Consider the following 72,089-nt stretch of genomic DNA (forward strand, 5'->3'; position numbering starts at 1 on the left):
AAGGGAAATGATAAAGATAAATCAAAATAGACAAAGGAAAGCTCAACATAGCTCAAATAGTTTCAATGTTTCCATTTCAGTGTTGATGTCATTGGATTGATGTCAAATGTTGATGTTCAGAATGTATGTGTAAGAAATCTCTTCAGTAGGAGGACGATAATAAACAGACTCAGTTAGGACAACTAGTGACTAACGTTAGAGAGAAATCTTCATTAAGAAGAATATGAGTAGGAAACTAAATGAGAGTAGACAGACATAGCTAGAACAACTAGTAACTGATGTGAAAGATATCTTCTTTGAGAGGAATCTCAATAGTAAAGTAAGTGATAGTAAATAGACATAGATAAAACAACTAGAAAATGACACAAAAGAGATCTTCTTCAAGATTAATCTCAATAGTAAAGTAAGTGATGGTAGATAGACACAGCTAGAACAACTAGTAACTAACACATAAGAGATTTTCTAAGAAACCATAGGGTGTTGTACTTGAGGCTATGACCAGATTCAATCCATATATGCATGAGAAAAAGCAACAAACTAAAGAAAGAAAGCAATTGTATATGTGAATATCAAACTTTAGGATAACATATTCACAATAATGAACTAATTGATCTACAACGTACTTGCCAAAATAGTTCATTTGAAGCTCACTCTAATCAACCAAATCAATCTTTTCTTTCACTAATCATCCAAAATTCAAGCTCACATAATTTGATGATATGTAATACATACATGATGATACCTAAGCAAGGAAAATAACTCTCCTTCATAACCTTACAAATAATTAATTAGGTCATCTTGTTAAAGCTCCTGCAATACATAATTAATAACATAGGACCATGGTAAGGCATGCATGCCTTCATAAGCATCATTAAAATATTAAATTAGTTTTGTACATGTTACACTACCATTATTACATTTTGTAATGCTAGATAATATGTTTCCTCAACATAGTCAGATGCCTGTAAAACATATTGCATGTTTCATAACATAGGTCATTCTAGAATAATCACTAATCTTTTCTATCACAAACATAGCTACACAAACTATTTGTTTGCCAAGATCCAAGTTTAGTAACATTAATTGCACCTTGCCAATAAGACATGGAAAATATGCTACCAACTATCTTTGACATTAATTCTTGTACATTGGTCTTCTACCAATCTTTACCAAACATATTGTAAGTTATTCGTAACTCAACATAAGATGCAACCAACATAGATATGATATCAATGACAAAAACATGTCAATGATACACCACATAATCAATAAATTTAAGTGCTAGCCAAACCTCTACTTCTAACAAGCATTGATTAATTATCCAAATGATACACATTTTCATAATATACAACTACTAGTAACAATTGAATATGAATTCCCAAAATCCTATCATAAAGAATCATGCAAACATTGTATTAAATTGTTTTCTTTATAGTTAAAATTTTTGGGATTTATTTTTGGATTCAACTTCATTACATCATGAATACTATTATAAACATCAATTCAAGGATAGACAAAGAGTCCTCTATAGATTCAACAAATTTTATCTTGATTCTTCCTTGAATTATTTTCATTTCTTTGAAGGCTTGTCTCTCATTAAGGTCATTTGTGCTTCTAAATCAGACCACTCACCAATCACCTATTTTGTTCTTATTGATGATTCCTCTGGAGAGTTTTAATGACCCCAATCCATAAGTCACTTTAAGCTCAATGTTTCCATTCATAAAAATCATGATACTTTGGATGATGTCAAAATTGAAACTCATATTTATAAATTATATAATAAGGTCCTTGACAACAAAGAATGGTGGAATAATATTGTGTGGCCTAGAGAAAAAATGTTCCAAATTGTACGACAAGGAAAGCTAAAGATAGAAATCATGAAGAATATATTTCACAATCCAAGCTTATTTCTCTAGAAACATATCTACAAAGATAAAGTCCTAATATTGATGATGAGATCCCAGTAGAATTGAATAAAACTAATATAGAACTTAGGAAGATGCAAAATTATAGATTCTAGGGGCATAAAACTAGAAAAAGGATGAACTTGATACATGAAGGAGATAGAGGAACAAAATTCTTCTTCAGTTTGGATTAAAACAAAAAAATAAGAGCTTATTGAATAAATTCAAGGTGATATGGAGCTTACCAAAAATATAGATGAAGTTAGAAATATATTCTTTAATTTTTATCAAAACTTCTTCTTCCCATAACACGCTATTAATAACATGGAAATACTCGAAAAATATCTAGAATTGATCCCAAAAGAGTCCCCCCTCTATCAGAGACATGGCTAATGAAAATCTCTTGACCTTGATGGTTTACATACTGATTTCTATAAACAAAAATATTGATTGGCTAAGGATGGAACCACTTGTACTTTACAATGAAGTGTTTGAAAAGGGTACATTGGGCACACAAATTAGTAGAGAAGTCATTAAACTCATTCCAAAAAGTGAAGATAAGTCCTAGGTTAAAAATTGGAGACTTGTAACACTATTAAATTGGTCTTATAAAATCATTGCTAAACTTTTTGCTAGAAGAATAGTTGGATTGCTAAATGAAATTATATTAGTTACTCAAATTGACTTTATAAAGGGGAGATATATACTAGAGAATCATATTACTAGCTGGGAGGCTCTTCACTAGATAATATAAGATGGGAAAAACTATGCAATTATTCTTTTACATTTTTTAAAAGGACTATGATCAAATAGAATGGCCCTTTGTTATTGGGATACTTATAGACTTTGAGTTTCTAGTCTATTTTTGTAAATGGATTGAGATCTTGTTTGAATATTCTTCCACTATAATTGATATCCATGGCAAGATTTCAAAACTAATAGCCCTTCAAAGGTCAATTAGGCAATGGTGCCCTATTGCCCCTTCTCTCCATGTTTTGGTTGTTGAAGCAATTTTTAACATTCTCAGACCTACCAAATAAGGAGGAACTCGTCAATAAAAAGTTTATAGATGACAATGTAGACCGAGCACCAGTGTCAAATGAATGTCAGAGATTTCCAAGTTGACAATGTTGTGGAGTGTCAAGATATCACCTGAGTGGACTTCTGAACTTGAGTTCTTGTAGTGAGCCAACTTAGTGAAGATTATTGAATTTGGTGTCGTAGTCGACTCCATAAGGTAATTTATTGGATTAGTATATATGTAATATATACTATCACATCCAATACATTGAAGTATATCAAGAAAGAAGAAGCATGAGTGTGAATTAGAAGAAGGCTGTAAGAAGTATAAGGAAAAGAAGAGTCTTATCTATCACAACAAGGTGATCATTGTATTTCAAAGGAATCGCATTCAGCAAACGAAGTGGACCTAATCGTCCTTATTGCTCCTAACAAAGAAAATCACTAGAAGTGATCAATTGTAACCTTTAACATGCCAACTCTATACTGAAATACTAAAGCTTCTAGGTATCATCCCCACATTAGTTTTACTTTCTATTTGGAAGGTTTTTGGGTTATCAAATATTGTGTCAAGTGTTATGAATGTTTTATTACTTTTAGTCTTTCGTGCATGCAATTAGATCATATTATATTGTGAAGGTTTAATTGGTGAATTAAAGTATAAGTTTTATTGGTTCTTGATTCACACCCCCCCCCACCACCCCTCTTAGTCACCTAGTCTATACTAAATTTCCAACAATTGGAATTAGAGCTTTTGGTTCTCACATCAAAATTTTAGCAGCTCAAGAAAAAATTAGAGCCAATGGAAGTATAGAGATTGGAGAAAGCTATTGAAAATAAAAAGTTAGATTTACAATTAGCCATCGATCGATTCAAGAAAATGGAGCAGTTCTCTCAATCCCTAAAAAGAAGAAAAGATCTTGGAACACAAATGGATGACAATCTCTACAATGAAGAAAGAATTGAAGACATTTTCCATGATAGAAGTTTAGATGAAGCTAATGCAACAATTAAAGATCTACTTGAAAAGAATCCTACTCTTCATGAAGAAGTCAAAAAACTGAGAAGAGAACAAGAACTTCAATTAGTCAGAATGTGTCAAGACATGGAAAAAAGGACAAAGCCAAAGAAGAGAAAAAATTACTATTTGAAAAGATAAAAGAAAAGGACAATGAAATTCATCAACTATCTCTTTAGTAAGAAGATATGATTGATCAACTCAATGATGCAAAACAAGACCTTATTAACTTAAGGATAAAGAATGAAAGATAGCAAAATAACCTTAGCATAGAGAAGTAAACCAATGAGAGGATAATGAAATCTCAAGAAAGCATAAATCAATTGGACTTTGAATCATCTCAGCAAGGAGCTCAAAAGAACAAAAGGCCTATATGTAATTGTGGAAAAATAGGGCATACATCAAACAAGTGTTAGAGCAATGGGAAATCAAAATTTAGTGGAAATGTTACAGTTGTAATAAACCAAGACATAAAGCAAGTGAATGCATAGAGAAATCTAAGTTTGAAGCAAGGTGTTTCAATTGCAACAAACAAGGACATAAATCTTTAGAATGCAAGACGAAGAAAAGGAACCCAACAGAGCAAATTGTGAAAGCTATTTTTGGTTTCAATTATAACACATGGTATAGATGTCAGTACTATGGTAAGTATGGGAACATTAGAGAAAAATGCATAAAACATCACATGAGGAAGAGAGACCCTACAAAGAGATGTTTTGTATGCACAAAACTTGCATATCTAGCTAAAACCTGTATGAACCGAAGTAAATTTGAAGGTCAGAAGAAAGCAAAGGCTAACAAAATCAAAAGTCAAATGAGGCAACAATGGGTGAAGAAATCTCCATAGAATGCAAGTTAGAGCCCTAAAAATGTTGATACCCAAGTCAATTATTTGGGTGAATTAAACATTTCAAACTAGTTACCTATGGAGATTACTGGAACTATAATTCTAAGGAGATATTTCATATTGGTTCTAGTCAGCAAGAAGATCTGAATGAGCATTTTACATGCACTAGGATAACCAAGTTAAGATGGCAATTGAAGTAATGTCTTAGACCTCATTAAGGTCGGTCAAGTTGCATAACCTAACCAAGTTTGGGTGTAGTGACGAGTTGAAGAATCTATTGAGTTGAAGACTCTACCAAGTTGAAGATTCTACTAAGTTGGAGACTCTACCAAATTTAGAGACTCAACCAAGCTTGAGCTTACTGAGTCGAAGGTATCTTTCGAGAGTTGAAGATTTAGCCGAGTTGGACAACTTGTCACTAAAATAACTATTGTATGATGCATTAATAGCAACATATAGATAGAATTTGGTTAAAAGAAAGAAATTGAAGGTTATTGTTTCACCATGAATTTTCATAGCAAAGAGTGAAGAGTATCTTTGAGCCCTCGAGTGATTTAGAGAAGATCTCTTGAAGTTTATTACTACATTTGAAGAATCATCAAATGTAATCGCATCTTCTAGCAGCAAAGTGAAGAAAGGTTCTAGAATGTTGGTTCGAGGTGTTGATTGTGAAGCACTAACATTTAAATTGAGTCCAATAGTTGCAAAAGAACTTGACCCAGTTGGAGCTCAATCTTAAATCCCTCCTAAGGTACTCCTAATTCATGATATCCAATCATTTTATCTTTGTTCAATCTAAGAATTAGGAACCCTTGAGTTAAACTAGGCATATGAAGAATTGTGTGTGGATGAACATTTAAAATCTAAGCACAAACATTTGGAAACAAAGAGTTTGACCCATATCCTATACATGCCAAGGGAATTTCAAGGAAAATGAATTAGGTCTATTCTCAGTCGAGTCCATGACATGCACCTATGGCTTGATCAACCAATTTAGATCATAAAGAAGATGATTCATAGAATCACAGGATTACCTATGCTCAACAAGGAAAAAACTATCAAAACCCTAGGTCATGTCAAACTTGCAAAGAAAACTCATATAGAATGGGATGGTAGAGTTGTGAAGTTGAATGGAGTCACTGATATGGAAGTCAAGTTTAGGCTACATGTTATTGCCCACAAAATCTACAGTTCAATCAAATTGAATAGTATTCCATGTGAAGCTATTGACCTAGCATTCAAAGTGGTCAAGAATAACCTATCTTAGTTGTAGCTCAATCAACTTAGAAAAAACATGGAGAGCATCCAATCATCAAAGAATAATCCATGTAAGTTTGGATCGCTCTTAACCTGTCTATTCTTTTATGTTCAAAATTTATTCCCTTCCAAAGGCACTATGTCATGGAAGAAGGATATACCTATAGATATCAAATAAATGAGTTTATAGATGATAAGGGAGACAATTTTGAGAGCATCATGGATGCATACTTTGAGACATTCAAGGAGAGAATGCAAATCAGATTTTGAATTTCCAAATAGCTTTGTGATGATTATGAACAAGACATATGTTTTCTTATGGATTGTGACAAAGTGCATATGTAGGAAGTTAGGCCAAGGGTGGCATGGGTGAAACCTCTTGGATATGAGGTGAATATTGATGATACAAAAGACACTATTTATGCTCTTGTCAATGAGAAGTAGACCCCAAGGAACCATACTTTGGTACCTATGAAGAAGCCAAGGCTAGGATTTCTTTGGAAATCAAGCTTCCTCAATCCATGAAGAGAGGAAGAAAGTAGGTGGAGAAGATTCTAAAGGGCAACAAGTCATCTAGCTCCCCTCTTTTGCTAACAGAATGCAAGGAAGATGACTTAGAAGAAGAGAAGCATGCAGAAGAAGAGGAACCTAAAGAAGTAGAGCCTCCTAAGAAAAAGGAAAAGGTTATAATCACAAGGGCTACAAATTCATCCCCTACAATATTCACAAGAAGACCTGCAAAATCTAGGAAGAAGCTCAAATTGCATGATGATGATGAAGATGAAGAAGAAGATCAACAAGTGACCTTTTAAAGGTCAACCCTCACCTTTGAACAAAGACTAAAAAGACTACAAGATGGTGGAGGTATGTTTGATTTTAAGTTTTGAAGTATGAAACAATAACTAAGGAAGAGCAAAAGCAAGTTGAAGAAGCCTTAGTGGCTAAGATGGCTAAGTGGAAGTACTCCCCAGAGGAATTGACAAAGAAAGTTCCTGATATCCTACTGAGGGTTGTTACACATTATTGGGATAATGCATTAAATGTTATCAGGGACATCATAGAACAAACCTTGAGACAACTTATGCAAAATCTTTTTGACAAGGAAGTGAATGAATCATTGAAGAAGAATGGACAAAAGCTAACCCCAGGTTCAATGCATTCTTGATTTTGTCAAAAGATTTTGAATCAGTTGTGAAGTCAAACATAATTGCATGGAAGAACATCTATGGATTACACAAGCCTATTGAAGAGGTTGTTCAAATAGATGATAAGGATGATGAGGAGAAAGAGGATACTGAGATGGAAGATGAGGAGATAGAAAATGTAGAAGGAGATGATGAAGATGATCAAGGAACAAGTGGAGATCTTCCTAAAATTTAGAGTATTCAAGACTCAGGTCCCAAGAGGATAGTAGTAGAGATAATGGCCTCCCTCCCACTCTCTCTAAGCAAAGCCTTAGTGCCACCTAACTCAGAGAATGCTACTACTAAGTCAATTGAGGTAAACATTGTTCCACCAAACATCCAATTGATAGTTGTAGCAATTCTACTAAGTGCAATGATGAGTGTTGTTTCCATCACTTCATCTACCGAGCAATAGGCTCCAATCATCTGAGCAACAGGCGAGATCGAGTCTCAGCAAGGTATTTTAAATATTCCTAATATTAGTGTTGTTTCTCCTATAATTGATATTGTTTCTACTATTGTTTATACTATTGCAAGTGCAATGATAGTTGAGGTTAATCCTCAACCGAGCATTGAAGATTGGAGCAAAGGAAAGGAAATTATTTCTTCTGTTGTACATAAAGAAAAGGGTAGAGAGGTAGAAGCCTCTAATGATGAAATTGATCCAGAGGAAGACATTGTTATACTAGATTGGGATCTCTCCAATCTAACTCCCAATCAAATGGATACCTTTGGCGAGCTTTGGAAGAAAAGAGTTAGACACCAGAAGCTTAAAGAAGAAAGGAAGAAGAAAAATCAAGTTCTTGAAGGCATTAAAGGCATATTTATTAATGCACTGAGTATAGAGGTTGATGAAAAACAACTAATTTTGGATCGACTTCTTAATATTATTCACAACTTGAATGAGGAATTAAGTGGATAGGACAAACTTCTGCAGAGAGCTGAGAGGAAATTTGAAGACAAAGTTTTCAAGAAGGTGGCTCAAAAAACTGCTATTGATCAAGTGGGATTCTCCACTATTCTTTCCAATCTTGAAAATTTTGCAAATAATGTTGTTTCTTTATTTTTCAAGTTGAGTGATACATCTAACTTCACCAAGGAGATAAAGGATAAGTTGTCATAGATAGATATTGATTTGAAGGCAAGTGTACATTAGTTGTCACTTGACCCTAGCACTAGTTCTGCATATTTTATGAAGATCGGGTATCTGACAGATTTGTAAGAAAATTTGTTGAGGGAAGAAGCCATGGTAAAGGCTACACTTGTAGATATACATAGTATGTTAGTTCCAACATGGATATAATGTAAAAACATGTTGTGCATGCCAGAACATTAATCCATGACAACAATTTCTCAATTGTTGATCACATGATGGAACTATCAACTAAATTGCAGATAACATTGGACACTTCAAAAGGTTTGCAAGAGAATTGGGACAAATCCATCTCCATAATTTTGAAGGTACATAGTGATTTCCTTTCACATTTCAACATTACCTTGTAATTATGTATTTTTGGCATTTGTGTCAAAAATAGGGGGAAAGTAGGTTATATCATACAAAAGATATATATACAAGGAGAAAATATATGTAAAGAAAGGAAGATGTATATACAAAGGAAAAATTATGTACACAAATTTTTTTTTGAAAAAAAAATAGAGTTAGAGTTTACTGAACAACAAATAGTAGTCAAAACCAAGTTATAGACCCAGACATGTTGATAGGGGGAGTTTTTACTTATATTTTTGAGTATTCAATATTTTGGTATGATAAGTTTTTTTGTCACTAATGCCAAAGGGGGAGATTTTTGACCTTATGGTCAAATCATTTGTTAGTTAATGACTAAACACTTAATCAAATTGATTGTTTACATTGCTATCGAGCTCTACAGTTGCTACTGAGCTTCTCATACAGCTAGTAGTGTCTACAAAGCTTCACATATTCTACCAAACTCATTAGTGCAAACCATGGAGGGAGTAGTATTAACTAAGCTCTATAGTGTTAACTAAGCTTATCAGTGTCGACCAAGCTGGTAGTGTTAATGAAGTAGAATGAAGGTAGTTTTGACTGAGCTCTAGAGTGTCAACCGCGTCCTTTAATGTCTATCGAGTTCTTCAATATTCACCAAGTGCTAACCAAGTTTGAACTACTCCACAGTGATCAATGTGGACTGAGCACCAGTATCAAATGAATGCTAGAGCTTGCCAAGTTGACAGTGTTTTCGAGTGTCAAGATATCACTCAAGTGGACTTCTGAATCCGATTTCCAGCGGTGAGTTGACTTAGTGAAGATTATTGAATTTGGTGTTGTAGTTGGCTCTAGGAGGTAATTTATTGTGTAATGCCTATCCCTAGTTGAATTTTTTGATTATATTGCCAAATTCTTTTAGGTTTGTTTTATGTTTATGTTTATGATTATCGGTACTTGGTTACCAGATTAGACTTAACACATTTCACTTAGTTGATTTATGTGATGAGTTACTTATTTATTTCAATGATGTTACATGTATGCTCATATAATGAATTTAGTTATTTCATGATGTTAGTTAGAGGAATGATTTATATGTAGTTTCTATGGTTACTTACGCCATACTTGCTTGTGTATGGTGTACTTGTTTGTTTTACTTTATGATTTGCATTCCTGATATGGTTGAGGGAGGGAATCGTAGTCACCTACTAGTCAGGATCTACACAATGTACCACTCCCTGCCATTGCCTATTTATTTTAAAATATATGAGTATGCACATGCACAAATTTTATGCAGATTGCAAGTACTGAATATCAACTTCCCTAAATTGCCAAGATGAGCATACCTTATCATAGTATCTCAATGGTATAAGTGGGCCAGTTGTCCTAGAAACTAAGACAAGTATCTAAATTGTTTACTCGTTTGAATTCTTCAAGTGACATGAATTTGTGACTTTGACCTTGGAGTTTGACTTTGTGCTTTGTCTTTCACTTGAGCTTTCAGATTTAGTTTTGTGGGTCTAGTGTAATGCTCAATTGTAATTAAATCATATTAAAAGATAATTTAATGATTTAATTAAATGCAAATTTTATTTAAAAAATTTAATATATTTAATTAATTGAGAAATTAAATAAATAACATAATTAAATTAAAAAATTTATTAAAGTTCTAATTTAGCATATTGATATCTATTTAATTTAATAATAATTTACTTAGAAGTTTTATTTTAATTAATAAACTATAAATAATATTATTAGTTAAATTAATAAATATTATATTAAAAGTGTCTCATGATTTAATAAGAAAGAGAAAATATTAATTTAATTAAGTTTATTTTAATTAAATTTCATAAAGTTGTGCATGAAAGTTAAAATAATAAAAATAATAAAGGAAAATGGACTTTTTGCATGATTGCACAATCAAAGCCCTAATTTGGGGGATAAACCCTTTATCAGGAAATTTTAGTTCATTTCTCCATACATAGGTTTGGAATAGTAGATTTTCGAGAAGAGGGTTTTTGAAGGGAAGGAAATTCTTGCATGTTTTATGCGTTCATTATTTTAGCATTAGCTCTAGGTAGGATCCTATGGGTTTGTGCAGTAGTTGTTCATTCTTGATTTCTCTATCTTCTCCATGTTTGCGAACCTATTTTCAGAATTGAGTTGAATTTGAAACCCTTGTATGTGATTTTATCGTTCTTCATTTGAGAAACCATTGTATATGAATTGAATCTAAAACTCTTGTTCATGATATTATTGTTCTTCATTTTGAGATAATCTATATGTAAATTGAAAAATTGAAACCCTTGTGTTGAAATTATTGCTCTTCATTTCTTGGAAACATCTATGAATGAATTTAGTTCTGAAACCCTTGTTTGATGAATTAGGGATTGGTATATGGATTTGTTAAAATTAGGATGTGGGTTTTGAAAAGAAAATTAATTTTGTTTTATAGATTTTGATTGTTTGATTCAAGTTTCTATACCAAGCTTATATATATATATATATATATATATATATATATATATATATATATATATATATATATATATATATATATATATATATATATATATATATATATATATATATATATATATATATATAACATAGTAATTTGTAATTACTATGCAATTACATTATTAAATATAAAAGCAAATGAATTAGGGGGGGTTGTGTTTATTTAAAAATTAAATATGTTAATGGTGGGCAGGGCCACCAACCCCACACCCACCTCTATTTTCTTTCCCCTAATAGAGCTTTTATAGGTTGCATGCATAACAATATTGCAATATGTATTGTTGACATAACAATACATTATTGCGGTCGAAATAGTCTACTGCGACAATGTTTATATATTGGTCAGTGGGCCTAAAACATTGAAATTTATTTATTTCTAAAAAATAGTTAATGTTATTAAATTTTAATTTAATAATTGTTTATATAGTTTTTAAAATCAATTTAAATTTATTAAATTTTTAATAATTTAATAAATGTTTTTATGTACAATTTTGTTAATTAATTTAATTAAGGAATTTTTTAAATTATTATTTTATTAATAGATAGTTATAATCTTTAATAAATTAATGAATCTTGATTGAATTTTAATAATATTTAATTAAAGTCTTTAATTAAATTATTATTAAAATATATTTCGGAAAGTAAATTTGTGAATTATGAATTGAGGAAAATTGATAAATTTAGGTTTCAGTCGAGAGTTTTATGTCATATTTAATTGACTTCTAATAAGATTTATGAATCTTTTATTCTTGTGAACTCAAAAACATTAGCAAATCAACACTAGGGAATTTTTATGATTCAGAAACCTCAGTAATTATAATACTTTGAGTAGACAAAAATGTGAACCCTATTTTGAAATTGAAAACTCTATAAACAAGTAATACTTGGAAAAGTAAATTGAAACCCTGGTTGTTAACGAATCTTGTATTTGAAAATGGATTGAACTATAAAAACTGTGTTTAAACACCTTGTTATGTTCTTTTGAGTGTTGAGACTCGTGTGGACTTGAGAACTTTAGTGAATTTGTAATACCTAAAAATAAAATGGAAATTTTGTATTTTCAAAACCTAATGAATTATGAATTTTACTTTTGTATGTATATTATGTGATGTGTGGATTATTGTTGTTATGGGTTTCAGGGTTGACTCAGCTTTGACCAGTTACGATGTTTATTAGAGGCAATGGGGGTTCTGTTCTATGATGATGTTATGGCTTATTTTGGTTATGATTTTTTTATACTCACCCATGGTGATGTGTCATGTGTGTTCTATGATAAAAAAAAATTTAGATGTTTGTTAGTACTTTCTAGTTCTTGTGTAGAACCGAGGTGGATGATGTGTCTTTTCTGCTATAACCTTTAAGTCTTTAATCAGTTATCTTTAGATTGCTTTTTAGTTGCTTTTTTAGGACTAAGATGATTGTTATGATTTGTTCTTGGTGATGTCATGGGTTGGTATATGTATACTTTATTTTGGAACAATCCAATTAGGATGATTGTATTGGTGAAATCTGTGATATTGATCAAGTGATAGTTTAGTACTTTTTAGTTGTTTATTTAAGAAAATGATGTGTGGTTTATGGTCGTATGAGACCTTTTGCTTTTCCTAAGCTTAGGGTAGGTTATCTTTATGTCATGTTGGGAAGTGACTTGCAATGGAGGTTGAGGCCCTAAAGAGGTTGTCGGGTAGCCCATTGTAGGTTATTTTAATATGTGATAATATTTCATTAAATGGGTTAAAATAAATTAATAAGATAAGGCACCACATAAAGTCACTAGGGGGTCCAAAGTCCAAAGGGACTACTAGGGTAACCTTAGAGTTGACTTGTTAGTATGCCTTGTCTGTATGAAAGGATATTGATGCCACATAGAGACAATAGGGGGTCAAAGTCCATAGTGGCTACCAAGGTAACCTTAGAGTTGGCTCATGCGATGAAACTTACCCACTTGCATAGTAGATTTCCTACGTGTCATTATTGCCTCTGGTATTAGTTGATACTTGTCTCTTAGTAACCTTTGAGATAGTTTTCTTTTAGGTGTTTCCTTGACTTAGATGTTGGTTATGACTTATGTTGTTGATATCCATATGGGACTTGAGTCTATCTCCCCAAAGTGGTGGGAGTGGGCCATTTAGGTTCCACGAGGTTAGGTGGTAGTGCATTTTTCTTATACCATTGAGATCCGACCATTGACTATCGTTGCTGGATGTATCTATACAGTTGATGCTTTCTTTTTTATCTTGTATTTTTATTGGATGATTATTCTATGTTGTATTGTACTTGATTATTAAAGATCTTATGAGATGTTGTATATTATTGATGATGTATATTCTTTGAGCTTATAATACCTCATGACTTGTACAATTGATGATTAAGCATTTCTAATTATTGCCAAGTGACATCGGTTATATAATTGTATATTGTTTAAAATGGATATGTACTTGTAATATTCTTTGATGTGGTTATGTTTTGTTTTGGATTTAGTATTAATTAAACTTAAATGTGATTCAACGTCATGGGACCCTTATGAGATGTAATCTATTTATGATGGTTGTATTTATGTGAGTTCATACTTTCGTTATATTTTATCTCTTGTTGTTATTGCTTTTGTTGTATTATTTGTTGTTGTTTATTATCTTTATCTTTAAAAAAAAGTTTGGCAAACTTAGTAAAACTTTAGGTTAATTTTTTTTTTGGGTTCCCTGGCAAGGCATTACATATTAAATTGGTATACATGTAACACATCCTGTCATATCCAATGCATTGAAGTATAAAAAGAAAGAAGAAGCATGAGTGTGAATTAGAAGAAGGCTACAAGTAGTATAAGAAAAATCATAGTCTTATCTATCACAACAAGGTGATCATTGTATTTTAAAGGAATCACATTTAGCAAACTAAGTTGTAGATTAGAGATTAGCCATTGATTCATCCTAATAGGTGCATTAGTCAAATTCTTTAACAAGGTGGACTTAACAATTCTTTCCAAATCTCCTAACCGATTGCATACTTCATTATATGTTGTAAATCCTTTCACAAGGTGGACCTGATATTCCTTAAAATCACCATAAGTGATCAATTGTAAGCTTTAACAGGCTAGCTTTATATTACAATACTAAAGCTTGTGGGTATCATCCCCACCTTAGTTTTACTTTCTATTTGAATGATTTTTGGGTTACCAAATATTGTGTCAAATGTTATGAATGTTCTATTGCTTTCAATATTTCATGCATGCAATTAGATCATATTATATTGTGAAGGTTTAATTGGTAAATTAAAGTATAAGTTTTATTGGATCCTAATTCATTATAAAGAATATAATACTTCATTGTCTTGTTGACTTTGCTTCTGATTTAGAATCATTATTATTAAATTGGTTAGTCTTTACACACACACACACACACACACACACACACACACACACATGTATAGTTGTATATGTATACATATATATGTATGTATATATGTATATGTATACCTATATATATACATATACATATGTATACATATATGTGTATATATATATATTTGTACACACACACACACACACACACACACACACACACACACACACACATATATACACGCACACACACATACATACATATATACATACATACATAAAGACTAACTAACCAATTTAATAATAATGATTCTAAATTAAAAGCGAAGTCAACAAGACAATGAAGTATTATATTATTTATAATGAATCGAGAACCAATAAAACCTATACTTTAATTCACCAATTAAACCTTCACAATATAATATGATCTAATTGCATGCATGAAAGATTTAAAGCAATAAAACATTCATTACACTTGACACAATATTTGGTAACTTAGAAACCTCTCAAATAGAAAGTAAAACTGGGTTGGGGATGATACCCACAAGCTTTAGTACTACAGTATAAAGCTAGCCTGCTAAAGCTTACAATTGATCACTCATGGTGATTTTAAGGACTATTAAGTCCACCTTGTGAAAGGATTTACAACATACAATGAAGTATGCACTCAGTTAGAAGATATATATATATATATATATATATATATATATATGAAATCCTTATATTTTATGAAAATTTGATTATGTAATTCTTTAAGTTTAACTCAATATTTGACTTTGATGTTCCATTAAAAAAAAAAGGTAATTTTTTAGTAAGTCATCTATCACATTATTATGTTCTATTAGAACTCAAATGCTTAAATTTTTATATTTTGAGTGTCTTCTTTCCACCTTTGTTCTCATGTTGGCCACAACCTACAAGCAAGGGATAAACCTTTGACTTGTTCAATATACTAAAAATAGATGGCAAGCTAATCAAATTGTTGTTTTATTTAGTGGTCCACCATGTAATCAACATCCACAATTATTAGATATAGACCAAAAAGACACTAAAAGAATAGTTCAATTTTTTTTAAAACTTCAAAGCTAATACGACACTTATTGTTCATCTAACTTTGCTTCTTATTTAGAATCATTATTGTAAAATTGATTTACAAATAAGTTTTTTATATACGAAATTACCATAATTCTATTTAAATCTAATTATAAAATTACTTAAGTGAAGCTCATTGATCACAGTTCGATGTTCTATTAAAAAAATAAGCAACTCATCCATCACATTATATGTTTTCAACTTAAATGCTTAAATTTTTAATTTTAATAAATTCTTTCACCCTTTATTTTCATGCTGGCCACAACCTATAGAGAAGGGATAAAGCCTTCGACCTGCTGAATATGGTAAAAGTATACTTTAAACAAGGCCTAATGTGATTGTTCTTCATTTGATCCGCCACCGTGAAAACAACGTCGAGAACAATTATTATTCTTGGATAAGTTTAGAAAAAATTCGACTTCTATTTACGAGCAGACCGTGAAAACGTGTGTAGAGCTGTAATATTGAGAAAAACAAATAAAAATCAAATAAAAAACTGTGTACATGGCTGAAAATACCTTCTTGACGTGTTGGAAATTGCGTTTCTGCGCTAAAGAGGAATTTTCCTAAGCCTCGTTGCCGAAAAAACTTGGAAAAGATTTGGGGCCTCAGTACTCGGGTAATCCTTCTCTCAAATTCTAAATTATTTCAAGTTCAGTGCTCGATCTGAGGAAGTCTTGACGAATTTAAGTTAATCATTTTGGACTCTACCTTTTTTTTTTGTTGTGGACTATACTTTTAATTTCGTGGAAATGGTGCGAATTTGTTGAGTTCTTGACCGTTTCCGACCGCGTTTGCCCTCCGTTGTTTAATATTTATGGAATCATTTTCTCTGACCAATGTTCTTGCTGAATCGGATGACTCTGCCTTAGACTTTTAGCCAATAGCTTTGCTTTCGTCTTAATGAAATTGGCGAGAAAATTCTGGTTGCGTACTGTGAGATTTCCTCGAAATTGGATGAGCTTTGCCTTTTTTTGGCAACTTTTCAGCTTTATTATTCAATATCGTATGAAATATTCCTTCGGCTCAGTGTTTATGTTTGATTTAGCGTATTGAGCTTTAGTTAATCCAGAAACATGGAAAATAGAACGTTCTTAATTTAATAATAAGCTTATAGATGGTGCTTAATACCCCAATGTTATCTATTTTTGACAAAAAAATAGTATTCATTTTTATCAAGGTTATTGAAATTGGCGAGAAATTTCTGGTTGCATACTCTTAAGATTTCCTCAAAATTGGATGAGCTTTGACTTTTTCTTTTAACTTTGCCGCTTTTTGGTTCAATATTGTATGAAGTATTATTTCCGGTCAATGTGCACAGATTGATTTTGTGTATTGAGCGTTAATTAATCCAAAAACAACGTTAATAATCGAATAAGCTCATGGATGGTGCTTTATGCTCCACTCTTACCTATTTTTAACAAAAAATAGGATTCATTTTTATCAAGGAGCTCGGGGTGTACATATGTGGTTTTGTACATTGATTGAGGGTAATCTTATGTCGTCTTGCGGCTCCAATGCATTGAATCTTTCCTCGCATTCTTGTTGTAGCAAAGCATATTTTTTAGGCAATTTTCATTAATCATTAGAATTTAACCGTTACTATAACATTCCGCAGCTGCATCTAGGTTTAAATTCAGTGCTGTGCCCCTGATTCTCTTAAATCAATAGTACAATAATTGTATTTGAAAAAAATGAACTACCTAGGTGATAGAATTGGACCGGAAATACAGGGGGGGTTTGATGTAAACTCAGAATTTATGATTTATTTATTGTATATCCTGAAGCTTTATGTTTATATTCAAGAGGACATAAATACTTTAATCTAGGAAACGATCTTTCTAGGATGTTTCTCAAAAAGCTTGTTTTAGACATGTTTTAGAATCTCTAGTTTGGTTGAAAGACTCTATCAATGGTATCAACACGTCTATAAATACTTGTCTTTAAGCACTTATCGTTTATAATGCCATAGTCGAGGGAGCTTTGTGAAGGTTCTGATTCAGTGATTTCAATTAGTTACAATTTAAGCACAGTCTCGCTACTTTCCTGACAGGTTTGGTTTGAAAATATGTTATAGCTTAGCGGCAATTCAGGTACAGCTTTTCAATCTTCCTCAGCATTGTTTTGACAGTTGTTTTCCAATTTTTATGTCGTGTTTAATTAGAGCACGAGTTCATCTTTTAGAGTTTTCTGCTGTGCTTCTAACACAGGTTTTGATTTGTCGAAGTGTTTGATTAAATTGCTTCCCCTTTTTGGATGAAATAAGGCAGAGCAAGCTCTGGCTTTCTGTTTCAATTTGTGCTGCATGTCTTGGGTTTAATGAAGTTGCTTTTGATATTTTCAGACCTTTTGTATGAAAAAGGTTTTCTATGCCTTGGAAATACTCAAATTGCTTCTGATATTTCCGATATTGTATCGGAAAAGGATAGGTTCGTGCATTATAGTGTCTGTGTGCTATTGCTTTAGATGGTTTCTCCATAGCTATTACAATCATACAAATATCTTAGCAAGTTTTTCCTAGCCCATCTAAATCCATCCCAACTGGTGCTCAAATTTTCAAGTTTATATCTGCTTACATAAAATCTAGATTAAGTCTAAGAAATGGTTTTCAGAAGGATGATAATGAGTCTAAGAACCAATAGCTCAGCCAAAATTAATATGATAAATTGAGAAGAGTAATTGGTCTCACTTTGTTATGAAGTGTTCCCTTCTTTAGGAAGAAGTTTGATGATGTTTCTATTAATCTCTTCCCCTAAGAAACTTTGCTCAGTGAGTTCATTGTATATCAGATCATACTTAAATTAAATTAGTTGTTATATAGTCAATGCTTGCTTTGTAGAGTTCACTTAGAAGATCATCACCACCCAGAGATTTTACATTTTCAGAATACTTTGTGGTTCTTTCTAATTCGGCCCCCGGAATGCCTTCTCTCACCATCCATTGCAATTTTCTTACTAAGCTTCCTAGGGACAATTTTAGCACAGAGAGCCCTGCTTCATAACTATGATTATTGCTATGTTCTGTAGAGAATTTTTATAGAAGCCATTATATTCTTCTTTCATGTTCTCTATTTCTTATTTAGAGCCTCATGTTTATTTGGATGTGAGAATACTGAAAGAAATATTTTATTCCCTTGTTCCTTCTTTAAGCCACTTCGTCTTAGCTCTGTTCTTCCCTTCCTGTGCCATCTTCACTGTTGTTGTCAAAGGCAGTTATTTTTGGCACCACTACTGGTTCGTTGGCCTTGGGAATCACCTTGTAAGATTTCCTGTTGCTTTTGATGCTGTGTTTTATTATTTTCCACTGCAGTTTTTCTGCCGACGTTACCAGTTTTCTTTCTGTCACTCACTGCTTATTGTGAGACTTAGGGTATTAACCATGACCTACCTATCTTCTAACGGAAAAAGAGGATTGTGAAAAGGATGATGAATACTTAGCAATGGCCACTGAGCACCACCAAAAATGAAAAACATTCAAAATATTAAGAGTAGCACTATCAAAGACAGCTATGTTGGGAGGTTGGTGCCTTTGTCCCCTCTAGGTGGAGGTACTGTTCAGCATAGACTGAAGATTTGTGACATGTGAATAACCACCTCCCATGGATCCTTGTTTCTGGCTGTTGTGACTTCATTGATAGCTCGAGCTTTTGGTGTAATGGCAGCAGTGATTCCAACAAGTGGTATCAGAGCGTTTGGTTACAGGTTCCAATCCCTCGGGCTATGTGGGGGGGGGTTGTTAGGAGGTCGGTGCCTCTATCCCCTCTAGGTGAAGGTACTGTTCAACATAGACCAAAGATTTCTGACATGTGCTTAACCACCTCCGGTGGATCCTTGTCTCTGGCTGTTGTGACTTTCATTGATAGCTCGAGCTTTTGGTATAACGGCAACAATGATTCCGACAAGCTATCCATATGCCAGTAAAAACTCAAGAAACCACAAACAAAAAAAAACTTGAAATAAATAGGGTTGATAAATTAAATAGCATAACCCTCAAGAAATAGAGAATCAGAAAATCATGCCAAACAGAAAAAGATGGGATATTGATGTTGGAGAATAACAATAGAGGACGAGGTATTCCCACATTGCAATTGGAAAAAAAATGCAGGTTTTGAAAAAAATGGTTTCTTCTGATGTCATTGTCACCTCATGATAAGAAAATAACCAAGTGGAAGGATTGTTTTAGCTATATTTGTTTTACTGATGAGCCAAGCTATATGACAATAATCCTGCTTTATATACCAAGTTGCCATTTTTCTAAGATTTTGTTTGCAATTTCTTTATGGGTTTAATTGAAAACTGTTGCTTAAATGGTTTGAGATGTTTATTAGGACCAATTGTACTTTCGGAATGGATGCAGAAATAGCGAATGGGACAATTTTTGTGCTGTTGTGTACAAGTGGAACAGTCAAATGTTGCCTTGAAAGAGAGATTTGGACGTTATGAAGAAGTTCTTGAACCAGGGTGCCATTGCCTTCCATGGTTTTTGGGGAGTCAAATTGGAGGCCATCTTTCTTTGCGGGTACAAAAACTAGATGTTCGTTGTGAAACAAAGACTAAGGTATGTGCTTTTTAATTGTTACTTAGGATGCAATAGAGTTTAAAATTAAAACAAGCATTTAATTTATATTTTATGAATCTCTATTTTAGAATTTGAAAGTATTCCACATTAAATTGTTACTTAGTATGCAATCATAGTTGTTTTGTTTCAAAATTTGGAAGTAACCTACATTAATAATCCATTCAATAAGTATGAAAGGCATTTTGTACAATTTCATCATCTAAGATTCTTTTGTTATTTCAGGATAATGTATTCGTGACAGTGATTGCTTCTGTGCAATACCGTGCCCTCCTAGAGAAAGCAAGTGATGCATTCTATAAACTAAGCAATACAAGGGAACAAATCCAAGCTTATGTATTTGATGGTAAGCATTACATTTCTAACAATATAGCATGATAGAGGTAGCGTATCAAATTGGAGACCATAATTGTTCAAACAATAAACAAACATTCTTACACATAGGGATCAAAAGCACACATTCTATTAGAGGATGAAACATAAATAAATATACTTTGTCAAAATAGATTATGGGGGAAAAACTCAAATATAAACACAACCAATTGAGACAAGAACAGAAAACACAAAAGAATACATAATTGATAGAAACACAGAAACATGCATTTAAATAAGGAATATAGTGACATATACACAAGCATATATGAAGTGTGTGATAATTTAATAGTTTGATGCAGAGCTACTAGTGTTAAGAAAATTCTTGTCTAGAACTTCTAATCCATAAGTCAAAGCAGGCTCAAATGAGTCCTTTTGGCTAGTTTAATGAGCCTAGATGCTAATAAATGTACATTTTTTTAAATACCAAATATCATGTATTTCCAAAATTGTCAAGTTTGTGCCAGGGTGATCTGAGTTTGTACTCACGTTTGAGCTAAAAATCAACCTACAGAATCACCATTTGAGTCTATGTTGGGTAACAATGAGTTGTACTGATCCATGAGTCTAATTCAATCTGCTGTACCAAATTATCCAGCACAGATGTTAAGGCTATATGTGAAGGGAGCAATTTGTCATCATCCATAAGGACACAACTTCCAATCAGTAAATATTTTTTGAATTTCATAACTGCATCTTACAATGTACCGACTGGAGGCACTGGGCCTGCCAATGCCCATAAATATCTTTTCGTCCTTGACAATCTGATCAAGACCAGAAACTTGATTTTATCTTTCATCTCATCAAAACCCAAATTCCAATTTTTGAGAAATGGACCTTTCTGTTCAAGGAACCAAGGACCTTACAAAAGGATCCTTGCATGATCATCTGGGTTTGTAAATGAAATCAAGAAAATTATATTCTTTCGAGCCAACACATCAACTTGCTCAATTATCTTCCACTTCTAAAGTAGCCACTTTCTAACAACATCAACATTGGGATAAAATCAGCAAAATCTGCCAACGTGCATGCTCCTAAGCCAAGAAGTATAATTTTCTAGGAGTTCAGAATGGTGATTTGGGGATTCAAACCCTCCTCCAAAATTTGAGGACGACCAGCAAAAGGAAATGGCAAGACCTTTGTAAGGCCACAAAAAAAAACTCCTCTGCCAGACAGGAGTTAGAGTAATCTTCCTTTTCAGCCTAAGCATCAGGCCCACATGTACTAGGAACAACATCAGCCAACAGGCCGGCCGCTACAGGGATTTGGTCCTCAGTGACACCACTAATAGTTGTCTTACATGAAATTGTGTCCAGCAAACACCATTCATTTGTAACTGTTAGTGAACAGATTAGTCTTCGTATTAACATAAACTTATTGACTCTATTATCCCATTTTCTGAAGACACAAAAGTTCATAACAGTTGGGTAGGTTCAATAACTAACCTCCCTCTGAATTGTAAGAGGTACAGCTCCCTCGTTGGATATTTAGTGAATAACTAACCTCCCCCTGAATTGTAACTAAAACATAGATACTTGCTTTACATTGTTTTACATCTCTTGCTCTCTCATCCTGATGATGGATCACATAGTGTGATTCGAAATGTTGATGGCAAAAATCTTTACACAATCTAATCCAGAAACTCAGTACCATAACTATCATGGATTGTGGAAATCTGATTGCATTAATAGATACATGCTTTTAACCTGTAAACTAAAAGGCTGCACATCTCATTCTTAAATGCGAGGCCAATAATAAAATGATTATAAGAATAACAAATGGGACAAGAAGATAACAAATCCCTTCAAGTTTCTAGTGATTCAAAACTTACTTAGAAGATGATAGCAACACAAGAATTAACCAAATCATTAACCCACAGAGATCAGAACTGGGCATGAAATTTAAGGAAGACATTCACAAAGTAATGTTCTCCAATTCAATTCCAAATAACACAGATTTAGATTGCTGTCATAAAACCAGTTCTTATTGCATTGGTTCAAAACCCAATAACAAAATGATTTCCAAAGTATCAGATGTTAATTCAGTTCAAGCATTACCATTAAAAGACAGCATTCAGTATTTACTAGTAAAGAGCAAAAACCGTAATGTCTTTTCCTTTTCTCTATCTTTTCACCCCTTTTCCATCTAAAATTTTCATACTTATAGTCTTAGATTGCCGGAAGGATCTCCCTGAAAGCCCGACTCTCCTACAATTACCAATGACAGTTATTATAACTGAGTAATTCAAACAGGGACACGTGTTCGATATGTCTTAAAAACAACAAAAGAGGAAATTAAAGTAAACTAAAACTAAATAGAGGAGCCACACCTGGGATCTTCTTCTCGCTCCTCTTCATTGACAGGGACATGTGCCAACTTCCAGACGTGAAAAGTGCTCACGAACTCCTGCATAGCACTTCCAAGTCATATTTTCTTTGAGAATGTACAACATGCCAAGTTTCACGCTCTTTAAAGGATTCCCAGTTAGGAATTTGTTAACACCATACTGTTCCACTTCCCCAATCCGAGCAACCACAGCTGACCAGTTAGCTCCTTCAGCATCAGATGCCAGAAGTTGGGTTTGAACTTCGCCAAGAAGGGCTTCGACATCATTTAACACCACACTAGATTCTTAGATGAACCATTTTCCATTCTTGATTATACCATCAATCCATTCATCCATTGCCAGAACTACTAATTTGCCCTTTTGTAACTGATTGAATAACTTCGTACTTTCAACAGAGTTAAGATTAAAGTTTTGTGGGGCTTGAGCCAGGGGAAGCACTCCTAACTTGTTGAGGGAATCAATATACTTAGCCATGGCATTAATGATTTGCTTTAACTCTTTTTTTTCTTTGGCATCCCTTTGAGATGGAACCACCATTTCCTGAGTAGAGTGCGATAGCATGTGCTCTTTAGTTCCACGATTCAAGACTACAAGAGCGACTTTGGTCACTTAAAAGTCACCAACGCTAAAATCAGTTGAACCCTCTTTTGGTTTGTACAGAGCAACTTCGACAGTAGCTCCCCCTGTTTTAGGATCTGCGGTCACATGCGGGACATTTTTCATCTTCTTCGCTTTATGGGTTGTGGAACTGTATTTACTGACCATATCTTGCACTGGTACTACTACAGGAACAAGACTTCTTTTCTTACTAAATGAACTAGTGAGCCAGTTAGGAATCATTGATGGTGATTTGGTTTTATCTGGATCTTTTGTCGGGGTTGTCAATTGACTTACAACCTGAGAAACATTATCCATGGCCACTTGAACCTGCAGATCACTATCATCAGATTCCATGCCCTGTTCTTTGTCCAAGTTCACCTGTCCTGCCTCTTGAGTAGTCATCTTAATCTATTTCTTGGATTTAGTATGTCATCTGGTTCTCTGTACAATAGGTTGATTCTTCACTGGCTCAAAGACTGGTTGATCCAAGTCCCTTGTATTACCTGCACGATCAACAGAAACAAAGTTGTCAGCAATTAGGGGAAACTGTATATCTCAGTTATGTTCTTCTGATTGAACTCAGATTGTCCCCTGTTTCTTCTTTGATTTCAGCCATGCCTTTGTACGTTCAATGACTGCATTAGTCCTTTGAACTATGTCATCTTCTTCAGCCTTCGACCAATCAAGGGTAGGTATAGGAAGGTCTGTTTGAGCCATTAACTCGGGTTCAGTCAATTTTGAACCATCCTCTTGAACCCCTTTTATGTTCAACTTTAACTGAAAAGAGACAATTTGTGACATTAGAAACCTAGAATGATCTCTTTTCAGAACTTCCCTCTTGTTGGCATAATCTTCCCAATTATACTTGATATGGGCATTGATACAAGCTTGTCTTCTAATTCTAATGTGGCCTTTTCAAATCCTTTGTTATCAAAGCCTTTTCTCTCTTAGTTACTCGATTTGTGCCCTAGAGGCTGGATCTGGATTTGGATCCAACCCGGATCCGGATCCATGGCTAGATTCATCTGGATTCTTCTAAAAAATATTAAAAATTTTCTTTTATTTTTTTCCGATTATTTTCTTATAATTATAATGGATTTGATCTATAGATTCATACCACAATCATAGATTCATACTCTGAAATGATTTAGAATCATCGATTTATACTTTTAAATGAATTAGTTTTAGAATTGTGTATATTTCTCTCATTTTTTAGTACACACACACACACACAAATCCTCCACGAATCATAATTGGGAAAAAAGAAATTATGAATCCATGAATCCGATTCACGTACCCGAATCAGATTCATTTCACGAATTGGTAACTAAGTTTTCTCTCCTTGTAGAACTTGAAATTAAAAGTACAAAGATCACAGTCTATATTAATAGCACTTTCCACATTTTCTCATTAAAGTTTGCCTATCTTAATGGGGAAAACATTATCCAATTTGTCTTCAAAAATGAATTTCTTAACCATAATACCTAGCTGCCTACAGTGTTCAGCCAAAACAAAACAATCCAGGGTGTATCTCATATAAACTCTCGATCTAGGTGTAAGTCAACTTGGGAAACTGTATAAAAATGCTACCATAGGTCTGAACTAATTGCTGGGCTTCCACTGACATTCTCTGTTCAGACATTCATGCCAATTCAAAACACAATCTACCCATAAAGACATCATGAACCTTTCTGTAATCCTCAAAGGCACAGGTTTTCTGTAGCAGAGGACAATACTCATAGATGGTAATTTGATGATCAAAAGGTTCATGAGGTAGGGGCAAAAGATTCCGTGTACAGGCCAAACAATACACAAGATAGGAGGACATGAAAAAGTCTTTCTTGATAGTCCGTGTCCATTTCAGTTGTAATCTCATTGAAGCAGGTAATAATTTTGGCCCAATCAAGATGTTGCTTGCCTTCCAATACGATTTCTATGTAATAAAACATCCAATCTTCCCATAGATAGGCATTTGGTGCACCTCTAACCCTATGTAGCAGGATGACCAAGTTGTGTATGTGGGGCTTCAAATGATCCCTGTTTAGGCTTACAGGTTACCTTGAACCACCTATGTAGTTCTTCTTAATCCAATCTCTAGCTATTAACTACTACACTAGTGAGGTTCCTCCTTGAACTTGCAAGAGATTGGGTCGGGGATAAATCCACAAAGGGTTCATTAGGTATCTGTAGAACAATCATCACATTTTCTCGGGTAACTTCAAACAATGACCAAGTTGTGTATGTGGGGCTTCAAATGATCCCTGTTTAGGCTTACAGGTTACCTTGAACCACCTATGTAGTTCTTCTTAATCCAATCTCTAGCTATTAACTACTACACTAGTGAGGTTCCTCCTTGAACTTGCAAGAGATTGGGTTGGGGATAAATCCACAAAGGGTTCATTAGGTATCTGTAGAACAATCATCACATTTTCTCGGGTAACTTCAAACAATGCTTCACTGCCGTTTTTCTCAATACAATTGGCTTTGACATCATAGGGATTCACACATTCCTATACTAGCTCGGGACTAGTTGTGGCAGGAGGGAAGGCAACAACCTCTATCAAACCACTACTTAGGATTTCAGTCATGCCTGGTTCATCTAATGCATCAAATAGCCTACTGGCAAATAGAAACCACATCATCTACATCTCTCAAATTTGTTTCTGTGAGTATGGGACCCTTACAATTCATATTGCTATGATTACCAAAAAGATGCTAAGAAGACTTCATATTTTTACTACCACAATAGTGAACACAAAAACCCAAACTCCACAGAAATGGAAATTTATAGAGGAAAAGGAACTGAGCGGAGTGGTGAAATTTACCTTGATTCGGCAGTAAAAACACCAACAAAACACTTCTTGAATCTCCTGAACTCTTACCTCTGCTGCAAGCACTTGAAAGATTTTTAGAATTACTTTTTAAGAAAAACCTTTTAGATGATGGTGGTGCTTAAGACAAATCTCAAGATGCAAATTTCACACACACCAAGTACCGTTCAATTGGACAATTTACGGTAAGTCTTATTTATAATGGTCTTTTCTGTTTTTACAAACCTTATTCCATCAGGATGACTTTCACACGTGACATCTTTTCCTTACAATTCATGCCACCAGCTGCGTATCCTCACATTTGACATTGCCACTTAATGATTGTTTTGCATGACGTGCCCAACGAAATTGCTCTCTGTTTTGATGCCACCTCAGCCCCTCCATATCCCTTTCAAGGATCATGTCTAAATGAAGCCATCATAACTTCAACTTAACCAATGATGAAGCTGTGCCGCAATGAGTCAGCTGTGGGACACGCCAGTTACTTGATTTTTGAACTGTGCATATTGCTGAAATGGTTTGAACCTTGGTTCAAAGTGGTTCAAAATGGTTCAGGAGTTCAAATAGGTTCAAAGGGTTCAAATAGCTTCAAAAGTTCAACTGCTTGATTCATAAAGGACTTTTAACTAATTTGAACCTGGTTTAAGACTCGAATTTAGCACTGCATATGGACTTGATAACATTTGACATCAGAAAGGAAAAGACACCTAAAGCTTGGAAGCTTGGACATCGAATGAGAGGTTCAGAACTGACCATTCGATGTTGAGATCGGATGTAACTCTAGGCGACTGAAAAGTACTGGGACCAACAGTAACCTTAGCTGCCTTAGCCATTGGAGCAAGGATAACCAACGCCCTAGAAGTCCCAATAGGAGTCTCACTTGACACTGAAGGGAGTTGAGATGAGGGAAGCATGCTTTAGAGCTCTCACTAAGATGCCCGGAATAGACCCAAAGAAAGCTGACTTCTCAGCAGATGCCTGTACCTGCTGCACAGACTACTGTGCCTTTAACCATGACTCCGCGAGGGATTCATCATTGTCACCAATAGATCATTCGTCCTTGCCATTTGGTTTGTCCTGCCATCATCATCATCTTCTTCATCTGTTCTCAGCTTGCTCCTGCTTTAACTATGTAGTTTGTAGTTTGAACTAGGCTCAAATCCCCCTTCCTGCTTCCTGCTGCTTCTCCTGCTCCCTTTCTTACTCACTTCATAGTTGGTAACTTTTTTCCATCGTCTTGGTTATGTGTAGCTCTCTTGTAGAGTTTATCAAATGCATTTACCTCTAGACATCATACCAGGATGATAATAACATTCTACAAATTTGGGAATTTTTGCAAATCCATGTGTATACTACTGAAATACAAACGTTATAATTTGGATTACATTCATTTTCTGTTTCTTTTCTGATTTTCTAACCAGATAGAATAGAGTGCAATATCATGATTAGGAAAAGATTAGAGATCTGGAAACATGAATCATAAATTCCAAATGAAAGAGATTTCAGTTTTCAAATTGGTTGATCAATATGACTTTGAACAATATCAGATTTCCACTATCCATTTGTAAATTATGAAGTTCACTTCTTGATTCGATTGTGTGTATTTTTTAATAAATGTTTTGGATAACACTACGAGATCCATCATCGGGATGAAAGAGTGCAGTATACACTGTGGAGTTATCGAACTAGTTATTTATAATATTAACTATCAATAGCCTTGTCCATTTTTTGTTTTAAAAAATATATATAAAGAATAAAAAATAATAACTATTTCAAATCCTGCACTCTTTCATCCTGAAAATGGATCACATAGTGTGATCCGAAAAGTTGATGTTAAAAAATACACACAATCGAATCCAGAAGTAAACTTCATAATATGTCTTTGGCTTTATCTCCATGTCATCTGGGCTCTAGTTTGGTGCATTATGTCTTTTCGTTGTAAATTGTTATGCCTACTTTTTCTTCCTATTATATATTTCTTTCTGAACTTCATTTACTTTGCATATGCAGTCATTAGATCAAGTGTCCCAAAGATGAACCTCGATGATGTTTTTGAGCAAAAGAATGAGGTGGCTAAAGCTGTTGAAGATGAACTTGAAAAGGTTGATTAAATACAGTAAACTACTGATATTTCTTGTGTAATTTCATAAGAAATATCTTCTTTTTAAATTTTTAAATCCACTGCAGAATTTTTTAATATTTAGTGGAGTAAGCTCCTCCTTTCCAAAATTTCTAAACCTGCTGTAGAATATTTCAATATTTATTGGGTGATGCATCTCTTTATTATTAGTATTTTTGCAATCATTTTATTGATTGATAGTTTTACTTTTCTAACTTCCGTTTAGTAAAAAGTCTGAATGTTTAGATTGTTTCTATATGTGATTACAGGCTATGACAACCTATGGGTATGAGATTGTGCAAACGCTTATTGTGGATATAGAACCTGATGAAACTGTGAAGAGAGCAATGAATGAAATAAATGCAGGTAGAAACCCTCTTCGAATGGTCTTTGGTATCCAGTTGCACTCATTGAAAGTATTTTTTGGGTTACCTGAGCATAGTTAACTGCTTTCTGAAGATTTCTTTTGCTGGAGCTATCCACATTTCATCAAATTTTTAAAAGAGCCTGGTGCCACATTGTAAATTCTTGAATAAATGTTTTGATACCTCATCGGTATTCGTGTTTTGGTTTTATAAATTACTTGTTCTAAAAGATGACCTTTTTTCGCAGTTCATTGTTCTTACGATTTTGTGTCTGGATTATCTAATTATGGTATTTTAACTTAAGTAATTGTTCAATTGAATTTTGATTATCAGCTGCAAGAATGAGAGTAGCAACAAGAGACAAAGCTGAGGCAGAGAAAATTTTGCAAATCAAGCGAGCTGAAGCAGAAGCAGAATCAAAGTTCCTAGCAGGACAGGGTATTGCCCGGCAACGTCAAGCAATCGTGGATGGTCTAAGGGATAGTGTCCTTGGTTTCTCTGTTAATGTTCCTGGGACAACTGCCAAAGATGTGATGGATATGGTGTTAGTGACACAGTACTTTGACACAATGAAGGAGATCGGAGCTTCTTCAAAGTCTTCGGCAGTGTTCATACCACATGGACCTGGTGCAGTTCGTGATGTTGCTGAACAGATCAGAGATGGACTACTACAGGCACAGGCGCAGGGGAACTGATAATCTTGTGCATTGAAGATATTATGTTATCCTATGAGTTAGTTTGCTATCCAGCTTTCTAATTATGTATGTTAATAAACATTAGTTTGCTATCCAGCTTTCTAATTGTGTATGTTAATAAACATTATGTATTTCATCCTATGTTTTCTATTGTGTGTTATAGACATTGAACATATATATTCATGGAGTAGCGTAAAGTGGAATAAGGCACACACGCCAGTGTTTGTAGAGTGTTTCTGCTTTGTACAGCCTCACGGGGTGTTGGAATACTCTTGGATAAATCATAGTACTACTTTTGATAATTTCAATTTCAGCTAGAGACGCATTTTGTAGGTTACGAGGTGGTTGAATCGCTCAGCTTTCTCATTTCTACGTTGATATTGCTAACTTATCCTTCACAATATCTTTAAGTGTATTTATTTTTTAGGAAGTAGTTTTTCGGCAGTTTATTTATGTAACGATACACAACTATCTAACAATTTTTAGGTTGTATATATTCCCTCCTTGTTATAATAAATGTGTTAAGTGTGTGCATTTCATTTACATTCTTTGGGCTTGTTACAGTGGTATTAGAGCTAAATTGTTGGAGAAAAAGAATTTAGATTGAATTGTGATTCCAATGCATTATTTAATTTCAATCATTGGACTAGTTCTTTCGGAAAAGGGAATTATCATGAATGGTTTCGAAAAGTTAAAAAAACTCTTATTTATAATGATTTGTGAGATGATATTTGTGAAAGCAAAGATGAAAATGAAGAGCCGGAGCAGCCTACAGATGAAAATGAACTCGTTATCTGGAAGAGTAAAGACAAAAAGGCTTATGCTCTCATTGTTGCCTCCATTACTAAAGAGGTAAGTAGACAGATAATCTCTTGTAAGAGTACATTCGCAACATTAAAAAAACTCATAAAGATCTGTATGATTCTCATTCAAAACTTGAAATCATTCAATTATTAATGAAGTTATTCAAGTTAGAATGGAAAGATAATGATCCAATGAAGTTAGCCTCTAAAATTAGGGCTTTATTTCATGATATTGAAGCCATGGGTGTAAAAGTAGATCTACAGCTCACTGCTTTTATTAAAGCTCTTTATCCTACATATTCACACTATCTTGAATCTCTTCAAGCTAGTGAAAAGATGAAAGATATCACATTCGACAAACTTGTGGAGAAGATTGTAGAGAGGGAAAAAGCATATGGGAAGAAAGAATCGCTTTCAAATGTTGAAACTTTGTGTCTTTCACAAAAACAACAGGGGCAACCAACCAAAGATAAGCCTTCTAGACATGACAGTAGCAACAGAGATTGTGGAAGAAGACAGTCTAGAGGTAGGGGGGATAAAAATGATCAAGGTGATAGACAATATTCTTAGCCACAACACCAACATAGGGAATATCAACAAAAAGAGAGGCAATCTATACAATGCTATAGATGTGGAAAAATGGGTCATAGTGCCAATCTTTGTCGAACTCCATGGCAGAAGATTTGTGACAAGAAGGAGAAGCCACAAGAGAGAGGTAACTCTCCTGAATCTACACATTATGTTATAGCACATTGTAATGTTGGGATTGAAGAAGTTTTTAGTACTTCAAATTCTAGTTTGAATGATACTTGGTTGTAGATACTGGAGCCACATGTCATATGACATTTAGAAGAGATTTTTTTTGAGACATTCAATGATCAAGTGGATGGAGTAGTATATTTTGCTGACACATTTGAGTTAAAACCTTCAGGCATTAGATCTTTTAGACTTAAATTACTAGGTCTTGTTGATTACATACTTTCTAATGTTCTTTATCTTTCACAATTGAAGATAAATTTAATATCATTTGTGCATATTAGACAGCAAGGCCATTCAATACATATGTTTGATGGTATTATTGAGATTAGAAGAGATGATGATCATGTGATTGTAATGACTAGAGTGGAAGATGACAAACTTTTTATTTTAAAGGTACTTCATCAAGTTCTCAAAATTATGCAAATTTCTCACAACTTGGTGGTAATATTTCTTCCAGCTTGTTATGGCATGCAAGATTTGATTACATTAACTATGATTGTCTCAGAATTATGAAACAAAATGGAATTCAAGGACTTCCCACTATCCCCAAAAAAATTTCTCAATGTGACACTTGCATTTTAGGCAAACATAGTAAACAACCTTTTCATGATTCTATGTTTAGAGCTTCTAGAAAGTTAGGTCTCATTCACTCAGATTTGTGTGGGCCTATGCCTTTTCCATCAGCAAATGGAAACAAATACATAATGACTTTTATTGATGACTATACTAGGATGTGTTGGGTTTATTTATTAAAAGAGAAATCTCAAGCTTTTGATAACTTCAAAAATTTCCATTTATAGATTAAAAATGAGACTCAACTCAATACTGGAACCCTAAGAAGTGATAATGGTGGTGAATACACTTCTAAAGATTTTGAAAAATATTTGTAGGAAAATGGTATTAAGCATCAGACAACTGTTCCTTATAACCCGTAGTAGAATGGTGTAGCAGAATGTATGAATCGAACGCTCCTGAATATGGTAATATCTATGATGTTTTTTTAAAACGTTAAATTAATGTTTTGGGGAGAAGTAGTTCTTTGTGTTGTCTCCATAAAGAACACAAGTACTTCTGCTACACTAAAAAGCAAAACTCCCTATGAAATGTGGCATGGCCATCTTCCAAGTGTCAAACATTTTAGGGTTTTTGGTTGCACCTGTTATGCTTTAATTCCTACTCAGCTGAGAAATAAATTGGAAGCTAGGAGCAGAAAATGCATTTTTTGGGATATTCTACTACTTCAAAAGCTTATCATCTATATGATGAGGAGAATTAAAAAATTGTTATTTCTAAAGATGTTATATTTTTTGAATTTGAAAAAGATGCACACATTATTGATAAACAACTTTCTCATCTTGATAGATTTCAATAAAAAAATTTATATCATGAATGGGATAATGAACTTCCAACTCTTGAAGGGGGGATTCCCTTTCTAGATCAATCTTTGAAAGTTACAAAGAATGAAGACAATATGAAAGAGAAAAATTCTAAAGAATCTGAAATAGTTTGTGAAGAACCTGTTGAAAGATAGAGAACAATTCTAAAGAATCTGAAATTGTTTGTGAAGAGCCAGTTGAAAAAGATTATGAACCAACTTGTGAAAAATCTAATTCAAAGGCTTTTGAGATTGATAAAACACCAAAGCAATTAATTCGTAGATCAATGCATACCAAGAAAATTTCAAAAAAGGTATGAAGATTTTGAATTAAATTTTGCTATTGTTGATGAACCTTCTTCATTTCAATAAGCAATAACAAGTGATGCATGAAGAAGTGCAATGCAAAGAGAGTATGATGCTCTCATAAAAAATGGAACTTGGAGGTTAGTGGACCCTCCAATTGGAACCAAACCTATTGGCTGCAAGTGGGTATATAAGAATAAATATAAAATTGATGGTTCACTTGACAAACACAAAGCAAGACTTGTAGCAAAAGGATATGCTTAGAGAGAAGGCGTTGACTACACAGAAACTTTTGCTCCTACAGCCAAGTGGGAAACTATTCAAGCATTGTTTTCTTTGGCAACACAAAATGATGGAATATACATCATAAGGATGTTAAAACCACCTTTTGAATGGAGATTTGAAGGAAGATGTCTATATGTTGCAACCTCAAGATTTCGTTATCAAAGGCCAGGAACAAAAGGTATGTAAATTGGTAAAATGTTTGTATGGTTTGAAGCAAGCACCACGTGCCTAGTATGAAAAATTAACTCAGCACCTCCTCAAATTAGACTGCAAACATTTTAGTCTAGATGATGCAACTCTCTTTGTCAAGAAAATTGGTAGATCAATTGTGTATCTAGTTGTATATGTTGATGATCTTCTCATCACAGGCAATAATGATGATTATATAGAATCCATTAAGAGAGAGTTGAAAAAGTGTTTTGATATGACTGACTTGGGATTACTTCATTATTACTTAAGTATTGAAGTCATTCAAAATTCTAAGTTTTTTTTTTCTTAGAAAAAATATATTGGAGAGTTATTATGTAGATTTGGCGTGAAAGATTGTAATTATGTTTACACTCCAATGGAGCAAAATTTGAAGATTTCGTCCAATGAAGGAAATGATTGTGAAGATTCAACCAAGTACAAGAAGCTTTTTGGAAGTTTGATTTATCTCACTACTACTCATCCTGACATTACCTTGGTTGTAGGAATTTTGTCCATATTTATGCATAAATCATGTGAAGGGCACTGGATTGCATCACAATGATTTTTAAAATATTTAAAAGGAACTCAAACTCTTGGCATAAAATATTCAAAAGTTTCAGACTTCCATCTTACTGGCTATTCTAACTCAGATTTTGATGGTGATAAAGAAAATGGGTTATCTACTTTTAGTTATTTGATGACCCTAGGATCACCTGCTATTACTTGGAGATCAAAGAAACAAACAATTCCTAAGAAACATATAACTTCAACAACTTTATTTGTTGATTATAATTTTGCAATACAATTGGCCAAGAATCCTAAATTTCATGATCAAACCAAGCTTATCAATACCAAATATCACTTGATTCGACATCATGTTGAAGCCAAAACTATACAACTGAAAAACTATTCCACTAAAGAATAAATTGTTGATATTTTTACTAAAGCACTGGGACGTGTTAAATTGAACAATTCTAAATGCCACTTGGCATGCCAAACATCCCTTCAGATTAAGGGGATAATGCTAACTAATCCTTTGGGATATCTTAAGTTTTTTTTTTAGGAAGTAGTTTTCTAATAGTTTACTTATGCAACAATTTATATAGTTGTACACAACTGCCTGAACAATTCTTAGGTTGTATATATTCCCTTGTTATAATAAATGTGTCAATGTGTGCATTTCATTTACATTCTTTGGGTATGTTATAGATTTGCATTCACATTTTTTTTTGTTTCCTCCAATCAATTGATAATAACAAGCATATGTTCGTTGAGTATTGCACTGTGGAGTAAGGCACATTTGCCAATGCTTACAAATTGTTTCTTGCTTTGGCTTGGCAAGCATTCGTATAGCCTTGGATGGAGTACTTGTATTTTCTACATATAAAAAAGAACAGCTTCGCACTTCTGTTCAACTTTTTCTTTTCAGATCACGAGCACATTGTCTATGCTTTGCACTTTGCCAGATTATAAAATTCATTTAGTAAAGTTGTAGCATGGATGCTCAACTGATTTGGTACCATTGCATTTGTTTGGAGGAGGGGAATTGCATTATTTGTGGTTGTACCATTTATATGTTTTAGGAACATAAGCATATAAGCTTAGTGTCTGGTTGTAACCAGCTAGTTTTTTCTTAATTTATAAAGAAACTTTGGGTAGTGCATGTTATACTTTTTAGCATGACTGGTGATGCTGGTATGACATGCCTTACAACCTCACATATTATTGAGCTGGAGTTGCGAACCGGTATTAGGTCCCATGTATGCCTTCTCTTCAAGATCTCATTTTGGGTTAAATTTTCTAATATAGTATTTTTTTTGTGCCCATTTTGATTTGTCCATAAGAGGCTACTAAATTTTTCTTTTGTAATGTTTTTTATTCCATCAATGTTATCTAGGCATTCATGTAGACTAATATTTCATTTTGCCATCCACTTAGTATTTTGTTTCATCCATGTGTTCTTTATTCTATCCAAATTTTCCTCTATGATCAGTTTGGGCAAGCAATGTGCATCTGTACCTCAAGTTTCCTTTAAATAGTACAATAACTAGACCATAGTTGAAGCCTCTATGAAAAGCATACCTTCTTTAATGGACCCACCATCACTCTGATATCCCAAAAGATACAATGGGTATTGGTAATTTATACCAGTAGGCCCTCCCTCTATTCAAATAATAATCATCAGAAAAAGACTAGAAACGTTTTTTTATGCTAGCAATCTAGAAGTTTCTTGGGGGTGGAACTAAAAGCATTTTAAAAAGAACATGCATTTATATTGAAGTTTAAATAAATGGTGATTATGTCATGAAGATTCAAAAGGAGATTTCTTTATATATGAAATGACAAATACCACAATTGGAACAATGTCACTTCATGTGATAATATGTGTAGTGCCTACCTCTAGGTTACATTTTTGTTATCATTGCCGAACTCTTTTAGGTTAGTTTTATGCTTGATTGTTGGTAGTATTGTTTTGAAATTATTAGATATTGTTTCACATTTAGTTGATTATATGATGAGATTACTTGGTACTCTATACTTCATGTATGCATGATGATTATTACAATGATTGTAGTTCTTGATGATGATTAGCTAGATGAATTATCATATGCATTTTCTTATGGATACTTACCCATACTATATGTGTATGGTGTGCGTGTATGTTTTCTTTATGTATGGTGTTTTTGATGTGGTTAAGGAAGGGAGTCGTAGTCACCTGCGAGTCGAGATCTACACGATGCACCGCTTCCCGCCATTGTCTATTTAGTTTAGAATATTGTGTTTGTACATGCATGAATTTTATGCAGATTGCAAGTATCATGTATCGACTTCCCTAAATTGCTAGGATGAGCACACCCTATCGCATTATCTCAATGGTAAGAGAGGGGAGACAAATTCTTAAGTCCAAATCCTAACCTTTAAACCCATTTGAGCTAGAAAATTAGGACACGTATTTGTGTTGTTTACTTTTTGAATGTGTCGTATGATGTAAATTCATGATTATAACCCTTTAATTTGATCTTGTATGTGTTTTTCTATGACGGGTTTCCGTATTTTGTCCTATAAGTCTTTGGTGATTTTTCTATTAATTAAGTCAAATCAAATGATCTAACTAACGATTTAATTTAGTGGAAAATTGTTATAATATTTAATTATATTTAATTAATTTGGAAAATTAATTAAATAAAAAGAATTAAATTTAAAGATAAAAGTTATAAGTTTAATTTTAGAATGTGATAATATTTATTTAATTTAATAATATATTTAAAGTTTATTTTAAAATAAATGCTAAATATTATTATTTAAGTTAATAAATATTTTATCAATTGATGTTTCAAAAATAAAGTAAAGCATAGAAAAGATATTAATTTATTAAAATTTTAAAGATTGTATAAAGTGTGCATGAGTTTAAAATTTAATAAATTAATTAAAAAGAGAAGTCAAGTGAATTTAATTAAGATATTTTATATTTCAATAAACGTGCATGGAAAAGATTAAAAAAAGATAATAAGATTTAAAGTCTGTGAGCAAGGAGTCCTCTCAGGTGATCGCACAATTAGTGCCCCAATTTTAGGAGAGAACTCCTTATCAATAATGGAGGATTCATTTTTGAAGGACCACAAATTTTTGTAGGAAGAAATTTTCAGAAGAGAGAAGGTTTTGAGAGGAGAAATTTCTCTCACAATCTTTTTGGGCGTAGCAATTAGCATCAGAGTCCAGGTAGATTCTTGTGATTAATTCACATAGTTAATTATGCTATTTATTTTCCTATCTTCTTGGTGTCAGTGAGATGGTTATCTGAATAATTCTTTGTGATGAGTGTTTCAATTTGGAATTACTGGTATGCATGTAGATTTCTTTTGCATAAGTAGAGATTAAATATCTTTAATTTCCTAATCAGTAATTTGCAAATTAGATTGAAATCGGGAAGGGTTTTGAAATTAAAAAGACAATTTAAAGAGAAAATTCAACTGGTTGGTCGTATTTTCCCTATCAAATTAATGCTGGATCTATTATTTAAAAAAAAGTTTTATTTATGGAAAAATGAATTTTTTCTATTTAAATTTTTTATTTATAAAATTTTATAAAATAAATTTATTTAAAATATATATATATATATATATATATATATATCTCTCTCTCTCTCTCTCTCTCTCTATATATATATATATATATATATATATATATATATATATATAACTAATATATATATACATATATACATATACATACATGTGTGTGTGTGTGTGTGTGTGTGTGTGTACGTACATACATACATACATACCTAAAATACTGGTGGGGAGGCGGGCCACCAAATCTCACGTCCCATTGCGGCATACACTGTCATGCCAGTGTGCTGCCAACAACCATTAATGGCCGCATGGCAGGCCACTATTGTGGCAGCGGCTGTAAGACCGCATAGCTACAATGTATAAAGCTGAATGACTTTTTAATATACACAAGGGTGGGGGTTAAATAAAGTTTGTTAAATTTTGTTTTATATTAAATTTTATTTTATTTAAGGTTTTAATTTGTATGTAATATTAATTTTTAATATTTTATTAACAAAAATTTATTAACAATTTTAATTTCAATTAATTCAATTAAAATATAGTTATTTTATATATGTGTAATTATTAATTAATTCATTTAAAATTTAATTTATTTAATAATGGAAATTAGTTAATAGGGTTGTGCATTTACTTAATTATTAATAATTCTGATTTTAATGAAATTACAAATTATTTTATTTAAAATCAATGAGAATTATTTTAATAATTAAATTAAATAAATAATTACCCTCAGATTATTTTCAGGAAATTGACTTAAAATATAATGGGGGTAATTCTATATTTGATTCAAATAAATGAATGGGCTAACTTGTAAGGTAAACTGAGAATCTCTTTTACTTGAAACTTATATTGAATGAAAATTGAAACCTTACATTTAACTCATCATTATGTTTTCAAAATCAAACCAAACTATGAAACCTACACTATGTTGTCTGTATATGGTCTATGTTTTGGGTTTGGGTTGACTAGAGTGTTGACTAGTTTTAGGATGTCTACCAAAGGCTTGAGAGTTTTGTGAATGTGGTATTATGCTAAACTAATCTTGATCTTTTAAACTCAACCATGGTAATGTGTTGGTATGCTCTTTGATGAGTTGTTTATACTGTTGGTTATTATTTTCAGTGTTGTTATGGGACAATAGGATGAAAGTTATGACCTACTTGACTTAACCATTTTGAGTCTTCGATCAATATTTTTGCAATAATTTCTAGTTGCTCATAGAGAACTAGTGGGTGTTGTGATTTATCTTTTGATGCTTTCTAGTCACTTGTATAGGACTGAGGTGATTTACTATGATTCTGTTGGTGTTTGAAAATGTTACCCGTTTCCAATTACCCCGATGATAACAAAATGCATCTAGGGGTAGCTAACTCCCATTATCAACACATCCATTCAGACACTAGACCAACTATAAGGCTATACTCCTTCTGCACTTCAGGCTCTGCAAAACCTAGGCGGGTGAACCTATAGATTCTTTATATGGTACCAGTTGTCAAAGCATACACTGAATCTATTCAAAGCAGATAAAACCCTTATTTCTCCTAAGAACTCATGAAATAACACAGACCTATGATAGCCAGGTGCAAACCTATATTATTCATAAACTAAGTGAGGGTTTAAACTTTTATGTCCACTTCAACATGAAGGGAAAATGATTGATTTATATTGAGAAAAGACAACATGTCCAATATGTAGCGAAACTTAATGATCCTACAAATGACCAGTGCCTTATCCATTAGGGCAATCCCATACTCTAGAATTATGCATCCTTGAACATCACTCAACATATGACATATGTAGAAACATTCATGTTCGGTCTGTTCACCTTATGAATCAGATAACAATATCCAATATAACCCCATACTTTCACGCATCCTTCTCAATGAATCTGCAACCCTGTCTGAAACCACAAGCAATTATATGACTCCTTGAGTCAAAGGCAAGCAAACCTCAAACATACAACCGAGCAATTGCAAATAGGTTCAAGATCTTTGTTCTTGAACATATAAAATTAAAAATTCAACAAGAAAGGAGACAAAATTATATTGAAATTCAAAACCTTTTGCACATTGTATTTATCTCCTTGAAATAAGTACATTAGGAATGCATAAAACAAGATACAAGATCACACTACTGTACCAGAACTATCTATGAAATCCATATGCTGTTCATACAAGATATGCTGGGTGTGTGGCTTTCACAGCCTGAGCAGAGCTCTAAGAACTGAAAAAATAGAAAACCAACCAACAACCTTTTTTCAGAGAAAGAGAGGGAATAAGTAAGGAGAGGGCAATTCTCGGATCTGGTCTGAACAATTGACAACTGTCCACTAGGAAAACCCTTTCAACAGGTTAAAACCTCTTTCTGATCTTCTCCCCTAACTAGTAAATCAAATCTTTATGATTACACCTCTCAAAGGCTTCAAAAATATGAGATATCTGATTCCCATTGTTGTTGATTTCTGCTCCTAAAGTGAAAACATGGTAAAAATTGAAAAAACTAGTTACAAGGTAATTTCTAAAAGCAAATGAACCTTTTAGAGTATGTTTTCTCCATATCTAAACTTCACCAAGTATTGAGATCTGCTCTGTAACCACCTTTGATGACTCATGATCAAATCTGCTCACTGTACTGAGAAAACCCCCAAAACTATAAAACTGCTTATAACTTGAACCACTGCAATGCTGTGCAAAATCTGACCCCGTATTCAGAAAATATAGCTCTTTCCGGTTCCGACGGTATATTGAAGTGCCTTATTCGTATAAAAAATGGCCCTGTTATGGCCATTTGAAATTCAGGGTTGTGAGACATGATCAGACATTAAAATTAAAAAATTAAAAAATTTACATAGTAGAACTATATAAACTTTTTAAATTTATTCAAATTTTTCATCCCGTGCATTTGAAGCTTCTTTGAATTTCATTTTCATTTTCACTTTTATGCTCAAAGTCTCCTATCCATGCCACTTGTCGAAGTTTGACTGGCTGTGACCCCTTTTGAAATATTTGTAATTAATTAATTAATTAATCTTATTTCCTTCTTGTAGCACCGGAAGCCCCATTCATTTGAATTTACGTTCATACGGGATCCTCAACTTGCGTAGGAACGTAAGCCTTTCACTTTACCTTCACGTTCCTACGACACTTTACGCTCTCATGCCATGAGCGTATCCCCGAAAATGTTTAAAATTCACTTCTCGGGCCTGCGGGGTCTTCACGTATGATCAGAGAGCTTTGAAAATTGTTTTATGCCCACACGCGGTAAGCGTGACATTGGAGGCCTTTGCAACTTTGTTTTCGATAATACGCATATTCTAAGCTTGGGCGAGTCGAAGCTTGTTGACCTCAGACCCCTCCACGCATATATCAGATTCCACAAAGAAGCATGTCTTTGAAGACACTTATTACACATACTACCCTCGTGTATTTAAGGATTACAAACTACTTCTACATGGACAATATGGGATTAACACCCTGAGTCCTTTGCTTGCTCTACTTCTATTTCGCATGGATTTTTATGGCTTTAGAAGGCAGATTCAATAATTTGATTGCATTGGTGTGGGTTTTCTATTTGTGGGTGCTGATTGCTTGCCCAAGTCGTGGGCTCTGCTCTGCTGCAAATGGATAAAATATGACTATCTTTGGTGGCTTTCCTCTGCTGTGTACTTCTTTGACTCTGACTGCAGCCTTTATTGTGGATGCAGGATGTCTTCAGCTGCACGCTGAAACTCCCTTCATTTACGCAGAAAATATGCCTCCTTTGTAGTGGATTTAAACATTCATATGGTCTGCAAGTCAATTTGCACTTGACGTGCCCTCCCCTACATTTGTTCTTTTCATGGCTGAGGCTCTTTTGACTACGTGGGAGTTCGGCTTGTTTGCCTGCAGGCCTGCAGCTTCTCACATCTTTAATACTGCCCCTTCGTGGGCTTCAACCTTCATGCTAGTGTTCTTCCTCCCCTGCGTTGAGCAAGGAGTTCTTTGCTTTGCATGAACTATGGACACTTCCCTCTTTGCATGATGCTCTTTAATATGCCGCAACCCTTTTGTTGGGTGGCTTCTTCTTTGAATTTGGCGGCTTGCTATTATTTAAGTGCCTGCGATAACTTCCCTTTGACATACGAGAATCTTTCTTCGTTATTGGCTGAAGGGTTCTTCCTTTACTACGAAGCTATTGGCATTCCTTATGTGCCTTGCTACTAACCGGTGCTATTAATTTTTACATGCATGAGCACTGGTCTGCTGGGTTATCAGCTTCTCTGTATTGCTTGGACACTCCATTTTCAAGGCGTGTGGGTTTTTTTCAGTATATTTCTCCTTGAGTTGCTCCTAAACCTCCAGTTGGCTTGCTACTATACTCAAAGAAAAAGGTGTCATCCATTCACTATCAAACCCTTCTTCACCAATTTCAATAACGCTTGGTTGGGTTATATTGATCATTCCAACTTAACTATAGCATGCCCATAGCCTTTAAATCTAGAACAATCATTAATATCATATAATAAACCAGAGCAATCAGTTTATATTTCCTCAATTTCTCTTGGCATCTTGTTCAAAATAAGTCGGACCCCAGGTGGGTCCAGCCTAAAAAAAATTGTTTATGAACAACTGAACCATCAAACTAATCCACTGGTGACCTGATATTGATTGAAACCAAGTTCGATCACTGAACCATCAAATAAAACTCGCTTCATCACTTCTTTGCAAACTGTCATTTTTGCACCAAGGGGTCCATTGACTGCCCTTAAAAACTGACTTGAACCTCTGACCGAGCCCTGAAAACTGGAGCACTAATTCTCTATTCCGCACCCTTCTACCCCGTCGGATCTTGTCTCATGACAAATTCTCTGTCAAAAGATATTGACTGTTAAAGTCACCCTTTTAGAACTGCCTGCAAACAAATATGTCAGAAAACACTAAATTGGGTTCGGAATCGGCTTCAAAAACTAGGCAAACGAGCACATGAGGAAACAAAAATTGGGGCACTCATTCTCTGTCATGAGGACAATATGAATATGCGATTTGGGCTCTTGACGAATCACGAGGCGCAATCGGCGAGCGTCTGAAGTTGGCTACTCAGAATTGCAGGACAAGAGACAACAACAGAAAAATGTTTTTTGCAAATGAAAAGGCCCTGGAAAAGTGTGCAAATGGATACATCAAGGTTTATAAACTGACATTCTTAAAGTATTTTCAGTATAGAACACAGGGAAACCAACCATTCGATCTCACCTATCTCAGATCAACAGATATGATGTCATGAATAGGGGTACTGATCAATCTACAGATACTTGACACCAGTAAAACTTTAGAAATTCCATTTGGAATCGCGTTTGAAAACTGATCAAACTGATTCGTCAAGAGTTGAAACTTGAAACATGACAAGTCTTTGAAGTTTATAATGCAATGCAAAAGGAATTTTAGCATTAGGATCAACTGATCAAAAGTTATCGCATGTCAAACAGGGCTTCCCAGAATTTTAAATATTTTGCAAATGTGTGAAAACAATAACTGACTAACTTTGAGGGATTCAAAACCTAATCAAACGAATTCGAAATGACTCAAAATTTGAAACATAGGTTCTCGGGTATGGACAATAGACAGTCTCAAAGTGGAAAGTCACAAAACCTTTCTGGGTGCGAGATATTCAAATGCAAACACGGCCTCCTGTCGCTGTTTGACACTTCGGTGAAAAAGCAAGATTTGACAAATGCTTGAAAAAGGACTTCACCAAATAGCTCCAAATGATGATTTATCTTCATGGAACAGGTAGATAGGCTGAATGAAAGGTGTTAGAAACATTAAACACCATTTATGCATTAACTCAACAACGATGTACATAGGCTTCACAAAGCATTTATAGGCCTGAATTTCATAGTAGTGCTCAAAATTGACCATGCAATTTTGAGCACCAACAGATTCTTTGATTTGTGATTTCATGAGCTTAGGGTAGGTTATCTATATATAACATCGAGAAGTTGCAATGGAGGTCGGGGCCCTAAGTGGCTACTAGGGTAACCCATTCTAAGTTGTTTAATAAGTGAAAGCACTACACTAAATGAGAGTAAAATGAACCTAATAAGAGTCTTTGTATGTTCTTGCCCATGCCTCAAGTGCTAGTACAGACTAGGATGAGAGTAGAGAGAATGCTTGGTTGCGACCATGCATTGTTAGTATGCCTTGTTAGTGTGAGAGGATACTAGTGTCACATAGGGTCACTAGAGGGCCGGGGTCTTGAGAGATTGCCAGGGTAACTCTAGCGTTGATTCATGCAATGAAACTTGCCCGCTTATATAGTAGGTTTCTTACGTGTCTTTGTGTGCCTTTGGATCTAGATGTCGATTTATCTTGGAACCTTTGAGTTAGATTACTTTTAGGGTTTTCTAGACTTAGCGAGTACTTTTGTTATTTGGATTGATATCTTGTTTGAGACTTTAGACTACCTCCTTAGCATGGTGGGAGTGGGCCTTTTTGGGTTAGCACGCGATCGAGTGGTAGTGCTTTTTCTACTCTTACCATTGAGATTCGTCTGTTGATACCATGGGTGGAGTTTCCTTTTTTGCATTTCCTTTAATTCTATTCTTACTTATTATGATGGATGGATTATATCTTTATGATGGATAGTTGTGTCTTTATGATGGATAGTTATATCTTTATGATAGATGGTTTCATTTATTGTATTGTACTTTGTATCATGGATTTGAAAGGGATAATGTAATTCTATTTTTATAATTGTACATTCTTTTAGCCTTTCATACCCTGTGACATGTATAGTGGATGATTGAGCATTCCAAATTTTATTGCCAAGTGACATTCAGAACAAATGTATATTATTTAATTTGGACTTTTAATTATTCTTTTATGTGGATGTGGTATTTGTTTGACTTACTATTAATTAAATTTAAATGTGATTCAACATCTTGGAATCCTTAAGGAATGTAATCTGTTAATGTTTGCTTGATTATGATTGTATGTATTGCTTTCGATACTTTACGTTTGATGTGTATGTTATTTTTACTTTAAAAAAAAGCTTGGCAAACTTAGTAAAACTCTAGGTTAATTCTTTTGGATCCCTTGGAGTTACAATATGTGCCCCAAGAAAAATGATGAAAGTCATGTAATCATTAGCATTATTATTTTAATAGCTGTATTCCCATTTAATAAAAATCATTTTATTAGTTCTTGTTGTAGGTAGGTAACTTATGGATCGCTTGATATGCAAGTTTTCTAATTTGATTTTTTAGTCAACCAATTAGAATCAATCATTAAATTTTATTGCACACAAACATAATTATTTATAATTAATTTTTATATTTAACAATTTTAAAATATGAGTTTTCAGAATTCTCATTAGTCACAACAATGGAAAAAATATTTACAGGAGGAAAATACATAATTATTAATAATCTAAAGTACATTTGACTTTTTTTTGTCCCTTTGAGAAGGCACCTTTCTTGTCCCTTTGAGAAAGCTCTTTTACTTATAATATTTTTGAGGAAGAGGTGGATTAAGACTCTAGAAATAGAGGTCTTCTAGCGAGCGGTTGTGAAGCATATAGATATGTGTGATTGCTAGAAACCACATTGGCAGCCATCTGATCTCTAAATGGATGAAGCATTTACAATTTTCCCCATGCCCCCTATTATTTGGCATGTGAGAAATACAAGACACTGACATGCATAGGGAGTGAGAGTCATGATGGCTTCAATGCTTGTGTCTGTCTTTTGTAGGCTTGCAGTAGCTTCTCATAGCTTATAAAACTTCATGCTCGTCAATAGCCTTCTCCAATCATTAATATCAAGAGTTACAATGCCACAATGATTTAGGGGTATGCGCTGATTGTAGGAAAATAATCCTAGGCCTACAAACAATATAGCCCCACAAATGTCACCTCTGCAAGCACAAAAAGATGTATTATCTTTGCTGATAAAATATTGACTCAAAACCATGCTATATTCTACTATGGACAGTACACATTTTTAACAACTCGTTCACTTTTTTCCAATGCATAAACATGTGGAAAACTGCCAACAAAAACTTTGTAATTATCTAAAAAATGATTGCAAGGTTGAAGGATTGTTTTAGTCCAGATGGAAATCATATACTTGTTAGATCAAGTAATGACAATGCCTTCATTTGGCAAATTTTTTTGATTTTTTCAATTAAAAAAGGTGCATGTTTCTTTGAATTCTTCCACTTGTATAAACTTATTTGATACCCTTTCAGGCTAATAGGCAAAAGAACCTCTTATCCAACTCAGCGAACTTCTAAGTGAGACAAGTGTTGTTGAGTGGTAATACCAACTGCTTCCTTATACAATGCTTTGAATTCTACCAATTTTAATTAAGTTTCAAAGCATTGTACAAGGAAGCAGTTGGTATTACCACTCAACAAAACTTGTCTCACTTAGAAGTCCGCTGAGTTGGACAAGAGGTTCTTCTACCTATTAGCTTGAAAGGGTATCAAATAAGTTTATCCAAGTGGAAGAATTCAAAGAACCATGCACCTTTTTTAAATAAAAAAATCAAACAAATCTACCAAATGAAGGCATTGCCATTACTTGATTCAACAAGTATATGAGTTCCATTTGGACTGAAAAAATCCTTCAACCTTGCAATCCTTTTCTAGATAATTACAAAGTTTTTGTTGGAAATTTTCCACATGTTTATGCATTGGAAAAAGGTGAATGAGTTGTTAAAAGTGTGTACTGTCCATAGTAGAATATAGGAGGACCATTTTTAGAGCATAAATGACTCATTTTATGTCTTTAATGGAGGTCTAAACTAGGGGACAATGTTTCAGACGAGAATGCTATTTTATTCTTAACTTTCCTCATTTAAAAAATGTAAATGTCAAGAATGGGCCACACTTGGCATGGTGGTTCAGCCCATGATATTATAAAACCATAATTGATCCTAGGTTGTAAAATCACTATATAAGGAGGGCTTGGGGAGGAGTTTGTATTATTGAGTTTTGTTTGCAAGGCTAGGTGCTAGAAGGTATCTTTCTGAGCTCGAGTCGTGGTGATACTCCTATAAGAACTTGCATTGCAAGTGTATTGTAATCCTCTTGATTTGATAATACATTATGCAGGTTTTGGAGGGTGGGAATTTTCTCTCATAAGGGTTTCCCCCATGGTAATATGTGTTCATTGTTATTTTGATTGCGCTTTTATGAATTTCTTGAGATCTTTGTGATACTTGGGTTGAAATTTGCATAGTCATCCTCTCAAGATTAGCATAGGAACCGTTTCCAAATACCTTTGCTTTTGTTTGTTGGGTATAGGTATTTTTGAGCTAATCAATGTTTGAGTGGGAGGTTGTGCAAAGTATTTCATTTCCATATTTTAGGATTGAAAAGATGGAAAACATGTTAGGGAGGATTAATGTAGGGAAGTTTTTTGGCACAAACTTTGAGATGTGGAAGCTGAAGATGAAAGATTTGTTGATTGATTGGGATCCATGGGATGTGATCAATGAGAACAAGCAGAGGCCTACAAATTTGACTTTTGCTACATAGTATGATGTGAAAAACATAAAAGCTAAAGGTCTAATCAGATTGTGTCTTGCATGCTCAATTATGATAAGTGTCCATGAAGAATCTATTGCAAAGAAGCTTTGGAAGAAGCTTAAGTTAGATCTACCAAGTGAAATCACTTGTGAACAAGATTTTCTTGAGGAAGACATTATATTTGTTGAGAATGGAAGAAGGTGGACGAATTTCTAAGCATTGAGAAAGCTTTATTATGTTGGTGACTCAATTGACTTTAGTAGGGGGACCAATGGATGAAGAAGAAAGGTGCTAAAGATTGCAATGTTTGTTGCTAGACTCATGGGACAACCTTGACATGGTCACAAGGAGCACTTCAATTTTTTGGAAGATGGAGGATGTTGTTGGTTCTATACTTTCTAAGGAAATGAGAAGGAAGGTCTCTCTAAATGCCAAAAAAGATTTGAGCGTACGAGGAAGATCAAAAGAAAGAGGCAAGAATGAAAAGAAGCATGATCATTCTAAGTCCAAAAATAAATGAAGATCAAAATCCCTTGGTATGTCCAAGGTAATATGTTGAAATTATGGAAAACCCGGTCACTTCTGAGAGGATTGCAAAGATGAAAAGAAGAAGAAGAAGAAGAAGAAACAACATTTTGATTTTGAGTCCAAGAAGGAAGATGTAGGTGTTTTTATCATAGCCTTGGCCACTCATGCAGGTGACAATGTATAGTTCAAGTGCATCTTTCCACATGACTCCTAATAGAAATTGGTTTAGTTAGTATGAAAATTTTGATGGCGGTAAGACATATTTGGGTGACAACTTAGTTTTTGATATTGTTGGTTGTGGAAGTATTTATGTAAGATTTTTTTATGGTAGAGTTAGATTTGATGGTGTCTTGCATATCCTAGGACTAACAAGATTGTTTTATCTATTAGCAAACTAATAGATGCGGGTGTGCTTGTATAGTTTTCTAAAGTAGGTGTGAAAATGGTAAAAGGTGTTATGGTGATAAAAAGATGAAATAGATTGAGTACATTATACCATCTTGATGCATGCACAATTGAGTGAAATAAAACTTCTAATAAGATTGTGACAAGGACTACTTTGTTGGAAAAGAAGAGGGATTCTCCTTCAACAAATGGTCGTGGTTTTTGGGTGCCCAAGGGTGCTCTATTTACCAAATCAAAGTTTCCTGTGGAGAAGACCATGTTAAGGCACCAGAAACTCGACCACATAATTGAGAAGGGTTTATAAACCTTGAAAAAAAAAAACCTTCTTGATGGGTTGAATGACTACGATCTTGAGTTTGATTTTTGTGAGCATTGTATCTATGGTAAACAAAATTGCATCCAATTTTACTCGAGTTCTCATAAGTCTTGTGCATTTGAGATCTAATCCATTTAGATGTGTTTGGTATGGTTGACATTCCTTCTATTGGTAGATCAGTTTATTATATTTCTTTAATTGATGATTTCAATAGAAGAACATGTGTTTATTTTCTTAAGTGTAAAGCTAAAGTTTTTAACCATTTCAAGGAATTTAAAGAAATGGTTGAGTTGTAAACTAGAAAGAAGATAACATGTTTGAGAATCATCATGGTAGTGAATTTTTCTCCAATGATTTTGATACATTTTGTAAATATTGTGGTATTAAAATATATAAGACAACTCTGTATTCTCCACAACATAATGGAGTTGTAGAAAGAATGAAGATGACCTAAATGAAGAAGGCTATGAGTATGCTAAGTGGAGATGGATTAGAACAAAAGTACTGGGTTGAAGTTGTAGCCACTTCCTGCTACATGATAAATAGGTCTCCTTTACCAATTCTTGTTAATAAGACACTAATGGAAGCATGGTCAGGTTGTAATCACCTAAAAATGGTCATCTAGACTATTAGCCCCCTTCTCAGAATTTTGGCTAATTTAATTAATCATTTACCTAGACCAAATTGCTAATAATCAATTAATTTGATTATAACCTATAGTTTGACCATGCTATCCTAAGTTCATTATTTGATTAAAAGAACACATCCCCTTTTAATTAAATAAAAGACCCCATTCTTCTAACCCACTTAAAGTGCACAAATAAAGTTCTTTTTTTATTTTGCAATTAAAAGAAAAGGCTTGTGAGACTTTTGTCTTATATGACAAATCAACTTATTTTCTATTGGTTGACTTGTGTGTGCACATGGATCCCTCCCATTTTTGAATTCAACCGTTGATCATTCACCTTCTCAATCTTGATCTCTACTATCCGTATGGCTTTAAAAGGGAGAGAGCTTTCGTCCTCAAAGGATCCACACTCTTGAGTATTTTTATGCTGCAGGATTTCTATTCGAATGCTTGAGAGCTTTTGTGGAGAATACCATTTCTTGTCTACATTTCTTACATCCATAGCATTTTATCACATGGCATCCTAGTTTAGTTGCATATAGTGTAGTTCTTTGGCAAGTAGTTATGATCACATAGTCTAATTAGTATGGATGTAACACTTTCATTTGTTTAGCTTAATTGTGTTAGAGTAATTATTTGTTTGCACTTATTAATTAAATCACTTTGATTTAATTAATTAATTTGCCTATTACTCTAGTTTTCTTAAGCTATCTTGTAGGTGCATATAATTAATATTTTATTAATTATATTGTGCAACCTAGTTTTTTAGTTTAGGGTTTCTATCTCACCTTTATAAGGATGAGCATTGTACTTTCTTCATTATCTCTTATGCATTTTTCATTTGAGAGAAACTTTTCTTCTATCTTCATTTTTTAGCAAAACCCTTGCCTCCTCTTGTCTTTTTCTTCTATGACAGGTTTTTGCATGCAAGCATTCGAAGGCTTTGTGGATTTGATTGGCTTATTTGCTCAAATCCTACATGGTATTAGAGCCAGATCTGCTGTAGCTTGTTCGATGTTTCAAGAAAAAGGGAGAACAAGGGTTTGGCAGATCAGATCTGGTGTTTTTTTGGACTTTTTCTGAGAAAATAGGGGGTCACTAATTTTCAGAGCAGTTTGAGGCCAAATAGACCTCACGAATGGATTCAGAAGATGTCAAAACCCCGTTTTGATATAAAATTTGTCCGATTTGGACAACGTTGATCTGGGGGCAAATTTTTTTTGTCGTACAGGGCCGTACGGCCTCCTGCATGCGGATCGAGGCAGAAAAATTATAAAAATCGCAAAAAAAATTCAATTGCGGCATTTTTTGGCCGCGACAGTTAATTAACCGTAGCGGAGCCACTAGTGGTCACCGCTAGCAGTTATCGCTGGCGGTCCGCAGTGACTCTGCCCAGCAGCGGCCCTCCACCCTCCCACCGCTCAGTCGCCGCTCCGCCGACGGTGGTGATTTTTTTTTTTTTATTAAAAAAAATAAATTTTTCATGCATTTTAGAGGGCCTGGTGGTTTTTTCTCCATAACTTGAGCATACGGACGTATTTTTTCGATCCGAAAAATGTGCCGGAAAGCTGGTTCTAAGACGGAGATATTAGTGCAGGCTTTTTTGAGTTTTGATGCAGTTTGGTTGCTTGTTTTGGTAGTCAAAGCTAAATTTTCTATTTTGCACTCCGGGAGGCGTATCTTGAGCATCCGATCTCTGATTTTGGACTTCTTTATATCACTGGAAAGATCTTTCTGTGCTCTTTCCAGTGATGCTAGTTGTTGTTCCAAATTCTATTCCAGGCACATCCTATTCAGTCTTTTACGTTTTAACATTCTGGTGGATATCCTGTTTGTTTCAGGTCCGGGGATCGATTTTGTTGCTTTAGTTGCTTCATTTTGGCCTCTACCTTCTGTTGTTTCAGCCTTTGTATTTTTTGATCATTTTTGATATTCATTGTAAGCATTTTTATGCAATGCACTGAGATAAAGTGCCACTCTTGTGTTTCGGGATCCTTTTCATCATTGTGATTCGTTGTACTCGCACTATTATATAAAGTGCCATGGGGGGGATAGTTGTTTGCCGCTTATAGGCCCTCTTTCTCTTTTTTTTCTCATGTAGTGTCGATGACACGTGCCTTTATTGGTGTCTGTACCTCACTTTCGATGTGTCTGGTTCTTGTGTTGTAGGAGATTTTTTGGCCCACCTTTTCAGCTGCCTGTCACCTCACCTGCCTTAAGGGGAGGTTATATTGTTGTTCTATGCTTCTTTGGTTGATGGTTTGTTGGTGTGAGCTATGTATTCAGTACCTGATCCTACATACTAGGCGATTGCAGTGGCTGGCTACCTATGCATTTCGGTGAGATGGATCATCTACCATATAGACACGCTCGGTTCGTGCCTTCTATTTCCATGGAGGTTCTACAGATCAGCATTTTGATAGAGTTTTGCGGTTCTTCATGCTTCAATGATTCTCTTCTGATCTCTTTGTTCCTTCTTCTGGAACATTCTTTGCTATCTCTTTTTGGAGTAGGGTTTTTCCCATGTGGTTTTCTCTATTTCTCCTCTTTATAGAGATTTTGTTGTAATTGGGTACCTGATCAGGCCTTGTTGCCGAGACCCAATTCTACTTTCATATCTGTGCTAGGTTAGCTTACCTCCTGAGCTTTGCTTAAGGGGGGGTGTTAGAGTAATTATTTGTTTGCACTTATTAATTAAATCACTTTGATTTAATTAATTAATTTGCCTATTACTCTAGTTTTCTTAAGCTATCTTGTAGGTGCATATAATTAATATTTTATTAATTATATTGTGCAACCTAATTTTTTAGTTTAGGGTTTCTATCTCACCTTTATAAGGATGAGCATTGTACTTTCTTCATTATCTCTTATGCATTTTTCATTTGAGAGCAACTTTTCTTCTATCTTCATTTTTTAGCAAAACCCTTGATTCCTCTTGTCTTTTTCTTCTGTGACAGGTTTTTGCATGTAGGGATTCGAAGGCTTTGTGGATTTGATTGGCTTATTTGCTCAAATCCTACAAATTGCATTGTGCATCTCATTTTAACATACTTGCATTCTTGCATTACATGCATCAAGAGTTCTTTGACACTAGCATTCTTGCTCTTGCTCAAAGAATCTCCCATTTCCTGGTTTACTAGCAAGGGTTGCATTCCTAAGGCTCAGCTAAGAGCCATTTTATGTTCATTTGTATGCTTTGCACTCCATGACTAGGGAGCTCTAAGCCAGCATTCAAGCTTTCTAATCTATGGAAAACCTTGGATAGAAGGGTTTAGGGAAATGCACTTTTCTTAGTGTTCATTTTTGGTGCCCATTGTGGGGTAGAACAATGGGTTTTGTCCTCTTTTTTGCTATTTTTGTCACTGTTTTCATTTACTTTTTTTAACAATTGCAGTTTTGGGCAACATTTTTCCAATTTCGTACAACAATTCACATTACTGTTGTGCGATACATTTTTGGAAATAGTGTTGCATGACCATACTAGATTCTATCACCTTTGTATACAAATTTTTGTCATCTACCTAAAGAAAAAATACCACACAGTGAAGTTTTGTCGTACAATTATACTAAGAAGTATCGTACGACTATCTTCCAGTAAAAACTATCGCTTGGTAGAGATTGTTTGTTGTTTGGAGTATTTTGGTCAGTTTTCAATTATTGTTGGTTGACTGCTAATTTTTTAACAAGTCTTTAAACTATTTTGTAGAGGTCCATTTATAGGCTTCCTTTTTTTTTTAGAGCTAACTCATGGTGCTAATAGTTGTGGTTGTAGGTTGCCATTTTGAAAACTTGAAATGTTGCCTAAAAGAATGCATGTCAAAGCTCCAAATGGAAAAGGGTTACTAATGGTTGTTTGCAGGGCTGCTCGACGCATAAAAACCAAACAGTTGCTTGCTTTTCCTTTTATTTCATGTGCAGCATCTAGTAGTTGTTCTTTTTTCTAGGTACATTAAACTTGTGATTGAGGTTCTTCGGTGATAGGAGAGTATGCTCTTCACCCTTGTGATGAATTAGAAATCTTGACCCACCTTTAGATTTCAAAAGTAAGAGGGTAATTCAATCTTCTTGGCATGTTTTGGGGAAGCAATCAAGGTAGGAGAGTATGCTCTTCAGCCTTGAGGTGAATAAGAAATTTTGACCCTTGAGAGTGAATCCATTTTGTGGTAGTTAGGATCCTTTAGAGGGCCTGCTCTCGAAAAATCTAAGAGGAATGACCCAAGTGGGGAAAAATAAATTACCTGGCTCTTCCAACCCACTATAAACTCAAGGCTTTCAAGGACACAAAACCTTGGTAGATGTAGTGTTTATCTTTGCTTAGTGTGATCGCTTATGGGATTTCAACCATAGGGAGATCACTAGGCAAGAACACTTAAGATGCTCTTGTGACCGCGAGGTTTGTTACTCATCACAAGGTGGGGTGTCCCTTAATTGGGTGCAAGAGGAACACTATGACTTAAAGCCCTATCTAGATACCCTAGATTAGTATCCACCCTATTTTGTCACTCAACTTCTTGGTGCAAGGATCGATCCTAGTGGGCTACCTGGATCACCCCAAGATTTACTCTCACCATATGTATTCCCTTGGTTGTGCTTATGGCACTTCTATGACAAAGCCAATATCTCTTGTGGGTAACCACTTGGTGTAAGGTGAAGGAGCATCAAGCATGGGCCAAGTTGTTGAGTAATGAACTTTGACCTTAAAGTAGATTGCTTGGCTGCTATTTTTGAATGTGTTGACCAGTGTTAATTTTCTTGCACATCAAAAAAATATGGTAATATTAGTAGAAAGGCTATTATGATATCACAAGTGCATGTTGGCAAGGTTGTTTTTACCCTTGTTCAATTGTTTGAGACATCTTAAAACACTTACTGTTTACAAACCTTGCTGATAACTGACATAACTAGAAAAATACACTATCTAATTTGAAAAATCACTTGATTGTCAAGACTAAAACACAAAATTTGGAGTCAAAACTAGTCTTTTGTACATAGAAATTGACACTTAATCACCTAGTCTTTGAAGAAATATCATGCAATTATAATTTTCCAAAATTGTATTGTTGGCAAGGTTGTTTTTACACTTGTTCAACTATTTGAGACATGTTAAAACAATTACTATTTGCAAACCTTGCTGATAACTGACATGAACTAGAAAAATACATTGTCTGATTTAAAAAATCACTTGATTGTCAAGATTGAAACACAAATTTTTGAGTCAAAACTAGTCTTTTGTACACATAAATTGGCACTTTATCACCTAGTCTCTAAAGAAATGTCAGGCAACTATAATTTTCTAAAATTATTATGAGTTATATCGCATTGGTATACTGAGATCTATCACATCACTTTGTGCAAACTGTCATTTGTAAGAAAAGTATCGCCCTGCTATTCTAAAGTGTATCACACAAAATTTTATGCTATCCTACGATCACATGGTAACTAAGAAAGTATCGCTTGGAACTATTTCTTTCCAAAACAATGTTTGCATTTTGGTTTTTTTGGTCTAGGGTGCGTCACTTCCGTTTCCTAGGTCCTAGTTGCACATTTGTATGTTAGCAAGTTGTCCTAGGTTGAAAAGATGGGTTTAGTCCATCAGATGTAAGTCTTGAAATATTACTGATAAATCACTTGTCAAAATTCAGTTACCATCCTTTTTACCTACTTTCTATTGAGCTTCTTTCTCGCTTGCTTGGCTCGAGTCATTAGTCTTGTAAATTCTTGAGCATTTCTTGACAAGCCATCCATCACACTTTGACAAGTAACTAATCTTGATTGTAAAAGCTTCAAATTTGACTTACTTTTCTCATCTTATTAAACAAAGACAAGCCTTACATGCCAGTTACAACTAGATCTCAAGTTGGGAGTGGTAGCCATACCCCTTTTGTTTTCAAATAATTAGAAACCCCACCTAGATGTCCTCATAGACAATCTTGTGTGGAAGACCTTGAGCCTATTGAAATGCAAACAACTAATATTAGGCATAATCTGCTTTACAATTTTGAAAACCCATTTGTAACACCTTGTGAGACACCTAAGGGTGAGAATGGTTTGGTCACCATGGTACACCTTGATGAAGTTCAACATTATTTAGAGGAACAAGCACATGAAAATCAAAGGATCTTTGAAGCCATGTACACTAGGGAGAAAGGACATCAACAAGCTAAAAACAATAAACATACCCACCATGAAGGGAACAAGGGGACTTGCTCTCAAAATCCTTTTGATGGCAATGATGGAAACAACACACCATCGAGAACTCCTAGAGTCACCACAAGCACATGCCCTTCTCATCATGAAAGTGATGAAGAAGTAAATAGTGAAGATGTTATAAAATTCCAACAAGATGGCTTTGCCCAAAATCTGATGCTTAGAGCTCTAGAGGAAAATGGAGACCAATACTTCTGATACATGGCAGCAAGAGGATGGAAGATTCCCCAAGAATTTGATATAGAGTGTATAACTCCGAAACAAGAACCCACTAAAGCTGAAATATTAAGGGAAGAAATACAAGAGCCAAGGAAACAATTTACACAACTACAAGCTTCAAAAGAACCACCTAAAACTTCATTTGTTGAATCAATATGTGCACTTCCATTTGATAGGAGTCTATACATGCTACCATTTCCTAAGGATATAGAGGTTCCTAAGTATGACAAATACAATGGAAATGGTGATCCTCAAAATCATGTGAGGCATTTTTATGCTCTTAGCATGCATTTTATGCATGAAGAGACCTTTCTTATGAGGTTATTCCCTAGGAGTCTAAGAGGGAAAGCTATGGAATGGTTCACCAAATTGAGTCCTATTAAAACATTTGACAAGCTTGCACAACATTTTATCCAACAATACTCCTATAATATTCAACATCCTATAATAGTGTTGGACTTATGCAATATCAAACAAAAATCGAGAGAACCTTTCGCAACATATCTTCAACGATGGAGGTCATTATACTCTTGATATCCCTGGCAAGTTCTTGAGGCTAAAAAAATTGATATTTTTGTCAATGCACTTGTACTAGAATTATACTTTGATCTAAGGAAATAGTTATTCACATCTTTCAATGCCATGGTTGAGAGTGTGTACCGCATTAAAGATGTTGCTATCAAAAAGGGTGATATTGTCATAAACAAAGAAAAGAACAACAATGGAAATGGTGAAGACAAAGGTAAACCTTGGAATTAAAATAAGTATGTTGTTAATGATTGAGTAGTGGACACTCCTAAGACCAAGGAACCCACGTTTAATCTTTCCATTTCCATTTATGCCACTAAGCAACAAGAAAATGCAAAACCACAAACACTTGACAAAAGCTCTAAGTTTACCAAGAAATAGTGTGTTTACACACCAATGGTTGAGCCCTATGAAATGGTCTTAAAAAATCTAATTGCAAACAAGTTGATTACTTTTCCAGATAACTCTTGACCCTATGACCCACCCGTCAAACCCCCATGGTGGAGAGAGGACCATATTTGTAGTTATCATCAAAGTAAGGGTCACAACACTAAAAACTATTTTAAGCTCAAATATCTAATTCAAGATCTTATTGAGGAAGGAAAAGTTGTCACAGATGGTCTCCCCAAAAATAACAATCACAAAGCTTTTAATCAACCCTTACCAGAATATGAAAGAGGTGAAACCTCTAAAGCTGCTAAAAAGAATCATGATGCCAAGATTAGCTATGCTTATGCTAACACTGATAATGTTATAGGTATGCTTGAGTCTGTTGAATACTTATGCATGGCAAGTTATAATGATGACAACTGATATGTAGATGAATGACCTAAAGTTGTCTTAAAAACATGTGATTTTCCTCAATACAATAATGACTCTAGATCTAAGGTGGTGCTCCGAGTGACCAATTCTTTTTCATCACAAAGTGAACCACTTAATGCTGTTACTAGGGGGCAATCTAAGGTTGTTCTAAAGGTTTCCCAGGATTCCAAGAATGCTTCATCTCCTAAACAACCAACCACTTCCAAGATCTCTAACTATGACCTTGTCAGTCAATTATAGTGCACCCCAGCTCAAATTTCCATTTTCAAGTTGTTAGAGTTATTTCCTTTGCACAAGTATATCCTTGAAAATGCTTTACGCTCTACCAGTGTTCCCAAAGATATTGATGTGGAATGGTTCCAAGCTATGGTGAATCATATCTCTTCACCCCATCACCTCACCTTTTCTAAAGACGATGATCAAGCTCTTAGTCATCCCCACAACCTTTCTCTCCATGTCGAAGTCCAAATCTTCTGTACTCACATTCATCGAGTCTTGATAGACAATAATGTAGGGTTAAATATTATTTCTTTTAGTGTCATCCAACAGTTGGGCATGTCAAAATTTGCTATTGATCTTAGGGGATGGATCACCATAAAAGCTTATGATGAGGTTGAAAGACCTTACAAGGGTCTAATTGTGCTACTAATTAGAATTGGTCTAGTGGAAAAGGATGTTGTTTTCCAAGTCCTAGATACCCCCCTTGCATATAATTTGTTGTTGGGACGACCATGGATTCATGACATACAAGCAGTGCCTTCTACCTACCATCAATGCGTCAAGTTTCCTTTTAATGGTACTGAAGTATTGTCCCTAGTGACAACTCAATGGCCATCAACACATTGTCTACTACTGAAACACTAGTTCCACACAATTTATCTTCTCATGAGCCAACACCATCTCTTACAAAGTGTGAATAGAAAATGAAAATGATGAGTCTCGATATGGGTGAATACACTTTAGACTTTGTTGCTACTCTACCTATTTCCCTTTGATCTTATGGGAAGCCATCTACCAAAAAGAAACCTTTTGCATCTACCATGAGTCTTTTTGACACTTTTGTCCAGTCCTCAATTACCTTGGAAGTAGAAAAAGAAGAACAAGCTATTAAAGACTGGATATATAGGGGAGAGGAATATGAAGAGGATATTATAGTTACCACTCCCATTTCTCCCAAATGATATGGAAAATGATATAAGATTCTTGCAAACATGAGCTATCAAGATCATGGGTCTTTAATTGGTAACAAAAAAGCTCTAGCTAAACCTTTAAGTCATACTTAAGGTCATGATGCTCGAGATATTGCTGGCTTAGGATTTGGGCTAGAGGATAATATGCTAGCATCTACTCAAAATTCTCCTATATCTAGTGAATTAGAGGATGATGATTCTCCCTTAGTTGCTACCACTTCACAAGATGAAGACTTTATACCTATAACCTCTCTTCTTTAGGGAGAAGAAACATTTACCACTAATAATAATGATGAGGCTTCCACCTCTAGATAGCTAGAACAGGATGAATCTAACCCTAAAGATTTAAACAGAGGATGGATTAGACAAAATATTGCCTGTCTGATTACTAGAGATCAAAATACAGACTCTCAAGAGTATGAATGGGAAAATTTATTAGATGCCTCTTGTGAACTCAAGGTTGATGTCATTCAAACTTATGTAATTCAATTGAATGCAATAGATGAGTCTAGTGTAAGGTCTGATGAGTTTGGCTTGCAAAATGCTTTAGTGGGTCATGCTAGTCCCTATAGGACTATTCTTGATCTAGATACCTTTGCAACATTCACTATAGGCTCAACTTTGCATGTCACCAGAGATGATTCTTTTCACATCAATAACCTTGAAGCTTCTACCTCACTCTCATTGATTCATCCCAATCTCATAGATTGGTCCATTCAACATCAAACATTGGAAATACAGTCTTTCTGAAATGACTATGAGATTGCCTATTACCTAAATGCCATTGAACTTGTCACTTCTTCCACCAATGAACCTATGATTCACGTGAAAAAATCATACATCAAGTACCTTAGTCATAAAAGCAAAAGAAAAAAAATGGTTAGATGGAAAAAACCACATTGTGGTAGTATCTGAACCTAAAAATAGTAAAAATAAAGATGTATCTAACAGTGAAAACCTCTTTGAGGCACCTGTAGATGAGGTACTTGGTAGTCTGCCAAGAAATTTTCAAGATAGATCATTGGTTCTCATTGAGCCTATGCAGCCAATCAACTTGGGGATAGAGGAAAACTCCTAAAATTTTTCATGTAGCTCAATCATTGTCAGCTGAAGAAAAGGAGCAATTTGCCCAATTTTTTTAAGATAAAAAGATCAAGTTTGGATGGACATACTCAGACATGCCTAGGCTTGACACAGACCTTATCATGCATCATTTGTCTATTTCTCCTGATATCAAGCCTATTAAACAAAAATTGAGGAAGATGCATCCACATGTAGCTTTATTGGTGAAAGTAGAATTGGAAAAACTTTTGAGTGCAAATTTTATTAGAGCAATTGATTATGCAAAATGGTTCTCAAACATTGTACCTGTATCCAAACATGATAAAACCATTTGAGTTTGTATTAATTTTAGAGACCTTAACAAAGCATGCCCCAAGGATGATTTCCTGCTACCAAACATTAATATGATAGTAGACATGATTGTGGGGTATGACATGTACTGCCTTATGGATGCATTTTCTGGGTATAATCAAATTAAGATAGCTCCAATTGATAAAGAGAAGACAACCTTCATATGTGCATGGGGTACTTTTTGTTGGAATGCCATGCCTTTTGGGCTTAAGAATGTTGGCGCTACCCACCAAAGAGCAATGACCACCATATTCTATGATATGGTGCATAAAAATATGGAAGACTATGTTAATGACACATTGGCAAAATCTAGAACAAGAGATACATACCTTCAAGACCTTAGTTTGGTATTGGACCATATGGAATAATTCCAACTTAGGATAAATCCAAAAAAGTGTGCCTTTGGTGTCACTTTGGGAAAAGTGCTAGGCTACATTATCTCAGCAAAAGTTATTTAGGTTGATCTTGAAAAAGTCCAAGCTATCATGGATATGCCCCCTAAAAAAAAATATCAGTCAACTTAGAAGTCTACAAGGGCATCTAGAATCCATAAGAAGGTTTATTTCTCAATTGGTTGATAAAGCTCAACCTTTCAACAAAAATTTGCACAAAGTTTCTACTCATATTTGGAATGATGGGTGTCAAAAAAGTCTAAATCAAGTCAAAGGGTACTTGGCAAAACCTTTAGTTTTGATGCTACCTATTCCAGGCAAACCTTTGATCTTGTATATCCTAGCTATAGCTTCTTCTCTAGGAGCACTATTAGCCCAAAGTTATGAGACTAGTAAAGAATGGGCTATATAGTCTATTAGTTGAACTTTGGTTTCTTATGAGGTGAACTATACTAGCATTAAGAAAACTTGTCTTGCAATGGTCTTTGCTTCTCAAAAGCTTTGACATTACATGTTGGCACATATAGTCCACCTAGTTGCTAAAATTGATCCTTTGAAATATTTGTTGGGAAAAGGTATGCTTATTGGTCGTCTAGCTAAATGGATGATGATTCTTTTAGAATTTGACATACAGTATGCCGAATGTAAAGCCATGAAAGGGCGAGCTATAGTTGCTCAACTAGCTAATTTTCCTCAAGAGGATACAACACCCATACAAGATGAATTTCTAGATGCTTCAATTATGTACATCACTAAGAGAACTTGAAAAATGTTCTTTGATTGTTCTCATACATGAAATGGAGCTAGAGCAGGTATATTGTTTGTTTCCCCTCATGGGTATACGATTCCCAAATATTACAAACTATTGTTCCCTTATACAAACAACATGGTAGAATATGAGGCTTTAACAAATGGGATCAAGATGGCTCTTGAATGGAGAATAATTGAATTGCATATCTACGGATATTCCCAACTTGTCATTAACCAAGTAAATAATGACTATCAAATGAAAGATGACAAGTTGATACCTTATTAAAAGTTTATAGATGCTCTAAGGAACTACTTCACTTTTGTGACATTTTAGAAAATACCTTAAGCAGAAAACAAAGCTGCTAATGCTATGGCTACTCTAGCATCTATTCTCCAACTACAAGAATATGAATCTCGATTTGAGTTCCTAGTGGAAGAACTGCATCATCCCACCTACAATTCCTCTAATAACCAAGTGATCTGCACTATTGTAGGTCATGATTTCTCCTGCTATGCTACCATCTTCTCTTACCTACGTGATCAAATTGTTCCTAAGAACCTCATCAGCAACCAAAAATGCAAATTCCTTCACAATGCCTCACATTACATTTTGGTCTCTGCTGACTTGTATAGAAAGGATCTAGATGGAACATTGCTTAGGTGTTTAGAGCTAGAAGAGTCTGAAAAGGAAATTACTGAAGTCCATGATCACATTTGTGGGGTACATTCTAATGGCCTTGTACTTTCTTAGAAGCTACTTAGAGTAGGTTATTACTAGCTAACTATGCAAGTTGATGTTGTTAGTTATGCCAAGTCTTGTCAAAAATATCAACTCCATGGTAACTTAATTTATGCTCCTAGACATGAGTTGATTTCTTCTGTGATATATTGTCCATTTCAACAATGGGCCTTTGACTTAGTAGGAAAAATTCACCCAAGTTCATCTAGTGGCCACAAGTTCATCGTTACAACAACTAAGTATTTCACTAAATAGGTTGAAGTAGTGCCATTATCTATTGCTACAGACAAACATGTTGCCCTGTTTATACTAAATCACATTATTTGTTGATATGGTATTCCTTCCTTTATTGTCACTGATAATGGAGGACAATTCAAAAATAAGGACCTAAGGAAACTATGTAAGAAGTTTTAGATCAAACAACACTAGTCTTCTATTTATTACCCTCAAGGGAATGGCCAGGCATAGGCCTCCAACAAAACATTGTTGAAAATCTTGCATCACACAGTTCATAAGTCTGGGAGATATTGGCACCTATAGATAAATCCAACACTTTAGGCCTATAGAACTATCATTCGTACTCCTACAGGGGCCACACCTTTTTCTTTAGTATATGGTTCCAAGGCCATTCTCCCATTAGAAGTGGAGATCCCCTCCTTGTGAGTCTCTTTACATGGGTTGATAACTGATGAAGAATATAGAGCTATGTGAATATAGGAATTAGAGACCCTTGATGAACTCTATAAGGAAGCTTTTGATCACATGAGGGCTTATCAAAAGCACATGTCTACTTAGTATAAAAAAAAGGTTCATCCATGTGAGTTTCAAGTTGGTGACCTTGTGCTTTGAGAAAATTCAAAAAACCAATAGCAAAGAGAGAAGGGAAAGTTTGAACCCAATTGGTTAGGCCCATACATTATGACAACAACATTTGGGTCTGGTGCTTATCAACTGTCTACTCCTAAAGGTGACAAACTTATAGAGCCTATTAATATCTTACATTAAAAAAAGTTCTATGCTTAAAGGCTTACTACTCAACTATCTTGTACATATTTATGATCCTAAGAAAAATCTTGAAAATTAGACAATGTCCTAAAAAAATGATCATCTTAGTGAAAACCTAGCAAATAGGTTCTTTGATGTATCACCAAAAAAAAAAATACAAAAAAATTGAAAAAGGTCCTAAAAAAAGAAACCTACCAAATGGTGAAAACCTAGAAACAAGCATTGCTTGAGACCATTGCACCTATGTCTATTAGTCTCAATCATCCATTTCAATACATGTTTCCTAGCTTGGGATTGTTTCTTGTCCTCGTCTTGGGGGCATAGCTACTTAGCCTATTGGGGTATTCTTTTGCATTAGGGTTTTCTTTGACAACTCACAAAATAGTGTTTCTCACCACTACTCCCCCAACTTGACATCAAGTGTTTCCCAACACTTTTCAGCTAGTTTACCTACGGTCTCTGGTGTCGTAATATTTCTCACTATCAGAGTCAAGTCTTGAAGAAATGGCCAAGTCACTTACACACATGCACTTAAACACTTAAATGATTGAGCTATGTTGATCTTTATTTACTTTGTGTGTTGTCTATGATGATTTATCTTTACTATGTGTTCCCTCCCTAAATAGTCTCTTGAGGATGTCATTGACTAGAAGACTGGGAGCATGGGGCACATTTTCTTGATTTCTACTTGTGGGTATACTTTATTTGTCTATAGTGTTTTAAGAATTCATGCTTGTCATATTTAACACTTTGACTTATAAATGTATCATCCTTGACTATTTTTTTCAAGACTACACTCGGGGGTTATCTTGGCACTTATAACTTGATACAAGTGTAATCTTGTTATACTAAACTTAGGGAATCTAATCGCATAGTCATCTTGACTTCTATGTCTTTGATGCTTAGATTGGATTTGCACATACCTATCTAATATTGATCATATTCATATCCTCATAGATACTAGTGATGGTTGTATGATCTCATGATGTCCCTAATAAGTGCTCAATGATGAAATAAGAGTCTAAATGTTATGTGTTCCTTGCCGATAAACCACTTTGCATATTAGCTTGCATTTCACATTCATTTTTCTAGTCTAGTCTTGCATTCCTGCATATGGGGAGAGCTCTCTCTTCATCCTTTTTGTGGAAATATTAGCTAACTACTTTCATGTCCTTCTTTGCTTTCCTTCTCATGTCTTTCACCTTCTTGATCTTTCATTTCATATCTATCTTGCTATAATGTCATCATAAGGGATTAATCTAAACATCACATTCAATCTATCCAAGTTTCACATATTTTCAGAAACATAAAGTCTATATCATACACATGAGAGCTAAAAACATCACACATAAGAGAGATACATGAGCATAAGTATCTAAAAAAATGCATACATGAGCAAGAAATAGAAACTGAAACATCACATGAAAATTAAAATGCTGAAACATCCATTTGAGATGAGTACACAAGACTGCCAATCGAATCTAGTATCTCATATATATATCTCAATGTGTCACAATACATATACAAAAATGAGATCCAAAATTTGGATATTTGTCTCAAGAATACATGATATACAATCAAAATGTCAAAAATGTCATAATCAACCTATGACTGGCTACCACCCTTTGCAATTGGTGGTAGCCCTAGTGGAGGAGGTTGTCTCCTATTCAGTGGCTATACCACACCCTCTGATCTAGTAGCCCACTTAGAGTAGTCGACAAGTCCCTATCCTGGTAGCACCACACCCTTGTAGGTGACATAATAGTATGCGACACATGCACAATGATGAGCTTCCTCTTGCCTCATTGCATCCCACTCTCTTTGGAGCTCCTCCACCCATGCTTGCTCATCTATCAACTGATGGTCTCAAACTGCAATTGCCACCCGAGTAGTCTAAAGCTCTGCCTCCAAGGCATAGATCCTCGTGTCTCGCTCATCACCCTTAGCTGGTTGCTCTACTTACACCTCCACCCTCCCTGCTCACCATTGCCTTAGTGGCACCTCCTCCTCTTCCTCCATCTCCTTCACAGCCTGTGCTTGCATCCTCCTCCACCTTGATCATGACCCCTCTCTAACCTCCATCCATTGACCACCTCCACCTCCAACCCTTCCTCCACCACCTCCATGTACCCCTCCTACAGGTAGCACATTAGGCTCTATAAATTGTGGGAATGAGTGCCTATGTCTGTCATATAAGTATGCAGGATCTGCCCCTACATCTGCCACATCTGGGCAATAATCCTAAGGAGTCGACACTAGAGTTGTTGTACCTCATACTATTGTCTAATAATCTAGCATTGACAACCATCCCTTGCCTTAGCAGAATGCATCCGATCATAGGTGATAGTCTCCATTGATATCACCTATTGCTCTGCAAACTATCACCATACTTGGCTGATCACAAATTGCTCCACTACATCTACCATCCTCCCTACCAGTGGCTTGCTATATCTCATATAGTCTAACTCCCATGCATTAGACCATCTGTGGCAATCTTGGTAAGGCTACCATGTGAATGTTGTCAGCTCATCAAAGATACACCAATAATATGTCACATCCCCACCATGTGTCTATGGGATAAATCTTCTATAACCAAAGATATATGGCTAGCTCTACTCTCGTGGTTGCACCCATGGTTAGATCACAACAATGTGCTCCCAAGCCCAAATTTGTGCCACCACTATGATGCATACCCATGAGTGGCTCTCGTGATAAACTATCTCATGTAGCTCATGGTACATCTCTGCCAATATCATGGGCCCCCATGCCATCTTATGTTGTTGTCCAATCAGATCAAACATCAATCAACCCCATCCTAGTGGGAAGCCCTTCTAGCCCTTGTTTATCACCAAACCCTGAGCTACCAACTAACATTGTAAGCTAGGAAGAGGGAAATCTACTCGATACTCGACAATCAATTGCTCCCAACCTAGATGACAGTCTAAGATGGTGACATCATGAAATAACTACTATATCACGACTAGTCCCTCTATTAGGGTCTAATCATAGTACACTTGTGACATAACCAAGGTTAACATTAGAATCCCTCACATCAATATTTGCAAAACATGACAAGAACAATCAATCAAACAATTTACTAGCTCATTATGACATGGCACTCAAAGAATGTGATACACATCCTCCAATGTAATCAAGGCCTCTCCAATTGGTAGATGAAAGCTATTATGCTCGCTATGCCACCGCTCAGCCAACACATTAAACAATCCATGGTTTACTCGTATATGGGGCATCTATATAACCCATCGCAAACCCATAGCAGATATGGTAGCATGCTCATCATCACTCAAATACTATACAACATGCAACCCCACCACTTTGGGGGCTTTGATTAGTAGTGCCAAAAATACCTCCTATCAACACACAACATGTACACATTAGTAACGCATCCCAAACATATTTTCCCTAATACCCATGCGATACTTTTTAAGTATCATACAATATTTTGTGGAAAACCCTAAAAATGTGCAAAATAACACCAAAAAGAGCTCAAACAAATGACAAAAAGAGGTCACTTACCAGCACCCCGTACTACTCTGGCTGGTTGTGCAATTAGTTGCGCTCAAAATGGTGTCAGTGAAGCAGAATGTTCACCAAAGCCATGGTAGCCTCTCAACCACTCACAAGCCCTCAACAAATCACAAAAGACAAAATGATTTTTAAAATGACACTAGGGCCCCTTTTATAGCTTCCAACCTCATTTTGACCTAATTTTCAAACTCCTCAGGATTGTGCAAAAATTGCACCACTAGCTGATTTTGATGTCCTAGATCCATTTTTGGGATCAAAATCAAAATCCAAGTTCATCTCGATGGTAAAAATCACATTGTAAAATTCTACCTTCTTTTGAGTAGTTCGCTGATCTTTTGAGGTCTTATCTTTGAATCATCACTGGGGCATCTTCATTTCTTCATGTCTTCACCATTTCTATGGTTCATATCTACTTCTATTCACCTTTTCATGTTTAAAATCACTTTTCTACTCGATTTGACCTAATTTTTATGCTTTATCCTTCATGGTCAACTCTAGTCAAATTGGGGCATTCTATCAGTTTCTTATAGTCACTCTTTGGTTCTAATCATTTATCCATCATCTTGGACATTGCTATATCTCAATTTATTCATATCTAGCTCATTTATGTATCCCCCTTACCTCATTTCAATTTCAATCCGGAGGGGGCAAAAATACTCTATCATTGCTTACTATAGCTGTCTATTTCTTAGGAGCATGTGATTGATCTTTTCACTTGCTCTTGATCTATCTACTTCACTAGGTGTTAGCATCCTTCTTAGATTCTGATATCGTCTTTCTTTTCCTAGTGTTCAGTACTATCACTATTAGGCTATACATTCAAGATTTGCTATCTCTTTCTGCATTTCATTCTTTGGAGTCAAATATCTATATCTATTGCTGCCTACTTGGACTGTATTTTATTTGACTTCATGTGTTCCTAGATTGATCACACATTAGTCAAAGAGGGGCAAATGTAATCACCTAAAAAATGGTCATCTAGACTATTAGCCCCCTTCTCAACATTTTGGCTAATTTAAATAATCATTTACCTAGACCAAATTTCTAATAAACAATTAATTTGATTATAACCTATAGTTTGACTAAGCTATCCTAAGTTCATTATTTGATCAAAAGAACATGTCCCCTTTTAATTAAATAAAATACCCCATTCTTCTAACCCACTTAAAGTGCAAAAATAAAGTTCTTTTTCTATTTTGTAATTAAAAGAAAAGGCTTGTGAGACTTTGTCTTATATGACAATTCAACTTATTTTCTATTGGCTGACTTGTGTGTGCACATGGATCCCTCCCATTTTTGAATTCAACCATTGATCATCCACCTTCTCAATCTTGATCTCTATCATCTATATGGCTTTAAAAGGGAGAGAGCTTCCCCCCTCAAAGGATCCACACTTTTGAGTATTGTTATGCTAGAGGATTTCTATTTGAATGCTTGAGAGCTTTTATGGAGAATACCATTTCTTGTCTACATTTCTTGCATCCATAGCATTTTGTCACATGACATCCTAGTTTAGTTGCATATAGTGTAGTTGTTTTGCAAGTAATTTAGATCACATAGTCTAATTAGTATGGATGTAACACTTTCATTTTTTTAGCTTAGTTGCATTTTGCATCTCATTTTAGCATGGTTCTATTCTTGCATTGCATGCATCAGGAGTTCTTTAGCACTAGCATTCTTGCTCTTGCTCAAAGAATCTCCCATTTGATGGTTTACTAGCAAGGGTTGCATTCCTAAGGCTTCGCTGAGAGCCATTTTATGTTCATGTATATGCTTTTTCACTGCATGAATAGGGAGCTCTAATTGGCATTCAAGCTTTCTAATCTATGGAAAACCTTTGATAGAAGGGTTTAGGGAAGTGCACTTTTCTTAGTGTATGTAGGCCACAAGCCTTTACTTAAACATTTGAGAGTACTTGGTTGTGAGGTATATGATCATTTTTCAAAAGAGAAGGAAACAACATTGAATAAAAAAGCTTAAAAATACATTAGCATTATATATTCTTATTTTGTGAAAGGATACAAGTTTTGGGATCTTGTTGAAAAAGGGATTTTATTCTAGAGGTTTTTTTTATATAGAAACTAAGCCTTCTTTTGTTACAATGAAGCTAGAAGAAACAAAAGAAGAAAATGTGATTCAACTACCTATTGCACTTGAGAAAATGGAATCAAGGCCTTTAGAAACACAAGAAGTTGAGGAGAGCTCTACGAGTTCAGAATCATCAAAAAAAGAGGGAGAACTTGACCATGGCACTAATCAGGAGAACTTGACCATGGCCCTGATCATGAACTTAAGCCAGATCCTGTTCAAAGGTCATAGAGGAAAGAACTAGAAAGTTATGGATATTCTCTTGATGATTGGATGTTTATATTTTATTTAAATGCTAATATTGATGAACTAATATTTGTAGAAGATGCTCTTGGTATGAATGATTAAGTATTGTGGAAAATAGCCATGGATGAAGAGACGATGTCTCTTAAGAGGAGTGTCACATGAGACCTTGTACCATTGCCTGAATGACGAAATAATGTTGGTTGTAAATGGGTGTTCAAAAGGAAGATGTGTTTAGATGGAAGGATTGAGAAGCACAAAGTACATTTGGTTGTAAAATATTAGTTTTGGGTTGTAGGAGTTGATTATGATAAAAAAATTCTCCTATAGAAAAAATGACATCTATTTGATATTTACTTTCTATTACAACAACCTACGATCTAGAAGTTGAGAAGATGGATGTGAAAACAAATTTTCTTTGTGGATATTTGGAGGAAGAAATTTATATGACACAATCAAAACACTATGTGGTGAAAGGTAAAAGTCATTTACTCTAAAAGTTGAAGAAATCCTTGTATGGTTTTAAACAAAGTCCTCGGATGTAGTACCAAAAGTTTGATACATATGTGTTGAGTTTGAGATTTGTGTGGTCTAAATTTGATCACCATATATATTTATAGTCTAATGGTGATCATTTCTTGGTTATTTTCTTATATGTTGATGACATGTTGTTTATTGACAAAGGAAAAGGTTTGCTTGTAGAGTTAAAAAAAATCTTAACTCTCAAAAAAGTATGAAATGAAAGATCTTGGTATAGCAAGGCACATTCAAAAATAGAGATTATAAGAGACAAACAAAATAAAAATCTTTGGCTAGGCCAGAGTAAGTATGTTGGTACTATTCTAAAAAGATTCAAAAACATAGGATTCTAGACCATTGAGTTTTCCTATTACTATGGGAACATAGTTTTCTAGCTCATAGTGTCCTACATCCCCATTGGAGATGGAAGACATTAGTTGAGTACTATACGAGAGTGTTGTTAAAAGTTTGATGTATGCTATGGTTTGCACAAGACCAGATATTGCCCAAGCACTAGGAGGACTTTCTTGTTACATGTCTAATATAGGAAGAGATCATTGGGATGCAATAAAAAGAGTTTTTAGATACTTGTGAGGTACCTCAGAGTACTCTATATGTTTTCATGGAACATGAAATGAGCATTCCTTGAATATTCAAGGATATTTGGATTAAGATTGGGTTGGTGATTTTGATAAAAGAAAATCCACTAGTGTATATGTGTTTACATTATTTGGTGGTGCAATCACTTGGATAAGCAAGCAATGAGTTGTGGTCACTTTGTCTATTATAGAGGAAGACTATATGGTAGCTACTCAAGCCTACATGAAACCATATGACTAAAGAGATTGCATTCAAATATAGAGTTCAAATAGGGTGCAGTGATAATTTATAGTGATAGTTAGAGTGCAATTTTCTTAGCAAAGAACTAGAATTTTCATGTTAGGCTCAAGCGCAATGATGTACAATATCATTTTGTGAGAGATATGGTTGAGGATGACAGGTGAATTTGGAGAAGGATGAAAGTTGACAATTTTTTTTGATGCTTTAACAAAGACCGTGAGCATAGAGAAGATAGATGGTGTTCATAGTCTATGGGCCTTTCGGCCCCTAGCAATTAAGTACATGATACTTTAATTCCCTTGACTCTTGCAAGGTTTTTGACATGTGGCAGAATGTTGAGAAACATGTATCTCAACCTTGCAATCTTTTTCCAAATAACTACAAAGATTTTGTTGGCATTTTTTTGCATGTTTATGCATTGGAAAAGATGTACGAGTTGTTGAAAAAGTGTTTTGTCCATAGTAGAATATAGGAGGGCCAATTTTAGAGTACAAATGACTTATTTTATGTCTTTTATGGGGGTCTACATTGTTAGAGTAAATAATTATTTATTAATTATTTATTCTGTTACTTAATTTTAGTTAGGTTAATGCATTTAGTTAATAGTTGTAGTTGATGAGTTGTTGACAACACGGGAGTTTATTCCTATCTAGTCATACTTATCCTCTCACCTTGATCGAGGATATTCCACCTTTTGTGGACATATGCTTAGTTGTCAACCTTATCTTCTAGCCTTTATATTTGGTCTCTCTCATTGTAAATTCACATGATTCACATAAAAATTTCATTTTCCTATTGTGAAATATTTTCTCTTGCTCCTTCGGTTTATCTTCAACAAGCTATTTGCATGGAGGTGATCTTGGTGCACTATGAAGTTGGATTTCATCAACTTCTATATGGTATCAGAGTCTCCCAACTGCTTCTTGGTTGAAGGATTTTTGAAGTTGCGATTCGGAGACATAGACCTTGGTTTGTTTGTGATTTTTTCTTCAATCAAGAGGAAGAACATTTTCTAGTATTTGGAGAAAAAGGAGAAAGAGGGTTTGAAATTATAGATCTAACATTTTTTGGGCCTTTTTTTTAATTTTTAGGAGGTGAAACGGTGGCGATTCATAAAAAATAACTACAAAGGTGATTTTCAAACAACGATATCTCCCTCATATGGACTCATTTTTTCAAGCAATTTTTTTTTTTTGGGGGTAGAATTTTGTGATTTACACATTGGTGTAGGAAGTTTGACGTCTATGTTCCTCAATTTTTATGCTATTCAAAAATCTCATTTTTTGCACCTACAAAGGCTTCATTTAGGTTCATATAGAGACATATTTCAATGCTATTTTTTTTTTTAAATGTATGATTTATTGTCTACTTTCTAGATTTGGAATTAGTTTGGAGTAATATTGAGCTCCTATTTTTGGTGTTGAAGTAGAGGCTTCAGTTTCCTCCCTCTTTACATTTGGAATCCAAGTTCTTTTCTCAGTTTTTGTGCTTTCTATAGTTGTTTCTTCAGTATTTGAGGGATATCTTTATACATTGTGAGGGGGGAGCATTTTCTTTTCTATAATTTACTTTAGAATAGACCCTTCTACTTCCATCTTCTTCTCTCAATGTCAGATCCTTTTGTGACCTAGCTCACGTCACACAACTATCACACCTAGAAAGTACAAATGACTAGACTTCTCATGTCATGAGGTCTATGGTCATGTCTGGATGAGAACCAACCTGTTCTGTAGCACCCTTTTAAGGTTCTTCAGCACAAAAAAAAAATAGATGAGGCCATGGGATTGATTGCATTGAACATCTCAGATAGTTTTCTAAATCACTTGGATGGTTTGACCACTCTGTGGGCTGTTTGGATGAAATTGCAATCCTTGTTTGGCATAGTGAATGAGTTTCAGGCACTTTAGCTTGATGCAAAATTGACATCTTTGACGCCTAATGACTTCCCCACCATTGAGGACTTCTTGATGAAGTTCAAATCTCTACGTATACTTTTGTAGGAATGTGGAAAAAACAAGACTGATGATGAATGTATCTTTTTAATACTCTCCAAGTTGCAAGGCTAATATTAGATCTTCTCTTCTACTTTCTACTCCACTATGGATGCCTTGGGTGACAAACATAGGATGCCTTCATTTGAGATATTTTGTGATCGATTAACTCATGAACAGTCCAAGATCAATCAAATGGATTCACTTTCAGGTTCACAATCATAGGCATTGCTTGCCAAGGATACATAGGAGTAGAAGCCGAAGCAGATATCAGGTTCCTCTTCTTCTAATTCATTATCATCTTCTAAGAAGAAAGACAAAAAGAAGACTGAGACTCCTAACTATTCCTATTTTTGGAAAGGATCTCATGATGAGCCATATTGTTTTCAAAAGAGATTTGATGGCTATGAGAAAAAAATTGAAGATTTGCAAGCTCTTCTTTAGAAGAGCATTGTTTCCTCTCCATCCTCTTCTACCTCATAGGGGTCTACTTTTCAATCTTCTACCACATCTTTGACATCTACACCAGATCTTGGAAAAGGTCATGTATTACAGGGATCCTTTGCATGCTCTTCACAGGTCCCTTGGATACTGGATTCAGGTGCTTCTCACCATATGACATCTTCTCAAGGTGTCTTCTCTACTCTTGAAGCTTCTCCCATTCCTCATATTCTTAGGGGGAATAACAATGCCCTACTTTTTTATGGGAAAGGTTTAGTTCACATCCAGGATGGTATATTCAATGATGTATTATATGTTCCATCTTTGTTTGCCAACCTTCTCTTGATTTCTCAAATTACATGCAGTGGATTAGGGAAGATAGTTGAGTTCACTACTGATTCAATCTTCATTCAAGATTGTGCTATA

At 34.7% G+C, this 72,089-nt stretch overlaps 1 protein-coding gene across 5 annotated transcripts; it reads left to right on the plus strand.

The window, feature by feature from the left end:
• Nucleotides 1-15,905: 15,905 nt before the first annotated feature.
• LOC149552812 (hypersensitive-induced reaction 1 protein-like) lies at nt 15,906-29,853 on the plus strand. Of its 5 annotated transcripts, none has more exons than XM_089788343.1 (6): nt 15,906-16,266; nt 20,004-20,204; nt 20,448-20,568; nt 28,383-28,474; nt 28,761-28,857; nt 29,190-29,853. In XM_089788343.1, the coding sequence occupies exons 2-6, from the start codon at nt 20,013-20,015 to the stop codon at nt 29,549-29,551; spliced, it is 864 nt and encodes a 287-aa protein (XP_089644469.1). In that variant the 5' UTR covers nt 15,906-16,266; nt 20,004-20,012; the 3' UTR covers nt 29,552-29,853. The 5 variants fall into 5 exon arrangements, with proteins under 5 accessions (XP_089644469.1, XP_089644471.1, XP_089644473.1 ...); XM_089788345.1 differs by having other exon boundaries at nt 15,983-16,266; nt 19,975-20,204; XM_089788347.1 differs by lacking the exon at nt 15,906-16,266 and adding an exon at nt 16,492-16,653.
• The last annotated feature ends 42,236 nt before the right edge of the window (nt 29,854-72,089 follow it).

This window comes from Cupressus sempervirens, chromosome 6 (genome assembly GCF_028749045.1).
Source record: "Cupressus sempervirens isolate cs-2001-9-10 chromosome 6, ASM2874904v1, whole genome shotgun sequence".
Lineage (NCBI taxonomy): Eukaryota > Viridiplantae > Streptophyta > Pinopsida > Cupressales > Cupressaceae > Cupressus > Cupressus sempervirens.

Bases quoted from the DNA above. Each gene is read 5' to 3' on its own strand.
- LOC149552812 (XM_089788343.1), top strand. From the start codon at position 20,013: ATGGGACAATTTTTGTGCTGTTGTGTACAAGTGGAACAGTCAAATGTT. The intron at 20,569-28,382 runs GTAAGCATTACA...TTGCATATGCAG, and splicing joins CCAAGCTTATGTATTTGATG to TCATTAGATCAAGTGTCCCA. The intron at 28,858-29,189 runs GTAGAAACCCTC...TTTGATTATCAG, and splicing joins AATGAATGAAATAAATGCAG to CTGCAAGAATGAGAGTAGCA.